The sequence below is a fragment of the Mercurialis annua genome, linkage group LG8 (assembly GCF_937616625.2).
Source record: "Mercurialis annua linkage group LG8, ddMerAnnu1.2, whole genome shotgun sequence".
In the NCBI taxonomy this organism is placed as follows: domain Eukaryota; kingdom Viridiplantae; phylum Streptophyta; class Magnoliopsida; order Malpighiales; family Euphorbiaceae; genus Mercurialis; species Mercurialis annua.
Genome location: NC_065577.1, coordinates 1627462 through 1691704, shown reverse-complemented (window position 1 = coordinate 1691704; position 64243 = coordinate 1627462). Strand labels below are relative to the sequence as shown.

Below are 64243 nucleotides of genomic sequence, written 5' to 3'. Positions count from 1 at the left end.
TTAATTATGATGAATATATTTAAAATTAAAAAAAATTATATTAAATAGATATAAATTTGTTAATTAATTTTTAAAATTATTCTTTTTGTCAGTGTAAATTGATTTTTAAATATTTGTTCTAGTAGCATATTAATTCAAGATGGATGAGATATTGTTTAACTGATCTTGAACTCTCCTATATTCGGCTATTGAAGTGATAAAAAAAATCAAGCTAGAAGAAGTGGTTTAGGAGTGTGTTAACCATATTTAGAGAAACTAATCAGAAATCCAAAATTCATAGTTTGTCTAGTAATTTTAAGAAAGTGGAAAAAGAATCAAGATGCTTTTAACCTATAAACTATCCTCCCTGTTTTATCTCTGATGTATTGTTGGCTGATTTAAATTAATATAAGTCCTTTGATTGTAAAAAAAAAAAGGCTAAACCCATCTAGAGGCCCTTGTACTATATCATTTTTGTTCAAAAAGCCCTTGTACTATTTTTTTATTCTTCAGGTCCCTGTACTTGGCAAAATTCCGATTTTCAGGTCCTTTTGAGGGACTGGAGGAATAAAAAAATCGTAAGTAAAGGGACTGGAAAAAATTAAAAAAGGACCTGAAAATCAAAAATTATGTAAGTAGAGGGACCTGAAAAATAAAAAAATAGTACAGGGGCTTTTTAAACAAAAATGATATAGTACAAGGGCCTCTAAATGGGTTTAGCCTAAAAAAAAAAAAACTTTTATTTAAAAAATTATTAAATAAAATAATTATAAATTAGTTGAGACAAAAAATAGTAGTGCAAATTAACTGGACTAAATTGAAAAAAAAATATTAATGTTGTCAACTTGATTATAGCATATTCTCATTACATAATATCCATTGATTGTTAGTGAGAATTGGTACACACTAAATTGCAAATTAACTAATGAACTAAGTATATAGTTTTGATGTAGCTGGATAAGTTAAGTCCTAGGCAGCAGTATTCGTTTTTTTTTTAATTACTCTTTTTTTTCATATGTTGGAAATTCCATGGACAGTGAATTATAAAAATATAGAACAAACTTTTTATATTTATGTAAACATATATAATTTTACATTAAATAGATAAATGTAAAAGAATGAAAAACTAAATTCATTTTTTTATATAAATTTTGATAAAGTCAAATAATAAGGATTAATTAAATTAGGACAAATACACATCTAAGTCCTAGAACTTCAACGAATTGATCGTTTACACTCTTTAGCTTCTACAGTGACTATTTATATATAAAATTTATTTATTTTTGTAATTTAAAAGTTTTCTCCTAGATTCTTTTGTAGTAAAAATTCAGTTTTTAAAAATCAGAAACACATTCGAACATCTCAACTACATTGACAACTTCTTAGCCGTCTTAGATAAGTATGATTATGTGTGCTACAAATGTCTAAGAGCACCCCAATACCCTCTAAAAAGATATTTTCTTGTCAAAAAGGATCAAATAGACCCATAAAATTGTATCATGGAATTAAATAAATAAAATTTTATAAATTTTTTATTTTGAATAATGAAATTGTTAGTATAAAAATTGAAATGTGTGAGTGATAAAATATTAAGTTTAGGTGAATAAACATATATTCATCCGATAAATTGCAATCAGGGGCGGAATTAGGGAGGGTCGAAGAGGGTCGGCCGACCCTCTTCGCCGAAAAAAATTAAAAAACAAATAAATTTTTGGAATTTTTTTACAACCGCCCCTATATGTGTTAGGGGCGGTTTTCTTGAACTTTTTACAGCCGTTTATTTTTTTTTTTAAATAACCGAACGTAAAAATTTTGACACTCCTAAATTGGAGTCCTGGTTCCGCCACTTATTGCAATTACTCTTTAATTGGTGTATTAATAGTCTTGAATTTCAAAAAAGGACCAGCCCATGTTTTGGAGTAATGGATGAATTAAGCAAATTAAAAGCTACCATGTGGAACTTGCTTTTAATGCACATGTTACCATGATTATGCATTACATTACATTACATAGTCTATATTTTGCGTGGCTTAGGCACTTGTTCTTTGCATCATGTTAGTTACTTGTATGTATTTATAATACCTAATGTACCTCATTTAATTCAAATCCAATAATAAACTACATAGTATTAGTTAATTTAAGTCCATTTTATTAATTATATATATCATTATCAGTTTAAAATATTAAAAAAATAATAATTACTGTTCTTTCAAATTCACCATCTATTATCTATACTATATATAAAAGCACGGATGAAGGGGGGACAGGCACATTTACGTTAATACCCTTAATATTATTTTAATTATTAATAATCTATCTAAAAAATCTCTCAACTTCCTAATTACATACCCTTAATATTGATTCGTGGTTAACTGTCTAAAATCAAGATAGAGTCAATTTTAAACTCTTATTACATATTGTCTAAAAATTCTCCCAAACTCCTAATAACAGCTAAAACCCTCTGTTGCATAATATTGCCACAAACTAAAAAATAAAATTTAGAATTAAATTATTCTAATTTGTGAGCTACCTAAAGTCTACATACTGAAACTCCCAATTACATCTAAAAACCGCCTAATTACATAATATTGCCACAAACCAAAAAAAATAAAGTTTAGAACTAAATTAATCTAATTGGTTAGCTGCCTATAGTCTATGTACTAAACTTTATTATTATTAAAGATATAAATTTTGAAAATTAAAATAAATTGTTATTAAACTATTAAAACTCATCATTTAAATATACATTTGAATTATAACCAATGTATACTTGAATTATTTAAATAGACAATCTTTTATATGAAATGTGGTTAGACTTTAAATATTTAATAATTATTAATTTAATTATTATTTAATCATTTCTAATTCTAATTAAAATAAACTACTTTAAAAAAATACCAATTTAACTATTTAATTATTATGTGTATTTTCTATTATATTATCTATAAATTAGATAAACTATTCCTAATTAACGACTACTTCGATGATTATTTGACTTTTTTATACTTAAATACAATTTATAGTTATAGAAATAATTATTAATTAACTATAAATATAATGTTTCTAATTTATAATAAATATAATAATTATTATTATTATTTCACGGGTCACACTACGAGCCACGTGTGAAACACGTAAAGCGACACTAGTTTATTAAAAGACTACAATAACACAAATAAAAATAACAGCTATATATATCAGCAAATTTTAATGTAGGATTAGTTTAATACAAGTATTTATAAATTAAGACACAATGACTTTTTTTTATTTGTGTGTCAAAACTAAATATGATAAATATTATAAATCAGAGAAAGTATTAATTTGAGATAGAAGACTTTACTTGCTCACTAGTTCCTCATCCATATATTTTTATTACGCAAAAATCAAATTAAAATTCTAATTGAGTCGAACTGACAAATTTATTTCAACTCGATTTTATATTACAAATAAAAGAAAACTGGTAATTTTCAGTTTTGAAAGAAAAACAACAGTTCAATTAAATTATTACAAATCTCAAATTAAAAAATTTAAGTAAACTAAAAAATAATTTAATTATTTTATTCGGTATATTTCCATTTGATTTTTTTATATATAAATAATTTGTATAAATTACATTATCAATTACTTTAAGGGTATCTTGTGAACTATATGAACCAAACTCGTTTGAATTTTAATCATGTACTAATTAGAGATATATCACTTCACTCACTCATTAGTTCCCATCAATATCTTTCTTAAGTTCCTAACATTTCTACACCATTGTGAAAAGAGAATAAATTTATATATCTAATACAATAAATTTTTATTAAATATGTTCTAAATAAAAAATTGTCAACTTAGTCACATAATTTTATTAATCTATATCAATTATATCCAAGTAATAAAAAAATAAAAAATTAATTGATAAAAATAAAATAAATAAACTAAGGTATCATAAGATTAATTAAGATACATAATTATCTTTATTTTTATTAGTTAAATTCTTCATTTTTAGATATAATTGACTACAAATGTAAAAGTATTAAACAAAAATATTAAAAACATTATTAAAGATACATTTATCAATTTTATCATAATCATGAATATAATAGTTTAATTTTCCAATTGAAGCAAAAAATAGTATACTATCCTTTACTCTGAAAAAAAATCAGCAATGAAATTAAACCAAATAATATTTACAATGCTATTTTTACCATTTACTTCACCTTAAAATAGGCACATCTATTTTTAAAAAAATTTACATAGATCTAAGTTCAAACATGATATTCCCTACTACTCATGTATATATCTTGGAATGTGCGATGCAACAGTTTGAAAAATAAGACTAGATTGCTATGAAAGTAAAATAGTGAAATTTAATATATAAATAACCCTAAGGGCATCTCCAATCCTAAGGCATCACTTAATATTAATTAGATAATTTATCACCAAATCTATTCGAACCACAATTACTTTTTTCTACATTAAAAAAAATATTCTTTTTTATTTTTAATATTTTAATCATTTTTTTACTTTAACATTTATACACTTTTATCAATAACACCCACAAACTTATTTTCGTTACATATTAGTTTAAATAATATATATAATAATAATTATATTTTATAAAATAAAAAATAATTAAATAATTTATATTATAAATATTTATATTATTTAAAACTTAATTTTTATTAAAATGACTTAAAAAATTACAATAATTTATTCAAATTAACACAATCAAAAGACTATTAATAAGCGATTACATAATTCAATCATCACAATTACAATGTCGACTCCACAAAGCGATTATGTAATGTTTTTATATTACCGTATCGTATTATGTAATGTTGTTGTGTTCTCGTCTCTTTAAATTATTAATGTAATAATATTTTTAAATTATTGTCCCGTTAAATTATTTATATAATAATTTTATGTTAATTTTAATAATTTATAAAAAGTAAATGATTATAATATTTAAATATTTAAATATTTTTATGTGTAAAATTATTCTATAATATTATAAATAAATAATATTTATATATATTCATATATATTTAAGTCTTTAATTATAAATGTCTTGAATTATACAAAAAAAAAATTAAAAGTATTGAATTGTACTTTTACCAAATAATAAAATAATGAATAGTAAATTGGTGACTCCAAATAGTAAATCATCTAATTTGATGAGAGAGGGGATTTTAGTGTCACTTGTTTTAAAACAAGTGATACATTGGAGATGAACAAGTGACATGCATTGGAAATGGCCTAAACACAATAATAAATTAGTCTAAATATAATTTTCTTAATTCAATGTCCATATATATTTCATATCAATTTTAAAAAGAAAAAATCATCACCATTTTTAGTAATTGAAGAATTCATTTAATAATTTTTTTTTTGATAATTAGGGAGGGTGGGCGCTTGTGGGAGGATTTGAACCCACGACCTTTACATTTACTGTCCAGCATTTATACCATTTAAATTACAGCTTGTTGGTTCATTTAATAAATTAGATAACATATAAATTCATTCACTAATCATGTAATAATATAATATCATTCAAACTCTACAAAAATTCCATATTATCATGAATATTTTTTTTCTTAATATGAGTGGATTAAATGTAAATCAAGACCCATGTTCGAATAAAGAAGCAACATTCAAGTGACGACGTGCCGAAGTAAGTGCCTATGAAGTCAATTTTAATAGTGCCACATTATTATTATTATTATTATTAGGAATATTATATAAGTATATAACTTTTTAATTGTAGGTCCAACAAAAAAAATATCATAAATAAAACTATGCAAAACACGTAACATAGAAGAATCAACACATGTGAGTACATATCAATCTTAATTTCCTATGTTGTTGCCTCGTTTACTTTCTGTTCAATTTGGTCCTTACGCGGTAGCCATGTCTATGATTCCAACTTATTCTCTTGTTCATACATATGTAACATTTTGAAACAGTCAAGCCAAAATTTAGAGCAGTGATTGAAGAACCGGACCGGATCGTTCGGTTTAACCGATTAGACCGAAAACTAGCTAGATGCTCGGTCCAACTAATTGAAACTCAATCTAGCAGGATTGGACCGACAGAACTGGACTTAACCAGCAGAACTGAGAAGTTTCTATAAATCGGTTGTATTGGCCGGGTTTTTTATATACATTTTTATCTTGAATTTTTTTTAATATTATGCGATCTTATTATCTTTAAAATTTTGATATTAAACCACAAAACAAATTATGAGGTTAAATTACTTGTACATTATTTTTTAAAAATTATAGTCTAGTGTTTATAAGTATTTTTTTAATCATAGCCAATTAGACAAATTTATATATAAAAAAGTTATTTTAATAGCAATCAAAACTAACATTTTTCAGTCCGTAAATATTTTTCAAAATCATCATACAATTGATAAAATTTAAAAGTTTGATCGTAAATAAAAATGTTCAAGAAAAAACATTTTTATAAATATATATTTAAATTGCATAGTTAAGTATAATCAAATTATATTAATCAAAATTAAATTATAATGTTAGATCTTATAAAGAAATAAAAAAATTATATTTTTGAGTGGTTAAGACAACTTTGGATAAACATATACTCATCAAATTGTCATGCACTTTATTCTTCAAGAGTAAGAAACACATTCAAGTCTTTAAATAGCAACTTACAGGAATGTTGTATGTATTTGTCGGTGTTATAGATAATATCATAGTTGTAACCTCACTTAAAAGTTTAAAAATCACATTGTCTTCTAAAAAAAGGTTTAAAAATCACATTGCAGAATTATTTATAAATTATAATTTATTTACTATACATCTTAGTGTTTGAAAAATTGATATATCTAACCCCAAGCTGCAGGCGAGTTGCTACGGCGCTTTTCTTGAGTTAAGTGAGGTCGCGGGTTCAAAACATACTCATATATACAATCGCAAAATTTGACGTTAGAATTTTATCTCCCTTAAGGAGACCTACCCAACTCGAATAAAGATTAGTTTGAATATGAAAGGTTTAAAGGTGCACAGTTGGACCGTTCAGAACACTTTATTATAATATCAAAAAAATTGATGTATTAATTGAAAGTAATTGGATCAAGTGATTAGATAATATTTACACAAAATAAATTTTAATTGTTAATTAACCTTCTCTTGTAAATTATTAACTATATAATACCAAAAAAATCATGATTTTATGTGGACTTTTGATGCATTGATTTTGACCAAATTAGAATGGAAACCTTATAGACTTGGAAATGACTCGAAAACGTACCAGATGAGTTGTATTTTTTTTTGATGAACTGGATATTACTCGGTCATTATAAGACGAATAATCTAACCAGAAGAGATTAAGTGTACACAATATGTAAAGATTAGTCACGTTAAATTCAGATGACCAATTTGTATGAAATTATATAAAAAATAAAAAATTCATGCATTAAACATTAATTAAAACAGCATGATTAAATTGTAAAATTATCAAAAAACGGGTATTTTAACATTAATTAACCCAAATGGAAACTGGGCATCTCCTTTCTTAATTCATCTTATATTTAAAAAAAAATTATTATTGATAATATGTTAAAGAAATGATATTTACAAAATAATGGTTAAATTGATGTACAAAATAATGGTCAATGCTTACAAAAATAAAAGTATAAGGATTCAATAATGGAAATATTAAACTTCTTGGATTACTAAGTTATTTTAAAATTACAGAAATGATTTTAAGATTAAAATCGTTAAAAAACAGTCGCTAATTTATTGAATTATTTCTCAAGGAATTTACTGTCTTTAAAGGAGGTCCATAAATTTATCACAAATTATAAAACGGGTACTGAATTATACTCTTTTATCAAAAAATAATACCGAATTATACATTTTTTTGTAATTTTAGCATGCAACATAGGACAAAACGCAAAGGTTTCGTGCGTTTTGCCTCGAGTGACATCCCGTGAAATAATTCGATAATTTAGTGATTGTTTTTTAACAATTTAAATAGTACCCTTTCTGTAATATTGGAATAATGCGGAGAGTTTAATATCCCAATAATGACATATAAAAGTGGAGAAATTCAATATTACAAATTTAATAAATGTAGAAATCTAAATAATATAATGGTTAATTTTTCTATTTTTAGATAAAATTTTATCAATTATTCAAAAATCAACTTAGACTCTAAAAAAATTATAGAGTTGGATGGACTCACTAAATTTTTTTCATACGCACGTTTCCCCATTTGCAAAATTAAAAACTTTTTTTGATGATTACAAAATAGTAAAAAACTTAAAATAAAATAATTTCCAACTTTCATGAATGAGAAATTAAAGTCATAGTGGCAATTAATTAATACTATCAATTTGCATGTCTAAAATGAAGAGAATAGGACATAATCAACCATGCAATAGCAATTTAATTAGCAGCCACATACCATTATTTATCAGCAAAAAGGATAGGATCAATGGATATAACCTAATAACTAAAATCATGTGCATGTACCTTATTACTATAACACTCTATGACTCATAACATCACTGAAGGCTGAATCCATTTTTAAGGTCTTTATATTTGTAAATTTTCATTTATTTGATTTTTTTAAAAGAAGTTATATTAAATTTATAAAAAAAATTAAGTCATCAGACCAAATTTTAAAAAACCTATTAAATAATAAAATGTAAAGAGAAGACTACTTAGTACTTACAACCATGAGATGAGAACTTGTATAATTTAGTGTTTGGATATTTTTTTAGGTTCAGCATTCGGTCGGTTCGGTTAAAATTAAATTGATTTTTTTCTAAAATTGGCTAAATCAGAACCGGCTGAAGTTACATTTTAATTAAAACCGAACCAGCCAAAATTTTTCTTAAAAATCAAACCAAATTAAAAATTAAAAAATGGAATATTTGGATTTGTTATGAAATTTTGTTTATATGCAGTGGCAGAAATAAAAACAATTAATAAACTGAGTAAAAAAATTTATAATATGTATCGTAGTTTTTAAATGGGAAAAGGCCGTTTATGCTCCTAAGGTTTAACTCAAAGATCAAGTAAGCCCTCAACATTCGAAAAAATTCAAATAAGCCCCTAACGTCTTAAAAAGTGAGCAACCAGACCTTCCAATTTTGACAATCATGCGTCTAACATCTCATTTATAAATTAAAATAGGGACTTGATTGTTCACTTTTTAAGACGTTGGAAGGCATATTTGAACCTTTCATGACGTTAATGGCTCACTCACTTGATCTTGTAAACAAATTTTAAAGGCACAAAGTACCCCTTTTTTTTCTTTGTAAATATAGATAATATAAATTTAAAGTAAATCAAATCTATGTGATTAAATCTTATGTTAACAATATTATTTGTAACTTAAATGCTATTAAATGATCAATTATCTATAATACACTATATGTAGACCGGTCCATATTTATATGAATGTACTCTCCACATTATGACATTGTTTTTGGGTTACTTAATTGCAAGTTGAAACAACAAGAAACGGCCTTATGCTCTATATACAATGAGCTTATATAGTACAATTTGCGTCAAATACAATACCCATTTTGGAGCGAGTCCAAATAATACAATTTAGCTTATTGTTTTGCCATTTTTAATTTTAGTGGCATGTGACCATTTATGCCATCATATGTCAATGTGTTTTTTACAATTTGCCTTCACAATTAATAATTTATCCCCTTAAGCTAATTTTTCAAAATAGGGCTAATTGCCATAATCACCAATTTTGTGTACTGATTTGCCCAAGTCTATTGCTTACAAGTTGAGGGGGCAAATTGTTATTTAAATCTGTTTTTCGCAGTTTATGTTTTTCGATGCAATGAGATGAAATTTTTCGATTCATTCAATGTTCTCACTAATTTTGATATATCAGTTCTTCACCAAGCGCGATTTCAATTAATTCCGACATGTATTTATGAAATTTGATTTGAATTGGTGGTTGAATCAGTTGAAATGCGTCCATTAACTCAACTTTTTCACCGATTTTGATATAAATCTGTTCATCAACAAGCGCGACTTCAATCAATACCTATTTTGAACTCGATTTATGAATATTGATTTGATCTAGTGATTGAATCTGAGATTTCTTGTTTCGAATTAGTGTTTCAATTTTGAGAACTTTTCAATATTATTCTTTATTCTTCATTTTCAATTTTCTCTAATTATACAATAATGACTAAAACCGTTAGGCATGTCCCGCTAGGCGTTAATTATGTCATTTTTGTTATTAAGTTTCCAATTGAGGTAGCGTTTGAAAATATGGAAAGATGGGCTAAAATTATGTAAATATGTTTTAAAATGAGGTATTTGAAAAATAATCTCTTTTAAATTTATCTATCATGAGTTCTCACTACTTATTTAATTGTCACGCGCTTTAAGTTTATAGAAATTGCTTATTTAATTTTATACTCTTAATGGTTTTAGAGTTTTCAATTTACATAAAGTACTTATCTAATACTCATGAATTTTTATCAACTATATTTAATTTATTCTTATTTGTTCTCAAGTTGTATAAACACTTTATTAATGAATTCTATTTTCTTAACTAAATAATTTTAAATTAAAATTTATAAAAATAATAGAAAAGTAAAGCGATTCTCCCAAGTGTGCAGATATACAACAAGTTATTCTATAAATAAAATTCACAGATGTAATTGTAGGTCCATGTAGACCAATTTGAAATATAAAAGAAAAGAAAATTGTTTTACAAATAATTTACAGATTAAACATAGTTTTTATTAATAATTCAACGAACTAACGCAACGAACCTTCATTCTATGTCTAATTTGAGAGAAATTTTATATGAACCTAATTCTTCACTTAGGACTATAAACCATCCATTAAATGCATGACACGTGGCATTTAATTTTAATTTATGTTATAATTACGCCATGTGTCATACATTTAATACTAGTCGTATAGACGATCCTGAGAAGGAAGGTATAGTTGGGATTGTCAAGGATTCAATTCTTCCTACCAATATTTCTACAACTCTACTCATTGGAGGCCGTTTTAAAGTATTAATTTATATGCACCACAAGCTCACTATTATCAGCTTTCTTGCTATTTTCTTTTCTTCTTCATTCTCAATCCCATTTAATCCAAATTCTGCATCCAATTCTATGCATTTATATATCCAATCCGGAAAATATATCTTACTACTCCTATGTTCAACTCCGACGCGATTTTTTTCCCTGCTCCAACCATCTCCACCACCAACATTCCATGGTTATAAACGTCAGATTTATAAGATACTCCACCAAAATTTGTGCAGAATATTTCTGGTGCAATGTATCCAACTGTTCCTCTCGTATCCGTCATTGATATGATACTTTCTCTTTCAGGGCATATCTTAGCTAACCCGAAATCAGAAATTTTTAGGGCAAAATTTATCATCAAGAAGAATGTTATGGGGTTTTATGTCCAAATGTAGTATCCTTGTATTACAACTTCGATTCAAGTATTCTAAGCCCCATGCGATGTCTAGTGTGATCTCGTATAATGTCTCCCATCCGAATTCACGATTACTTGTCGAGGAATTGTTCTCAAATATGTGTTTTTCGAGAGATCCATTTGACATGAATTCGTATAAGAGAGCTCGTTTAGAACCTTCGAAGCAAAACCCTAAAAGAGTAACAACATTGACATGAGAAGTCCTGTTAATGCTTGAAACTTCATTGATAAATTATTCCCCATTACTCTTTATTTCCTTCAATATTTTTACGGCGACATGACGACCGTCGTGTAACTTTTCTTTGAACACACACCCATAGCCTCCTTGGCCTAGTTTTTCTTTAAAGAAGTTCGATATCTTCTTGATTTGTTTGTAATTGTATCTATTCACTGCCATAGGCCCGTAGTTTCTGAGGAAAGTCTCAGATTGCTTTCGGATTCTTTAATTTTCTTCTTCCAGTAATTTTTTTTCTCAAGCAACAGAAAATGATCATTAGAATTTGCATATTACTAAAGTTGCAATGGCACCTACCGGAAGCAAAATGCAGAAAGAAAAAGTTGCATATTACTATAAGATTTACATTTCCTAAACAATTTAAATAACTTTTGCCGGAGAAAAAACGGAAGTGAAATAGTTATCTAGATGAAGAATTACATGTCCATATCCCTATCTTCAAACTTGTGTTACTACTTACTACCAACTACAGAAGTAAAAATAAAACATATATGTCACAAGCATACAATAAAAACAGAAGTGAAGCAGAGCAAAATGGCGTTCTCTAATATCTCGTTGAAACAATTGCAGATGCAATATTATTTTCTTGGATGCTGAACTTTTGGTTGGATTGAATTACGGACTAATAATATATCAAATCAAACTCGTTCAGAAATAAATACGATTGATCATGTGTGTATTCATAATAGGCTGATTTTCTGCTCCAAATTTCATCATATAAGAAACTTTTTTCAGGCTGTTAAAGATTTATTTGATTGTTCTTTTATGTTTAAAATTCAGTCCTATGATTATGTCTTCTTTGGCCAATGTTTTGAACACATTGGTCGTGGAAGATGCTTAGGCCAATATTTTGAAAACCGGACCGGAGATCGAACCGATTTCATCAGGGGTTTCTGGTTCAACTGGCTTCAACCGGATTTTTGAATTTAATAATTACAAATTATTTAAATTAAAAATATATAATATTATAACAAAAATATGACTAAAAATTTTAAAATAAAATTATTTTTTAAAATTTTAAAATATAAAATATAATTATAATTAATTAATATTTAAAAGTATATAATATAATTACTATGCATGAGAGAAAATAATGATTTTTTTATTTTAATAAATACTAATTATTAAATTAAAACAATACAATTAAAATTTATATATATAAAATTTAATGACATATTTACGTAAAATTAATTACTAAAGGTGTAAAATATAGCTATAATTGATCAATATTTAAGTGATCAATTCTGATTTAAGACCATTCTGTACACCTTTCTATCAATTTCTAGTTGACTGAACCTTTGGAAGACGCCTAGAAATTATGCAACATGACAATTTCCAGGAAATTTAAAGTAAAGTGACTAATATTATAAATAAATCAGAATTGAACCAAAAATTTCTTCTTAACTTAAATTACTTTGCACTTTATAATCACAACCTTAAATTCTGCTTGACTCCTTGGTACTTAAACTGTTAAAAGAATGCTAGAAAATGTAACGTACCATTTTCAGTGTTTCTGTGATCAGACTCATGCTTGGGTTTGTGGTGCAGGTGACTTCTACATCTCTTTATAACTTTCTATTGTTTGATCATACACTTATAAAAATTCAATTGATCCTGAATTTAAACAATTAAACAATCTTTAACGGCTGAAAACTAGGTTAATATGGAGTTAATTTCATATAAAATCATCATTTTTATGCATTTTTTTTATTTTAATCACGTCTTTTAAAAGTTGTCATATATATTAAATTTGTCTCGACAACCGAAATCGATAAGAAGTTTTTTATTTTAATTAGGGAATTATTTAGATCAGAACATTTATTTCGGAGAACGAAGATACCAGATTTTTACATCAGTGTTAATTTTGTAAAAAAAATGAAAGGTGGTATATTTATATGACAATTTTTAAAGGACGTGATTAAAATAAAAAAAACGTTAAAGGTGGTGATTTTTATGTCAAATTTAAAAATATTTTTTTTTGCAATTACAACCAAAATTTTATTTAATTTTTTAAATCCAAACTTTTGCATCCTTTAATTACGATTAAATTTTAAAAATGTTTTATAACTCCTAAAAAGAGTTATTATAAATGTTTGATCGTAATTGATAAAGACACAAAAGTTTGGATTTAAAAAGTTAAATTCAATGTTTTGATTATAATCACACACACACAAAAACAAACTTTCAAATTGAACATGATTATAAAAATTAATTTTTTTATCATAATTGATAAAATATATAAAAATTAGAATTTAAAAATAGTATAACCTTCCAGAAATATAAATCTTATATATGTTGTTCAAGAAAATAAAATCTTATACTATGCAACTTTGTTTTTTTTTTTTTGCATTTTGTTTACGGTAATTAGGTGCAACTGCAGCTTCAATTGCACTTCTAGTGATCATTTTCTATTGCTTGAAAAAAAGAGCTTATTGGAAGAAGAAAACACAAGAATCTGAAAGAATCGAAGCCTTTCTCAAAAATCATGGACCTATGGCAGTGAAAAGATACAAATACAAACAAGTTAAAAAAATGACACAATCTTTTAAAGAAAAATTAGGCCAAGGAGGCTATGGATGTGTGTTCAAAGGAAAGTTACCTAACGGTCGTCATGTCGCTGTAAAAATCTTAAAAGATTCAGACAGTAACGGAGAAGATTTTATCAACGAAGTTTCAAGCATTAGCAAGACTTCTCATGTCAATATTGTTACTCTTTTAGGGTTTTGCTTCGAAGGTTCTAAACGAACTCTCATATTCGAGTTCATGTCAAATGGATCACTGGAAAAACACATATTTGAAAAAAATTCCTCACCAAGTAATCGTGAATTCGGATGGGAAACACTATACGAAATCACACTAGGTATCGCTCATGGGCTAGAATACTTGCATCGAGGATGTAATACAAGAATACTACATTTTGACATAAAACCCCATAATATTCTCCTTGATGAAAATTTTTGTCCTAAAATTTCTGATTTTGGGTTAGCTAAGATATGCCCCGGAAGAGAAAGTATCATATCAATGATGGATATGAGAGGCACAATTGGATACATTGCACCAGAAGTAATTTGTAAAAAATTTGGTGGAGTTTCTTGCAAATCTGATGTTTATAGTTATGGAATGTTGGTGTTGGAAATGGTTGGAGCAAAAAAAAGTATTTGTGTAGGTGTAGATCATAGGAGTAGTGAGATATATTTTCCGGATTGGATATATAAGCGTCTAGAATTAGACGAGGAAGTTGGATTAAACGGGATTGAAAATGAAGAAGAAAAGCAAATAGCAAGAAAGCTAATTATAGTGAGCTTATGGTGCATACAAACCAATCCTTCAAAGCGGCCTTCGATGGGTAAAGTTGTAGAAATGTTGGTAGGAAGTGTTGAATCCTTGACAATCCCGACTATACATTCCTCCTCAGGATCGTCTATACGAGTAGTATCAAATTTTACAACCACAACTGAGCATGATACGGTGTTGTAATTTAAATGTATGATTCGCTACATATGAAGGCATTTTCGTTTATTATTCATGTTTTGAATTGTGTTTATCCTAATAAGTAGTAAATTATCAAATGCAACGAGATTTAAATATAAAAGCGTAAGAATTAAATAAACCTTCTTGCTCGAATTAGACATAGAAAGAAAGTTTTGTATTAGTCCATTGAATTCTTATTAAAAAAAATTCGTCTAAGTGATAAAGTCAATTGTAAATTTATAAATTTCAAATTGGTTCAGCGATACTTTGTTTTATTTGGTTACATAAACTCTTGAGTTCCCTACCCTCAAAGAAGCTATGAATCGGGCAGTTTCTGTTGGCTGGAATTGTGTGATTTGCAAACTGAACTAAAAAAAAACAATCAAAATGACTAATTAGATACAATTCACTTCAAAATATTTAAAACATTTGCATAACAATTCAAGTTCAGTTGTAAAAGAAAAATCAGAATATTAATTCTATTCGGTTTCAATTAAACCAAATGTCCACCCTATCCTCAGAAGCCAATAGAATTAACAAATTTTAAAAATTACAAAAAAAAGACTGAATGTAAGAAAAATAGCATTTGCACTATTTTGCAAACTAAAATTTATAGTTTACTCGCGATTCACATATGATAGAAGTGGTGGAATTTGGCCTTTTTTAAACATTTAGCTTTATTGTTTAAGAATAACTATCCTATGTCTTCACCATTCTATTTTCTATGATTCAAATAACTCGAATAAGAGGCATATATAATTATATTAATGTTTTGTCTAGAAAAAAGTTATATATAATCTAATTTTTATATATAACTTTTAAAATTTATAATTACATAAATATAAATATTACCCAATCTAAATTTCACACTTAATTTAGACATTAATATGTAAAATATAAATTATTAAATTTATAATATAAAATATAAAATAATATTTGAATAATTATGTGCATTTGGCCTTTTTTTTAGGTTACGTAATTGCAAGTTGAAACAACAAGAAATGGCCTTAAGTAGTACAATTTGCGTCAAATACAATTAACCATTTTGGAGTGAGTCCATATAATACAATTTAGCTCACTGTTTTGCCATTTTTAATTTTAGTGGCATGTGACCATTTATGTCATCATATGTTTATCAATTTGTCTGTCATGTTTTTCGTTATAATATGATATTTGACATGTTAAATTTAAATGTTACATTTGGATATTATTATGTTTGCAAAATGAGGCCCAACCCAGTTGATCAGGTCCTTACAGGCCTAATCACTCAAAGTTTCTTCACCTAATTTTTTTTTTTTTCAACTGTACCTTAATATTAAAAAACTCTCTCAAAACCCTGTTATCTTTAAATTTCATCCCAATTGTACCTTGACGTAGGAAAATCCTCTCAAAATCCCTCCACCTTTAATTTTTTTTTCAATTGTACTCTAAATTAAAAAAAATTCTAGTTTTGATTTTAAAAAATTATTGAATATAATTATAAAAAAAAGGATCTTTTATATTATTAATAATATTAATGTTTAATTCGAATATAAATTAAAAATAGAAGATTATTTAAAAAAAAATTCATGTGAAAAGAGGTCAATTTAATATTTTGGGGTACAATTGAAAAAAAATCTAAAGGTGGAGCTGCAGAATTTATAAAAAATTTCTTCTAAACATAAAATATTAATATAATTATATATGCCTTTTGTTCGAATTCAATCATTCATAGAAAACAGAATGGTAAAGGCATAGGATAGTTAATTCTTAAAATTGAAATAGGATTGAAATAAGAATATAAAAAATTGAATCAACCTGAACCAAATCAATATATGTGATTTGGTTTAATTTGATAGCATAAAAAAATTATCTTTAAAATCCGGTTCTAAACGTAAATCATATTTAGTTCAATATTAAAAATTAAACTAACTAAAATATTCAACCGAATCAAAATAAATTAACCAGACTGACTGATTTGATTTTATCATAAAAATTAATTTTTTTATAGTTTTAGTTTAGTTCAGTTTTTTTTTAATTTAATTTTTTTCACATCCCTCAAAGAGTCAAAGGACTGGGCTAATTATTGAAACCCAGTATTCTGATAGTTCATTGCAATTCTTTTAAAAGCCCACTTGATCTTGTTCAACCTATATCTTAAACAAATCAAATGTGCTTATCAAAAACAGATTGAAAAATAATATATTTTGAAGTTCAAAATATAAATAAAGAAATCAAAAAATTTAAATCTTTTTAAGTGATTATTTCAAGATAATATTGTTTGGCTTTTTCTCATGCATGCAACTAGGCATGATGGGTTGCCAAGTTTCATTAGGGGTGTGTATCGGTTCGGTCGGTTTGGTTGGAAACCGACCAAAACCCACCAGCCACATTTTAGGAAAATTTCAGACTGAACTAGACCGAAGTTTCAATTTGGAGCAAAAAACAAATTGAACCATACTGAATCGAAATGTTTGGTTAGGTATGGTTCGGTTTTAACCGAAATTATTGTCTTTTTGTATTTTTTGTATTTTTTATTAAAATTAATCCAAATATTTAATAATTATGGTCTATAAATTTTAATATATATTGTATAATATTAGTTAACTTATATATCAACAATAACTAAGAAATAAAGATCAAAAAGTGATAAATATAAATATAAGTATATTGATTTTACTAAAATCTTATTTTTTTTATATAACATTCGGTTTTTAAAATATTCAAATCGAACCGTTAACTAAACACCAACTTTCTCTAAATAGAAACCGAACTAAACCATTTTCACCGATAACCGAACCAAACAACGAATTTTAATTTGATTTTTTGGTTTGGTTCGGTTCGGTTCTTACACAGCCGTACGTAATATTAAGTATGTTTTCCTTCAAATTCTCTAAAATTCAGACCATAATTGGTCATGATTATATGAATTGCATGATTTAGGTATTTACAATCAAATTTAAACTATTTGGATTGTCATGCAACGAGTAATTATGAGAAACATGCATATATAGTATCTTATGATAAACAAAACTTGAATTCTCGTACTAGAGCTGTTGGGCAATTTATACTTTTGTAAAGTTCAATCTATTTTTCTTACAATGCAAATAATAGTGTTTTCTTGATAATACCATTATAGTATCGATGAGCTTGAAAGACAAAATAGAAAAAGAACGGTATCGGCTTGAAAGAACAAAATTTAATATATTTAAAATTAAAATGCATTTGTCAAATTTATTTTAAATAAAAAGTTTAGATATTTCAGTAAGAAAAATTTATAATTTGTGTCAATTTTGTGTTTGCAACAAATAAAAGAAAGGGTCCAATTTATAAAATACTTTTTTTTAATCTCCTAACATATTGTGATAAATTCGATTATAGTTAGAGAAAACTTGCAGGTGTTTTGCATATTTTATCCGATTTAATAAAAAAAATTATTATAAATATTATTATTGTCAAAGATTTTATAAAATTTATCGTAAAAAGTGAACTATTTTATCATAAAAATAACTTAAAGAGATTGAGAATGTCTTATTTTATCAATTATTTATTTTAGAAATAGTTGACTGAAAACGTGAAATTGTTGAACAGAATTATCATTTTTTTAATTATGGATAAATTTAATAATTTTATAATAATTGATGACATAATAATTTGTCTTGTCCTTTTAGTAATAGAAGTCTGAACTAATATAATAGTAAATTATCTGTAAAAATTTATCCATAATTTATTAGGTACAAATTCATTAATAAATTTATTTATATAAAAAACATAAAAAAAATAAATTACGTTAAACTTAAACCATTAAATAATAAGAAAATAATTTTATGAAATTGTTAATAAATAAATTTAAACTACTTAGTAATATTTAAAAATTTAAATGAATAACAACAATAATAGAATTCACTTATTTTTAGTTAATTAAATTTATCACTTGCCACTTCTAAATCAATATAAATACATAATTTAAAATAATTATCACATAATTAAATAAATTAGATATAAACATGCACAGATGCACTATTACTTTTGAAATAGTTGTAATGGCCAAAATGACAATCTAACTTTTAATTTTATTGGTATATCAAACGCAAAACATGGGATGATGATACTAACTATACCTAGTGGTCCAAAAATAACTTCACTTTTTATATACTATTTCTTATTGCATGCATGTATAATTTATTTGTAAAAGTTCAATGTGGAATCACAATAGTATACAAGTAAGAAAGTGCGTCATGGATGAGCTATTAAAATTAAGTGATCTAGCTTTTGTAATTTTTCAAGTAGTGTATATATTTTTTAGGGAAAAGGGTCAGATACACCCCTAACGTTTGCCCTATGGGTCAAGTAGGCTCTCAACGTTTGAAAAGATGCAAGTAGGCCCCTGACGTTTTGAAAACGTATCACTTTTCCCCTTCACGCTAACTCCGTTTCGTTAACCGTCTCTTTTTGCCAGCGTGTTAACCTCGCTGCTGACATGGACTAACCCCTCTGGCCAAACGTCTGCTGACGTGGATCGAACCCCTTAAATCATCCCCAAAATAAATCACTTAACTTCTTCTTCTTCATTTTCCCTCAAATCTAAACCTAAATTCAGTTTTTCTTCTTATTTCACAAACAGAAAAAATGGTTTACTCAACTTCATCATCGTCCATCAGGAATCGGCAAAGAACTGACGAAGAGGTGTACGAATACGATGGTGGTGACCGGTACTGTAGATGCTATTCAAACCCAATTGCTCGAGTTTATACTTCATGGACTGAAAAAAATCCTGGGCGAAGGTTCTATGGATGTCGAAGTTATAAGGTATAGGTATTTCCACTTTGTTTTGTGTTTGTTTGTTTATTCTTGAATTGCAGCTACTGAATTTAGGGTTTTTAATTTTTGTTAGAGAGGTGGTGGCTGTGATTTTTTCGAGTGGTTTGAGGAGCCTATGAGTGATAGAGCCAAAACTGTAATCAACGGTCTCATTCCCCGAAGGTCTGAAGAAGCTATCATGAATAATAATTTTTTATACTTGGAGTGATGAAGTTGACTCACTGGCGAATGAAATCAGGAGTTTGAAGATTGCAGAGGAAAGAAGAAATGCTGAGGTGATTTCTGCAAGGAAGAAAATGAAGATTGCATACACTATTGCTGCTATCTCATGGTTGGTTGTTGTATGTATGGTTATGTAATGATGGCTATATAACAGATTTCTCTAAGTTTAGGATTAGTAAGTTTATGAATAATTTGTAAGTTTGAGACTGGCTGTAATGTTATTATCAGTTTATGAGCAATATGAGCAATATGAGCAATTTATGATCCAATTAATAGTTTATGATACATTGTTTTAGTGCAATTTATGATGCACTAAGTCAAACTCATTCCATTCAAAACTGTAAATAATAAAAACTTGCATAAAAACTAAACTACTGTAAATAACAAAAACTGTCTGTAACAAAATATAACTAAAACTTCCAACAACTAAAACTTGCATTAACAAAATATAACTTATGGCAATGTTTAAAGCCATTACAAGTTCATCATGAACATCCAAAAAACAGTAACATGATCTAAGCACCAACTTAGGCAATGTTTAAAGCTGTGCTGGCAAAAAAATTTCCTAAGGAACTGCTAGGCAACCAAACCAGGCATTGTTTAAAGCCATGAATATTAAAACAACTCCTAAGGAAATTTCAAAAACAAAATTATGCACTAAATGTACAAGCATAAACCACTAGTCTTTTTTTCCCCTCTTCCTTGTATTCATTGCAACAGCATCATTCTTTTGTCTTTCTAACTGTGATCTAGTGACTGCAGCAAGTCCTTTCCACTTTAACCCCCCTCTTGGCTTGAAAGGGAGATTCTCTGGATACTTAACATCAGATCCACTTCCCTTGAAACCAATTTTCTTGAAGCTTCACTGTCATTGCTACTGGACTTCAACCTTGACACTCTATCCTTTATTATGTCAGTCTCATTTGGTATGGAGAATCTGACATTTGGATCAGCAGCCATTGAACTCCCAGCAGCAATATGTTGTTCCCCTAACATATTAGGCCCTATGGTAGTACCCTGAGATGTGATCCAGAGGCTCCATGCCTAGATGTGTGATTGCACAAATTGCATGTGGGCATGGAATGCCAGACACATCCCAAACCCTACAAGTGCACAACTTCTTATCTATGAAGACTGTATGCTTGTCATCACCTTCCCCAATCTCAAACCCATGATCACCATTCCAGACTGCCTTGCATCCTAAAGACATGTCTTTATAGTCATGGAACTTCTGCATACTTGCAGGACTCCAGTCATTGAACCATGTACTGCTCTGACTCTTCTTACTAGCTATTCTCTCCATAACCTTAATTCTGATATCCTCAAGCATGCTCACTATAGGTTTGTACCTTGCTTCCTTTATCCATGAGTTGAAACACTCAGTGATGTTGTTGTCTACCATCATTGATTTGGATCTATTGCTAAAGAATGCTCTGCTCCAGTTGTGTGGGGGGTACCAAACCAGATCTTCTGCAGCTTTCTTGCTTGTTTCCCCAATCTTCTTCAAATTATCAATGAATTCTTCTTCATAAGTACTCCATGCACATATCCAAAACTGTTTTTGCAAGTGTCCTCCACCCCATTTCTTGGACCAGTTAGCCCAAATGTGCCTAGCACACCACCTATGTTCAGCACCTGGAAAAATTTCTTTAACAGCTTTAATCAATCCCTGCATAAGACACAACAATCACACATCATAACTCATTGACAGTTTCACATAATAGTACTAAAAAAGTTAGAAAAAACCAACCTTCTGCATATCAGAAATAAGGGTAATTGATGACCCATCTCTTAGTTGTAATTCCTTAGTCATCATTTGCAAAAACCACCTCCAGTTGCTTGTGTTTTCAGTGTCTATAACTCCCCATGCAATTGGGTACATCTGTTCATCAGCATCTTTTCCAATGGCTGCCAGTAATTGACCCTTGCAATTACTCTTTAAAAAACAGCCATCTAACCCAATAATGGGCCTACACCCATGATTCCACCCCTGTTTATATGCATCAAAGCATATAAACATGCGCTTAAAAACTCTCTTTCCAGCCTTCAAACTCCTCCTGCATACTTGTATTTCTGCTGCTGTCCCAGGATTTGATCTTTTCAAGGCAGCTGCATAAGCTTCCAAATACTGAAACTCCTTTACAAAACTGCCCTCTAACTCCTGCTTTATCATCCTCTTGGCCCTCTTACACATTATTTCTGAAACACTAACCTTAAGTTGCATCTCAACAATGTTCCTCAGTTCCTTAACCTTAGTTTCAGGGTTTTTACAAATTAGAGGTCTGAAGTGGTTTGCTAAATATTTAGCTGAGACAATAGGGTTCTTAAAGGTCCTATAGCATTTGTGTTCTAAGTGTAAGGTTCTCAGAGTCAATCCTGGATGGTCTGAATCTTTGGACATGAACACAAGAAATTTACATCCCTTGTCTGTCACACATTTGGCCCTGACACGTCCTGGTTCATTAGGATGGATTTTTAACTTCCTACCCACAGCAACTGCATAATTAGCTATAGCTTGTCTGGCTTCTTTTGCATCTGCAAATGCCATCCCTAAGATGAAGTGTGTACTGCCATCTGACTCATTATAATTAACCCTCTCAGTAGGCACCTCTGCAAAATCACTATCACTATCTTCATCCTCCTCATCAGCACCTTCTTCTTCATCACTACTAGAGCTGCTACTACTTCCATTATCAGGTACAACCTCATCATGCTGCCCAACACTCACACCCTCAGTTCCACTCACAGCCTCACCCACTACCTCATCCTGCTCTCCAACACTCACACCCTCAGTTCTACTCACAGGATCACCCAGGACCTCATCCTCCTCCCTAACACAGCCACCCTCAGAAGGGTCAATCACAGGATCAGGTAAGACCTCATCCTCCTCCCCAACACAGCCAATCTCAGAGGGCTCACTCACAGGATCAGGTAGGACCTCATCCTCTTGCCCACTAACATTTTCAATAAACCTATCACCAAGTCTAGCAGTTCCTTGTACAGCTATAGGCAATGGACTATTTTCAATTACAGGATCATTCTCATCCTTACTAGCATAGATGATAATGTCAGTCTTCCATGAAACCCTATGTATGTGGTTCAGTATTGTTCTAATGGACTCATCATTTTCCACTATCATCAAGCCATTACTTAAAGTTCTCCCAGGCTGTAAAAAAAATATTTTAAAAACACTAGGGTAGTCCAATTCAGTAATGTACTTTCTCCTAATTTGGTCCACACTTAGGTAGTCTGAGTCAAAATTAAATTTCATATCTACTTCTCCACCCACATAATCCAAATAAGGTTCAGCAACCCAGGTCCCACCATAGTTAAAATAAACATCAATTGATTCACCCATGTCTGCCACAAACATATACAAACAACATAAAAAAACAAGTATAAGCACAACAACCAACTTTAATGTCTCAACAACCAAGAAAGCAATAAACATATACAAAATAATTTTACACATTCTCGTGTCTGGACCACAAACAGTAACAAACTATAAACAATTCTACTTAAAGCAAACAGTTTTCAAAAACAAAATTGCAGTTAACAAATCTTACATCTACACCATGCTTAACCATTTTTCGAGAACCCACCCACTAAATCTTACAAAATACAAGGGGAAAAGAAAAACCTGTAGATTACGAAGCGCTTCCCTCGCAGTTAAAGCAGCCTTCGATTTTTAGAGTTATGAGTCTTCGATTTAGGTTTTCCTGCGACTGTGGAGAAGAGCCACCGCCACCCTCAGATTTGAAAGTATAGAGTCTTCGATTAATCTCTCCTGCAATGGATAACCCCAATTCGATTTTTCAAGTTCTGACTTCGTTTTTTTTTGATTTTGCGATTTATGTTGTATTAGATGTGGAAATTAGGGTTAAGTGATTTATTTTGGGGATGATTTAAGGGGTTCGATCCACGTCAGCAGACGTTTGGCCAGAGGGGTTAGTCCATGTCAGCAGCGAGGTTAACACGCTGGCAAAAAGAGACGGTTAACGAAACGGAATTAGCATGAAGGGGAAAAGTGATACGTTTTCAAAACGTCAGGGGCCTACTTGCACCTTTCCAAACGTTGAGGGCCTACTTGACCCATAGGGCAAACGTTAGGGGTGTATCTGACCCTTTTCCCTATTTTTTATTATTATGAGAGACAATTCAACCTTAAATTCTTAAATTTGAACGATTTTTAATTCTTTTCTTAAATTAAACACTAGTAGATAAAAAAAATTTCTTTCCTTTAACTACCGCCTCTTTTCGCATGCGCACATATATCTATTTATTTTTGAAGAATAATTTTCTGATATGTAAATTTATTTGTGTTTTGGTGTGTTTCGTTGCATGTTTTTTGTGATATAAAAGTATTTTTTGGTTCGATCAAGATTTTATTATTTTAAAGAATCATCGATTTTAATTTTTAATATCCATCTGCCTTTTACATCATGTATCTTGATTTGTCCAAGTTGTTTCGTGCTACTTCGGGTATATGTTGTTGATCGTTATTATTTCATTGATTCTTTATAATATTTCAAGCTTGTTTGATGCAATTTTGTTTTTTGACAAATTATATTGTGTATTAATTTAATCACAATTATTTACTTTACCTTTAGCATGTTGTAAAACATTCTGTAATTAAGACATTTATAATTGTTGTATAAACATTCTTAATTACATTTATAATTGTTGTATAAACATTTTTTTCCGTCAAGATCGTTCCTATAGATCTCACATGTCAATACATTTGATCTTAAGTTAATTCAAATGTTATAATATTGATTTTTTTCAAAATATGTCGTTAAATTTTGGCAAATATCGACGAGTTAGATAGCTACGATTGCTTGAAAATTTGTGTAAAATTAAATATTCAATTACTTATTAGTATCTGATAATTTTAAACTGAGTTGATAGTCTAATCACAAAATATTTCTTTTGCATATTAGTATTATTCCTAATGTTCAAATCTTGATAGTTTGATTTGGTAAATATTATTTGTACATACATCTAACTGGTGAAGATTTATTGTCTACTTTATAAAAATTGTAAACTTAAACATGCCTTAAGTTAACACATGCAAGAAAATATTAAAATAAATAAAGCTTCCAATAGTTGATTAATATGATCAACACCTTGATTAAGTGCTTACACATTGAGATTAATGGCTGTCATCATGATCAGGGCATCTTTTAGTGATTCATGAGTTAATATTGTTGATTAATAATTAATTAAAATGGCATTGGAAGCCATGTGGGTGATGTAGTTTAGACAAGGCCAAACTCATTTAGGGTCCCTGTATTTTAAACTTTTCTTTCCGAAGGTCCTTGTACTTTAGTTTTGTATTACTTGATCCCTCTATTTATTTATTTTTCAATTTTTATCTTTTGTGTAACTAGAGGAAACAAAAATTATAAATAGAAGGACTGAAAAAAACTAAAAAAAAAACCTGAAAATCCAAAAATAAATAAGTAGAGGGACCAACAAATATAAAATTGAAGTATAAAGATTTTTGGAAAAGAAGTTTAAAGTACAGAAACCTCTAAATGAATTTAGCCTTTAGACAATCAAGTAATTACAAATTTTTTCTTTCTATTGTTAGTACATTTTATGAGTTGGAAATTTACTTAAATTGACATTTAGATTAGACATAAAAGGCAGAAAAGTACAAGCTAGTTGCTACCAATATTTAATTACTTAGACATATCTTGTACTTAAGGTTTATACAAAATCCTTTCTAGGTCTAGTGTTATTGCTATGTCTCCTATCATTCATTAACTTTTGCAATGGTTAGAGACACTAAGTTATATTAGTAGATATTTAAGAATCATTAGTAGATATTTAAGATGATTCTCCTCAATATTAGGGATTCCCTCAACAACATAAGGAGATTAAAATCATTGTTTTAAAAACATAATCGATAAATTAATCATGGGTAGCGATTTTCCCACTCCAACAGTTAATAATCGGACTCCAAAATTATTGGATTAGACGAATTTATCCTTGTTATTAATACATTGACTTATATCTTATTAATTTCTTTTTTTTGTCAAAATCTTATTAATTTCTTCACTAGGTAATATTTTTTTCTTTTTAAATGATAAGATCTATGAATTGTTATCTCAATGCTTGTAGTTTTTATTTTGAAAATGTTAGTGAAATTTAAAATATATATAATAAAAATTGAAAATACAGTAACATAATATTTTATATACTAATAATGAGAAAAAGACATGGAACTAATAAAAATATATAAAAATAATAAAAGTAGTAATAACATAAAATTATATTTAAATAAACTACATGTATTAGTAATTATTTAAAAGAAGTTTTTTCTACCAATGACATGAGATATATTTCCTTCAAAAGAAAATGGGACATGTTGACTAATATACTAATAAGAAGGGTATAATAGTATTATTAAATATTTTTGGAGTGCGGTTATTAACTGTTGGAGTGCTAAAATCGCCACCCATTAATCATTATGGCAATGGTTAACGACTCAACTATAAATTCAACTAAAAACGACAAATATTTATGCAACATACATAATTTTTATGTCTATATTTTTCTAGAATAAGAGCTTAACTAATCATATCTAAAAAGTAAAAACTATCTCCATACAATGATTTATTAGGCCAAAATTACATAAATTCATTTTCATATTTTGAATAATATATGGTTGGAAGATAGAAGGAATCAAGTATTTGTTAAGCAATCAAATTTTTTTCAGACAATATCTAGCGAGCATTGAAAAGGCATAGTCAGCAGCATGTGTTGTTGTGTATTTTAGGAGAAATTAGAGATGTTAAAAACCCTAATATTATGTAATTATGGTGTGGGAGTGAAGATAGTGTAAGTGAGTAATTTAAATGCAGAATATAAGCATTTTTTATGGGGATGAGTGCTTTGAAGTAGAATATCAAATTATGTTTTTGATTTTATAATGAACCTTAATGCTGGATCAATTAATTATCTCATACAATAAATGTATCACATTAATATAAGAGAAATTTTTATATAGACTGAGTCTGTCACGTCATATATAGACTAAATCAATTATATTATAATACCTCATTAAAATGAGGGTATTTTTGTAATTCTGTTTGTTATTTGCATACATTTTTAAATAATGATATTACAAGAATACCCTCATTTTAATGAGGTGTTATGATATGATTGGCTTAGTCCACGGATTACGTGGTGGACTGAGTCTACCTAAATTTTTTTCTATATATAAACTTAAGGGCGAAATTAGGGAAAATGAGAGAGTGCAGCTACCCTTCCGATTGGTGAAATGTTTAAGCCGACACTCTAAATCAGTACTACTCGCCTTCCTATCCAACTCATATTCTCTTTAGTTGTGTTCGTAAAATTATTGTCTTTTATTATATTTTTTTATTTTTTAAGAAATTATTAATATTCAATTTCAACATAATCTACATATGTCATTAACCTAGCAACACACAATGAGACTAATATTGAAAAATAAATTATTAACAAAGGATAAAATATTTAAATATTAAATAAAATTTATTATTTCATTTATAATAAAAAAATATTTAAATATTAAATAAAATTTATTATTTCATTTTATAAAAAAAATTATTTTATATGTGTGGAAGTCTGAATAAATGTAAATTTATAAAATAAGGGGAGTATATCATAAGTAGCTTGCCTTACTTTAGTAAGCAAAAATTTATTAAGGGTTATACTCAAAGGTCATAAATAAATCATTCAAATTGATACCAAAAGGTACTAGCACATGTAAAATGCACATGAAATATAGAAGGAATCTATAAAGGTCAACCTTTGCTTCAATTAAATTATAGTCCAAATTTAAAAATTACTACAAAGATCAAATCATTTTTACCCAACAATATTTTTGGGGTGAAGATGTTTACTATTTATATATAATCATTCTTTTGTTAATGGTTTAGAATCTTTAGATTAGTGTTTTTAAAAACGGAATCAATGGCTCAATCAATATCGCGATTCTAAAAGTGTTATATATGATTTAAGTGGTTTTATAATTTTTATATATTTATGTTTTGATCGATTTAAAAAAAAATTATTTTTAAAAGAAAAATTGAATCAACTTTAATTTCCGGCTTAACCAATTGAATCTAACCAATTATGTTTGGCTCATGAAGTAATGGTTTTGACTTTCATGATATAATTTATTTTGTGGCTAAAAGTTTATTATAGTTTCCATTGATTTAGAGAAAGCACAATGTATAAAAAAAATAAAATACATTTATGAAATCCAGAATGAAAATCATTATAATTAAATCCAAAATATTTGTATTAGAGAATCTATTTCACCTATATATTAATAAAAACATTAAACACTTTTCTATTCAGAGTTGATAGATAATTTAAAATAATGAAAAGATATTTATGAATTTAATTTATCTGAGTAAAATAAATACATGTAACACTTGATAAGAATATATGTATATAACAACTAATTATGCAAATAATTATTAAGTAAATAAAAACTTATAACCTAATTTTAATGGTTTAAAAATCACCAAATTTAACATAGTTTGTAGTTCTAGCACAAATTTTTCTTTTTTATAATTTTAAACACCAATTTTTAAAATTTTACAATTCAAAACACTGAGCAATTTATAATGAAAAAAATACCAATATAAATGCTGAAACAGTACTTATTTTTGTTTAAACATCAATTTTTATTTGATGAAAATTAGTATTTTGAATAATAATAATAACAATAATAATAACAATTCATGTATTAAATTATTAAAATTGAAAATTCGAGTTAAAATCGCAAAAAAAGCAAAGTTTATAGTTTTTAAACAAGTAAGCTTCTCCTAATTAATTTTTTTTTTAAAACTTTCTCCTAATTAATTAAACACACTTAAAAGTTGAATCTCAGTCATTAACTACTTGGAAGTAAGCAAAGATGGTTATGGTTAGTGTAGTAATTAGTAACAACAAACTATAAAATCACACCAATAAGAGGAAAGCTTTGTGTCAGAAAATATAGGCGTGCATGACTGAGTTAAAAGAAAGGTGGTGAGTTGTATATCCGAGTCACTGAGTAATGTAATGAGTGTATCTATGTATGTATCTCTGTGCTACTACTCTCTTTAACCTTTAATGACCCCTCTCTCTAAAATTTAATGATCACCATCTACTTAGTTTCTCTCACTAAAATTATACCAAATCTAAGAAACTATTTGGACTGAGTTAAACCAATTCTTGAGTGAGTTGAAAATTGTTGGTAAAGTTGTAGACTTTGGTGCAAATTGTTGGTAAAGTTTTAACCTTTGATACTTGTTTATTACTGGGTTTTGATTGTTTGTTTGTTTGCTTTTAGCATTAATCTTCAAGTTTTGATCTTTTTTTGTTTGTTTTAGTTTTCCATTTTGTAAATTTATTATTTTGTGATCTTGGGTTTTGATGGGTTTTACATGGAGAGTGGATTTTGGGAGTTGTCTTATTTTTTTTATCTTTTTTATAATCCGGGAGGGGAACGCTTGTGGTTGTAACCGAATCCGCCTAGTAGTTTGTTGTCTAACGCTTATAACATTTGAGCTATAGCTCGTTGGCGGTTCTTGTGCTATTGATCTTGTGATTATTTAACTAGAATATTTCTATTAAGGATATTCTAGTGGAATCTTCAGATTTCAGTTCCATTTGATTTTCTTGTTGGAAGTTAATTTTTAGTTGATTATTAGTCTTTACTATAATAAAGTAACAATCTTTACTTTGATTTCAGAATAAAATTAAAGATAGATGCTCTTTGTCTACTGTTTTGGTGGCTTCTTCAACTAATTCCAAGATGCTGTTTTCTGTTGCAGGTTTTCAAACTTCAACGGTAATATATATAAATATTTATTACATTTATATGTACTACAGTATGCAAATTGTTCAGACATGTGAAGTTTGGTACTTGAAACTTTAGTTTGAGTCAAGATATATGTTATTGATGTGTTGAGTGAGTGAGTGAGGTGGAGTCAGATTTATGCTTATGTGGTGTCTACAGTTTGTGAATTGTTTAATGGTGAGTGCCTGTTGGCAATGTCTCCTCGGCTGATTCAATTTGCCCGTACTCCGTGGGCTTTGCCGCCGATTTAGGCAGCATACATTTCCTTTGGTTTTCTTGATATATAAGAGATCCTTTTCTTTTAAAAAACATATAGTCTTAGTCTCTCTCTTAGTCATACTTCCTGCCTCGGTTGCTGTCAAGATTCGGTCATGCCTTTCGTTGCACATATCTTTCAGCTCCTATTTTAGATCTTTACTACATCTCATTGAAGCTTGGAGAGTGTTGTGGCAGTTACGGACTTCGGTCCCCACATCTAGTGTATTCCCATTTTGGAAAATTTCTCCTCGAGAAGTGGTTATGTGTTGTTCCTTTTGAGAATGTGTGATCATTAGCATAAGAAATAAAGTTATTTAAGTGAGAAACGATCAACTAAGTAGCAGAGAAGGATTTTGGATCTTTTACTTTGTCAATATGAAGTTCATGAAACTCGGATCAAAGCCGGATTCATTTCAGACAGATGTGAACGATATCAGGTAAATAATTTGAAATCCTATCCGCTTTATGTTCTTTAATTTCCTTAGTAGAACTTAATTTTGCAAACTTTGTGTTTGATGTATTTTAGATCCTCTGAGGATAGTTCAGTAATCGGTGTTTTGTCGGTTTTTCTGTTCATTCATGGGATAGCTACTGCTACTTCAGTAGAAAGCTGTTGATTTGCTACTGTTTCATTTAATCAAAATTTCTAAGAGTAATCACCAATTAGTGGAGGTCGTTTTGATATTAGACTCGTCTATGGGGTTGTTGTAAGTTCTCGAGTTTGATCCCAGTTAGAGCAAATTTGTTCATAAAAAAGTTCATCGTTGGTGCATAATCTCACATTTTATGATTAACATTGGTTCTGCATCGCAATGGAATCTTTCAAGCTGTAATAATTAAAGGTTTGACTGTTTTAACGCTCTGTTTCAATAAACAATTCTTTAAGCATATGCATTACAAGAACTTAGTTTAAATTAATAATGGGATTCTTAGAATACATGTACTTTTCCAAATTTAATTTGTGGAATATGGAGTTTATGAACTGTTGACGAGACTAAAACGCTTGGTTTTTCACTTGCAGGTCTGTGGCTAATGAATTGCCAACTGATTTTATCATTATTGTTGGGGATGTAAAATTTTATCTGCATAAGGTATAGTGATCTTTCGAATTCCACAAATATTTTGAGCTCGGAACTAGGCAATCTTTAGCATTTTTGATACTCTGTTTATTCCGAAGTTGCTGAATATGCAAGGAAGTTTTTGAGCAAGTTTATTTAGTATCTGATTATCCATATGCAAAATGATTGCCTATGTATGCAAAATTCAGGGAAATCGGTCATATATGAGCAGAATCATATGAACTTTGCTGCCTTGTTTGAATTTGCTCAAAGCATTCAATTTTAATGATCATCTATGTTGCACGGGAAATTGTCAAGTCTTTTGTTTCGGTGTTTCGTTTCTATTTCCGGAGATGCTTCTTACATTTCGAAACTTTGTATGTGCAACCTATTATTGTAAAGTATGTCATATCCCCGTTTTTGTTTCAGAAGCATTCCATTCAGCGTTTCCATTTCAGCGTTTCCGTTTCCATGCAATATAGATGATCATGCATGGAGTTTAAGTGTTACATTCATGCAGCTTTTACTTAACTGAGCAATGCGATATTGTAGTACTTGCTTGATCATTAAAAGTAGGCTAGGCTAATTAACCAAAACAAATTTTCTATGAGCTAAAATCAAACAGAGCAATAATTTTCCGTCTGCAGCCGAATTAAGCTGCTTAAGTTATTTTTTGTTTTTTTTCCGACCTAATTAAAAGTAGGAGAAAAGTTCATTAATGCAATAAGACTGACAAAATTGTTGAGAATCTAACAAGTGAAAGTCTGTTATGCAGTTTCCTCTTCTTTCAAAAAGTGCTCGATTACAGAAGTCAGCTACGAATGCCAATGGAGATAACAGCGATGAAGTTGACCTTTCAGATATTCCTGGTGGACCTTCTGCCTTTGAGATATGTGCCAAATTTTGCTACGGAATGATTGTGACCCTCAATGCATTTAATGTTGTTGCTGCTCGATGTGCCTCAGAATATCTCGGAATGCATGAAAACATTGAAAAAGGGAACCTCATTTACAAAATAGACGTTTTCCTTAGCTCGAGCATTTTTCGTTGCTGGAAGGATTCAGTTACTGCTCTGCAGACAACAAAATCACTATTGCCATTGTGTGATGAACTGAAGTTAACAAGTAACTGTGTTGATGCTGTAGCTACCAAAGCCTGTGTTGATATTTCAAAAGTCGACTGGTCATATAGCTATAACCGAAAGAAACTGCCGGAGGAAAATGGTAATGATCAAAATGTGAACGGCATAAGAAACCGGTCAGTCCCGATGGACTGGTGGGTTGAAGATTTATGTGATCTTGATATCGAACTATATAAGCGTGTTATTATGGCAATTAAATACAAGGCTATACTTTCGAGTGATGTAATCGGAGAATCCTTGAAAGCTTATGCTTATAAGAGATTACAAGGTTTGAGCAAAGGTATGGTTCAGTGTGGAGAAGCAGTAAAATATAAACCAACAGTTGATGCCATTTTGTGGCTTTTGCCAGCTGAGAGAGGAAGTGTTTCTTGCAATTTCTTGCTGAAACTATTAAAAGCGGCCATATATGTAGACCTCGGGGACATGGCTAAGGAACAGCTAATACGAAGAATAGGGCAACAGCTCGAGGAGGCTAAAGTCAATGATCTTTTGATAAGAACATCAGAAGCGGAAAGTATGATGTATGATATTGATATGGTAAAGAAAATTGTGGAAGAGTTTTTGATGCAAGATCGGAATGCTGAGGTTGTTTCATCGGAAGAAACTGAGGAGATAAGGGAGATAAGAAGACCCGGGATTTTATCAGATGCTTCCAAGCTCATGGTAGCAAAACTCATAGATGGATACCTTGCTGAAATTGCCAAGGATCCCAATTTACCCGTCTCGAACTTTGTTGAGCTTGCTGAGATGGTTTCTGGCATCTCTAGGCCTGCTCATGATGCACTATACCGCGCAATCGACATGTTTCTCAAGGTGAGCATCTCTTAAGACTTGAATACCTCTTGTAAGCTATCTTGCACTGAAGCCTAAGAAAGCGGGAAATGGCTAAACAACTTTTTATATAAATATAATTTGTGGAGTTTAAGAAACTTTTTGGGAAAGGGAATTGAAACGCCGAAACGTAGGACTAGATAAGTTTCTGTGCAAGATGGTCTGTAAGTCTAGGATAACCCTGTTTTTGTGAAGCGAACTTCATAAATAACCACTCTTAATGAATTGTGAAGCCCCTCAAATCTTATGAATCATCTTGGTTTGCCTTTGATTTGATGTCTTTAATAAAGATATATAGCACAAATATGGAACTTCGGAATGTAAAGCAACGAAACGGGAAACAGTGAAACATCATCTTTTACAATAATAGGATATAAATATAGAGTTTTAGAAGTGTTTTTGAAAATGAATTGCTGAAACATAGGATTCAAAAAGTTTTCACGCGTAGCGATTAAGAACTTATACACGGAATGTGATTGGTGACTGATATGTAGAGCTTCCATGTTCCACAAATGCAGGAACATCCAGGAATCAGCAAAAGTGAGAGAAAGAGAATATGCAAGTTAATGGACTGCAAGAAGCTATCCGTCGACGCATGCATGCACGCAGTGCAAAACGAGAGACTACCTCTACGAGTAGTCGTTCAAGTACTATTTTTTGAGCAAGTAAGAATCGCTGCAACATCTGGAAGTAGCACGCCAGACCTTCCTAAAAGTCTACGAGATCTAAACAACGGGAGTTCAAGATCCGCCGCGACAAATCCTGAGGAAGACTGGGATGCACTAGCCACAGCTGAAGAACTCAAAGCCCTGAAGACAGAAATAGCCTCATTGAGACTGAGTAATGGAGAAAGAGAAAGAAATTCGGGTTATGTTAAAAATGGGATCGATAAATCCGCAAGTAAAAAAGTGAAAGGTTTGATTAAATCAAAGATGATTTTTGCTAAGCTGTGGTTAAACAAAGGAGAAAAAAATGAGCTTAGTGGTTCAGATTCATCTGATAGTGTTGGTTCTGCTAATCCTGAAGAAGCCAAGTCTACACCTTCAAGAAATAGAAGGCATTCAGTTTCTTAGTAGAAATTTATAACTTGTTTTGATCTTTTTTTTGTTTTTTAAATCTGAGTTAATGATGATAACAACTTAGAATACTAATGTTTTATCTTACTGAGCAGAATGATGAATATCAATATGAAAATTCTGTCACATTAGAATAGTAGCAATTAGTGTTTTAAGAACTGAACTGGTTCGACCGGCGTGACCACGGATTTATTGTTCAATCGAAAGACGGTTTTTGTGATTAAATCAGTTTGATGATTCTATAAATACATGCGACTTTTCTCAGTTGAAAGAGATCGAAATGTACTTTTTATTTCTGAAAATATCAAAGTAGACTGACTTTTGATTTCTGGTATTGAACTATAATTGATATTTTGTAGGGGTGGGCATGGACCAGTTAACCGGTCCATGAGGATGATTTGTAAACCGGTCCATAGTAGTACGGTTTAAAAACCTAAACCTAACCGAAACCGCAAAACCAGTCAAACCAATTAACCGAACAGAAATATAAATCAATACAGCATACAAGTAGTACGGTTTTAAGAAAAAATGATAACCGAGTTCTCGAGCCGAAATATAAATCATAAATCATCTCATGAAACAATGATAACCAAAACATAAAAAATTTATTATTCATTTTTTGCATAAAACTTTAACCCCTTTAATCTCACTTTTTTAAAATCTCGAATAAAACAAGTAGGTTTGAAAAATATGATTATGATTATATACACAGAGATAGTTTATACATGTCACTTATTCTATTGTTTAAGGTCATGAAATATCAAATCTAAAAAATGTACTCTTCATATGCTCTCTTCAAAACCGAGTTCTCGAGCTCGGCTCTCCCATAATGCTAGTTTTTTCTTTAATAAAGCTGAAACTTCACGCTCCTCCACGAGAAGTTTATGCTGCTCTGCTAATTCGGCTTCCGCTTGCTCTGCTCTCTCTCTTGCTTCTTCGCAGCTACTGCATTTTTCTTCCGTCGTCTCTCTTTCTTCTTCGCAACTAACTGTTTGCGCATTACACTTTTCTGCAAAACATAGATACAGAGACAAAATTAGACAAACCAAGCAGTGTCTTAAAGGAAGGATACAACAAAGAACGGAATAGATATAATTAAGTTTCGTGTTTACGGTTGCCCCTTATCACTTTAATAATCTGTAACAATTTATACATTCAGCACTTATTTTCTAAGCATCTATTGATCTAAGTTGTAGACAATTATTCTTGCATTCCAAGTAACCTAACATCATCTATAGTGAAGGTGCAGACACTCTGGTGGAGTAGCAGAAAACCACGAAACAGAAGAATTTATACCTTTGGCAGGATGTTCATCTTGAGGCTTCATGGTTGGGAATAGTATTACGTCCTGATCCAACAAAAATACCAATATGGTGAGCAACCAGTGAAAAGTGCATTTTCAGTGCTATCCAACTTAAGGGGTGCAGAATACTAACCTTGATATTCTGAGAATCGGTTAATATCATAGTTAGTCGATCAATGCCAATTCCGCAGCCACCAGTTGGAGGTAACCCGTACTCAAGAGCAGTGCAGAATCCTTCATCCATAGGCATAGCTTCATCATCACCTGATTGCCGGTCCTGGTATTGGGAGAAAGCATAATTTTTTTCAGACGAGGTTAAGACATTTACTGAAATTCCATACTTCACAATGATCCAATATAATACCTTCTGTTGTTGAGCAAATCGCTCACGTTGTATGTGAGGGTCATTCAACTCCGTGTAACCATTGCAAAGCTGAGCAATTAAATAACATGAAGAAGCAGAATGATATAAGAAAAATGAAGAGGAAAAAAAAAACGAACCAAACAGATCTAGAAGTTCAGCGACAACACCTCATGCTTGTTTACAAACAATTCAAAACGCTCAGTCAAGCCTGGTCTTGATCTATGCTCTTTTGCCAAAGGACTCATGATTACCGGATGGTTCATGATAAAAGTAGGATTAACACAGGTCTCTTCTAGAAAATGCCCAACCAGCTACAAACACCACCAGATATAAAACAGAGTAAACCTAAAATTGCTTCACAAACAGAATTAATTTCATAATCATCTAACCAAAAATATGAATGAGGAATTACTTTATCCAACAGGCGGGCAGTTGTTTGTGGAGGAGAACACTTGACTTCAAGCCTCCGACATGCGGCGATAAGATAGTCATTAGCTTCATCACTGGCAAGATCCGTTGGTATGTTTAGATTGGCCATTTTCTCCAACTCAGTAATCATGTCGATTTGTCTGCATCAGTGAATGTATTAGTTAGTTGAAACCACAATAAGAACTTTGAGATTATAAAACCAATACAGCATACGAGCATTAATATCCCAGACCTAAAAGGTGGTGTAAAGTCAATCTCGATTGGATCATTGTCAAGTCCATTCGCGTGATATTTAATCTTGTAGCCACCCGTAATCTCCTTCACCATTCCTGATAAGAAAGAACCAACATAACAACCCAACACAATCAGATCTTTTTTCCTACATTTCTCTCAAAAGTGAAACCAATTAAAAGAATATGTTTTGCATCCCCAAATAGAAAAAAACTTACCACTCAATAATTTCTCTGTTAGTTCTAGCATGACATTACAGTCAGCATAGGCCTTATAAAACTCACAGGTTGTAAATTCAGGATTGTGAGTTAAATCAATACCCTCATTCCTGAACTGTTTTCCTATTTCATAAACACCATCATATCCACCAATAATCAACTCTTTAAGGCGAAGCTCGGGAGCAATTCGCATAAACATCGGCATGCTGAGATCATTGTGATAAGTCGCAAAAGGGCGAGCAGTAGCTCCACCAGCAATTGTGTTCAAAATGGGCGTCTCGACCTTTTGATGGAAGTTAAGACGATCAGCAACAAAAACATAAAAAAAAATAAAGCAAAGCATATTACTAACCTCTATGAAATTAAGACCGTTAAGAAAGCTTCTAATGTGTGTTATGATCCTAAATCTGGTCACAAATATCCGTAGAACCTCCTGGTTCAGCATTAGATCTAGATAGCGTTGACGATAACGAGTTTCCTAGCACCATAAAAAGAATAAATTAATAATAGGGATGCGAAGGGAATGCAGAAACTGTAACTGAATGAGAGTTTTGATTCTTTCAATAGCAAAGAATGCAGCAATGAATTTCACTGTCAAAGTTGGGTTCTGAAGTTCAAAAAAACAGTTAAAATAGTAGCCCCAAAACATGTCTTAAACAATAATTTTAAGTCGCGCATTACATCTAATGAATCTACCAAGTAAAAGAAGAAAATAAAAACTAAGTTTCATCATTTCTTCAAGTTGATGGACTAGAGAGCTTATTTATAAACAATTTAGAAAAACTTCAAAATAAAAGTAAGTTGAACAGTAAGAATAATGTATTCTATTCAAATTTTATTCAATACAACCAATACCTGATCTTTTAAAATATATGCACTGGGATTCCTGGAACATCCTGGGACCCAAATATTGGCATTGAATCCACTAGGACTGGCCTTCTCCTTTTGTGTCATATGAAGACACGGAGATAGAATCACAAAACATGTAGCGAAGAGACTTAACTCTCCACTATTAGTTTTTCCTAGGAGAACGGAAGAAGCCAACAGATTAGATGCAATGCAGAAACAACACACAATAAAGCTCACGAGGACCTCGAGATATATAACTACTTTCTCATTGTATCACACTCTCCATGAAAATAAAGGAATAAGGGAATAAACTGCAAAATAGTTTTCTAGACACATCTTCGCATATATAACAAAAAAATACAATATTTTCCTTGCCAGACCCATTCGCCAGCTTCACAAACTAGCAAAAAAATTTGGAAATATCTAAAAGATTTTTATGTGGTTTCAGATATCAACTTTTTCCCTTCAGTTTGCCCATTGAAAACCACACGAAATAGATAATCATCAAACATATAGTCAAAAACAATAACTAGTTTGTACCTGGATAGCCAATGACACCAACAATATCACCAGGCTTTACGTTAGAATGGAGCCTAGAAAATTCATCGACTTCCATGCCTGATTTTCTGGAATTGCAAGAACAAAAATTTATCTTTTAGTTCAAGAAGAAACCAAAAAAAGGCTATACTAACATGTTGAATGAAAAAATAAGCCATCAGAATTAAATCATAGACCATTTAATAACTCAACATGCATAAAATTTTGAGGAAAGATCAAATGACAATAATTAAATACCTCCAATTGGTCACAACTTGGACCTTAACACCATTGCGATGCAAATCATAAAACACAAGTTTTGCAGAGGATGATCGAGTCTTGATGATACGTCCTAGCAGAAAGGATTTTATTTGGTTGACATAATGCAATTTGCAAAAAAATCATATCCTAGATAAGTTAAGGATTTCATATTACGCGTACCAGCCAAAGATGCGGTGACATCCTCAAGATTCTCTCCGACGCGTAATCCTCCATACTTGTCGGTGTACTCTTTTGCACACAAGGTAACAAAGATCTCATTAGGATAGGGATTTACTCCTTCAGCCTTCTGAGAAGCCAGGTAGGCTTTCCTACTTTCAGAATATTGCTGCAAATAAGTGAAAATCAGAACCAAAAAACATCCAAATGTGGAGATCAATTATGCTTATAATACCCCATGAGTCAAACCGAAGAATATGTCATTCTCTAATGACATTAAAAACAAGCACATTAATCATGCCTAGACTGTGAATTTGGCCTGTGCAATTGATCAGTTTGTTTGGTTCGGTAGCTGAACAAACAAACCGAAAACCGAAATTTGGTAAAATTTCAACAAACCGAATTCTAGGTTCAGAATGCATCCAACAGAACTGAAAATATTAATAAGAATATTGACTAATAATATAAGAAATTTACTAATCGTAGGTTAAATTAAAGAAAAAAGACTGAAAAAGTATAAATAAATATATTTATACTCCCTCCGTCCCACTTCAGAGGTCTTATTTGACTTTACACACAATTAAGAAAATATAATTATCTTTGTCTTTTTATGTTTTTTCATATTTTACCCATATTAATGATAGTGGAATTTTCTATATAACTCTTTTCAGATAAAGAAAAGAAGGGTAAAATGGGATATTTAATGGAAAAATTATCCTAAAAATAGTAATGAGACTTTTTATATGGGACATTACAAAATAGAATAGGGGATTTATTAAACAGGACGGAGGAAGTATTAATTTTTTAAATTCGTTATTCGGCTTTCTGATTAAATCGCGTTTCAAAAAACTAAAACTGAATTGAAAACAGAATATCAAATTTCTATTTGATTGAAACCGAACCAAACCGTATCAATCAAAAAAACCAAATCAATATTCGTATTTCAGTTCCGTCCGGTTAGGTTATTGCACACCCCTACTGTGAACAAGCTCATACCGTAGGATCCATAATTTCATCGGCGGCCGCTGCGGATTTCTGACCTAGGTTAGCATCACTCGCAGCCTGAAATTGAAAATATTTCACAATTATTGTCTAAAATAAAAAAAAATTCAATCAAATTTGTTTTGTGCATTAAAAGAAAAAAAATAATTACCTGATTATCCTTCGCCGCTTCCTTGCGGCGTCTCTCTTCCGCCTTCCGTACCATTTTAATCTCCTTCTTCATAGCGCTGCACAATCAATCATCATTATTATTATTAAACCTTTTACGAAATTAAAAAAAAAGTTTAAAATCTGATTTAACTGAATCTAAAAAAGAAAAAAATAGTTACTTCTTGCTAATTTCAGCTGAATTAGAAGCTTGAACTTCCATTTTTGCTTCGCTGAATTATTATTTTTTTGGCTGGAAATTTAGAAGTTAGGGTTGTTTATAGTAGCTAGGGTTTTTAAAACAACTAGCGTAGCGCGCGCAAATAAGTCTTAATACATTAATATTTTTTAAAATATCTTTCAATAAAATCGTAACTTTGGCGTGCTCACCAAGTTTTGGGACAACATACTTAATTGGAGACCAAGTTTCAGCTTAAACGTTTTTTTTTATTCAGAGGCTAAATGAAAATATTAACAATATAAAAATAACAACTCCTCATCACAATAATTAAGTGATATCAAAATCAAATGACGATATTGCAAAACAGTCATCCAATAGAATTTTTTGACGGCCATATGGTGTTCACATTTATCATAAATTAGTAAATTTATTCATTCCGACAATAAAAAAACATTTATCGAAAATTAATTATATAATAAAACTTTATATACATAATACTTGAATAAAAATAATATTTTATTTTTTATTATTTGTCCGATATATCCTACTTTTTCACCTATGTTTGTAGGTTTCACTTCTCTCTTTCGTTTATGTTATATATATTTTTTTCAATTTTTAAATACAAAATGAAATTTTTGTACATTAAAATAGATCATGTAGCGATGAAAATTTTAAAAGACTGAATCAATTCATTTGGCTGATATTTTTTCTTATTAAAAAATTATAATGTCTATATAGGTTTTATTTCTAAAAATTTACTATTAGCGAGGCATTCGCATGAGTTATTTGATTTTGTTATTTTTAGTTTCTTATTACAAAGGTTATTTTAAGAAAAATTAATTTTATAACTAATTTATATTATTACGAATTTACATTATATATGAATTATTTATATATTTTTTTAAATTTTAACTGTAATTACAAAACTTATTATTTCTAAAAGGCTTATCCCCTTAAAATCCCCCACCTTTTACCCCCAATTCGTTTACACCCTCACGTTGTAAACCCACCAAATATATCCAAATTACGACCTTTCACTTTCAATTGCACCCTCAAGCATTAAATTGACCTCTTTTCACTCGAAAAATGTTCAAATCAATACTTTAAATTTTAGCATATATTTTAAAATAGGACTTAATATTTTATTTAAAACAAAAATAAACCTATTTTTTCAAGTGAAAAGAGATCAATTTAATGCTTGAGGGTGCAATTGAAAGTGAAAGGTCATAATTTGGGTATATTTGGTGGTTTTGCAATGTAAGGGTGCAAACGAATTGGGGGTAAAAGATGAGGGTTTTTTAAGGGGATAAGCCTTTCTAAAATGTTAAAGTTGTATGATTTTTACACATTTACTCACATATCGCTCTAATATTGAAATGTAATATTCATTAGTCTTGTTTATCAATATCTTTTTACAACTTAGTCGAAGTAGGAGATATCAAGTCTAAACTTAATAATTAATTATTCTGATGTATACATCAGTATTTTTTTAGTTGAAAATTGCTCAGGTGTCTAGTATTGTATAAAAAATAACAATTCATGTATTAATTTGTCGAAGATAAAAGTTTGTACTGAATTTGCAAAATGCACTAAAAATCGTAATTATTTTAAGCTATTAAGCCTAATAACTTTAATTACTTTCTAAAATATTATAACTTCTTGTATTTACCTGAGATTATTACATAAAATTCACAAATAGAGAAATTTTAATCTGGAGGAAGCAATGATACGATAAATCCAGTTTAGTTTGTATAATTAGAGAAAATATTAAATTATTTGATTTGATTTGATTTGATTTTTGTGATAACAAAATTTCAATACACTTGCTAGTAGAAATTTAACTAAACTAAATCAACGGGCGAAATTGTTTTGGTTAAATTTAATTTAAAACATTTTCTTTTTTTATAAACAATATTGTGGCATTGCTACAAAAGTAAAATTAAGTCTAAATTTAAAGATGGGCATTATTAGAATACATATTTGGCTTAATCATCTAAAAAATTTATTTTTTAATCTATTTTTTGTTTGTAGCCCAAGATTTTAGAATTGTCATTTTTTCTAAAAAAAAAATTTCAATTTTAACTATAGCCATTTGTTTAAAATGAAGTTAAAAAAAATAAAGTATGTATTTTATATTGTTTCGTATTTTCTTAATTTATTTTTTTACCATAAAAAAGTTTAAATGTAAAGCGACATAAAATCTTTTTCTACTTCATATTTAACAGATCATGGTTCAATTAAAACTTAAAATTAAAAAATAAACTAAAATTTAAGATTTTAGTAGTTTACGCCAAAAGAAATAAAAAGCAAATTGCTTTCCAATGATTACGCTCAAATACTTTTAGAATACTTTTAGAATATTATCATCTAAAATTCTTAGATAGATTCAGTTCAACACGTCACATTTACAAAATTGTCATCATTTTAATGACGTGTCATTATGTGATTAGTCCATGGATGACGTGGTGGACCGAGTCTATCTAAGAATTTTTTTATTACTAGAAATCAAAACATGTAATCATGATTAATAAAAGGCTTAATGCCTTAAAAAAAACCCCGACCTTTCATTCCTTTTTCAATCCTACCCTGACGTTGAAAAATTGTCAATTTTACCCCAGTTTGCATTTTTTCATTTCAATTGTACCCTGAAACATAAGATTGACCTTTATTTATTTGACAAAAGTTCAATAAATTTTTTTTAAAAATGGTCAATTTAATATAAAAAATTAATCTAATGCAAAAAGGGCCAATTTAGAGAATTTTTGCCAAATAAAAAAAGGTCAATTTTATGCTTCGGGTACAGTTGAAATGAAAAAATGTAAAATAGGGTAAAATTGACAGATTTACACGCCGTGATAGAATTGAAAAGGGAATGAAAGGTCAGGGTTTTTTTTATGATATTAAATCTTAATAAAATACTCAAAATTTTGAATTTAGAAATGATTTGGCCTTTTTCTGAAAATAAGTTATAGATGGTGAGAAAGGAGAATGCCACATTTAGCTTTATTCTCTTTTCTATATGTAAAAAACAGTTAATCATAAGATTAATCACAAACTTTAATAATTTTACAATTTCAACGTGAATTGTTGGTCACTAATTTTAAATTTTTGATAAATTAAAATACCGATCTATATTTTTATTGAAAAGATGCTGATGTGGCTATAAGAACAATATATATTGTAATGTCCACGAACAGTTTGATATTTTAATTTGCCAAAACATAAAATTTAATCACTAATTTGTAAAATTTAAAATTTATATTGTAATTATAAATCGCAATAACATTCACGCTTTAATTTGCACCTAATCCTAAAAGAATTGTTTCAAATTAAATGAGAAGAGATGTGTATAAAGTATAAACTACAAATAATAAAATTAGCAACATAGTGTTGTCTATGACAGAATAGCCTTCCTTTTCTGTACCCTAAAAAATCTTGCTTTTAGGAATAGAATATTGAGATTACTTCTCTGTGTTAATCTCTATCACTATCGGATTACGAAGACGTGGTGGTATGTGACCTTGGGGAGAAAGCTCGGAGTGTTGGAGAATAAAAAGTTGCTAATTCGTTGATTAGAAAAATTATGTCAACGAACAAGATGAATCATGAGGGAGTTATTTTCACTGTTAATTATCTGTGGAAAACAAAGAAATGGAAAACAAAGAAAGCACCAGTGGTTGAATCCTTGGAAAATAACTTGTTTGTTTTCCATTTTGATTGCCAAGAAGATAGAAGAAAGATTTTGCAAGGTGGATCTTGATATTTTAAGGAAAATCTTATGGTGCTTGATTGTCCAATTGGATTATGGGACTATACAGATATGAAATTTGAGATGGCAGGTGCAAATCCATAATTTGGCATCGATTTGTATGACAGAGAATCAGGTCTCTCCTTAGGGTCTCAAATTGGTGTTGTGGAGAAGGTGGATCCTGGAGCCTTTGGAGATTGTTTAGGCAAGTATATCCGAGTCCGTGTTAAAATCATTCAAAATCTTTGAAACGAGGTTTAAAGGTTTGTATTGATGATAAAGGCACAATTGTAACAACAGTGTTACGCTATGAAAAACTCCATGAATTGTGTTACAAGTGCGGCATTTTTGGCCATCCTTTGTTGGAATGTAGTCATGGAGGTGCAGATGTGTCCGGAAGGTACAAGTATTCAGATCTTATCAGAGCAGGTCTAATGCAAGGTATATGATTAGTAAGAGAAAACGTGTAAGAGTTAATTCGAAAAATGTGAAGGAAGACGATAATCCGCCATTGTTTCAGAGGGGAGAGACAGTGAAACGAAAAATGGAAGAAGTAAGATTAGGGGAGAGATTACCTCTAGTATTGATTCATTTATTCACAAGGATCAGTCAACGAGGAAAATTCAAACTCTCAAATCTGCTGAGATTGGTAAGAATTTGGTTGTTACAAATCTTATTGATATTGATATTAATAAGAAAAATAAGCCAAGAGGGAAAGATTTATTGGCGCAAGTCAAAGGCAAATTCAAAGCAGAGAAGGAAAGTCTTAATGGGTTGAAATTAAAAGCTAAAGGAAATGTGGTGAAAAAAATCAGCTCAAGAAATAATCAGTTTAAGAAAGCCCAGCTTCAGTTTAGTGGTAAAATGATACCGTTTATAGATATCTCTAATGTGACGGTCCTTGAAAAAAATAAAACTGATAAACTGAAAGGAGATGCAATTGTAGAAAAAGAAGATTGATGTACTCCAAAAACATTATCTCATTATGGAGATTATGTTTGTGGAGAGTCAAATATGATATTTTCAGCGGTGGTTCCTGTTAATCAGGACCACCGGCAACAATGAAAACTCTAAGTTGGAACGTTTAGGATTTAAACTCTTTTGGAATGTTCATGAAGTTTAGATGATTATTAGATCTAGTTATTTTAGCCTTTAAATTTGGGTGACCTATGATGGTTAGTTTAGCTTTAGTGGATGGCTGTATTTTTACAGCTTTCATCATATTTTCTAAAATAGTTGACTCATTGTGTTGAGAAACCGTTCATATAATTTTTGTTATTATTAGTGGAAATTTTAGCATTTGTGAAAGAAATATATAAACAATAAAATTACAAATGCATAGACACGTATCAAGATATCCGATTCAGAGATCTCTTGGAAGATGATCCTATAACATAGAATCTTCATTAACTATATATTTTAATGACTGATTTTATTGTTACTATAAGTTCAATGTGCATTAAACAAAAACAAAATTAAGCTTAAGAATGACCGTAATTAAATCATATTTATATCCCCTAACCATTTTCCTCATAATCACACTTATTATTATATGTCCTCTCTAGTCATAATTTTGTGATTATTAGAATCAATTTAAGGTCACTTAATGATGCCGCGGCTACCAGCTAATTTAATTAAAAAATTAGTCTAAGGTTACTAGGTGAATTAATTGTAAATAAATATGATTTCTGTTAATTTTTTTGTATTTTTCTCATTGCTGCTACGTTTAATACAAAGGCAATGATATCAAATTGAGAAGAGCTCCAAATTTGACAGATTGAAGTTTTTTGTAATTTCAATTGGAACGTTTATTACAACGAAAGTGGTTAAGATTTTCTAATTATAATAAGTGAAAATCTCATCCACATCTTTCTCTAAAATATTAACATCACTAAATTCGGTTGCTAATTAAAACCCTAAATTTAGTAATCTCATTTTAGCTGAATATCCAAAAACATTCAAATATTTATTGCTTTTATTAATTACTCACTCAAATTTGTTTACTTGTCATTTAAGAGTAAAGCAAATTAAGAAGGCTTTGCACCAAAAATTACCAATTTTTGCGTGTTTTTGGTATTTAACATAATTTTTTTGACATATTTAATATTAACTTTCATTTTGTGGCATATTTGTCAACGGGATGAAAAACGGCGCCGTTTAAAATGAAAGTTAATGTTAATATGTCAAGCAAAAAAGATTATATTAAATACCATAAACACGCGAAAGTTAGTGACTTTTAATTCAATTAAGCCAATTAATAAAGTGTTCTTTGTGTTCTAAAGGTAAAGACTAATTTAACCATATAAATAAATAAATGCTTTGATTCATCACGGTGTAATCATTTGAAAGATAATGGTAAAATTTATTTTGAAATTGTAGATGGATAAGTAATAGACAAATAATTTTGGCTCGATTGTAAAGTAAATTAAAACGGAAAAAATATAATTTTAGTAATTATTCTTTCCAACTTTTTATTGATGTTCATGGACTACCACATAGTTGCTATGCATGCAAAATATTTTTAAGATTTAGACATGACAGATGTTTTCGCTAAATTAAATATTTAGTTTTTAAGGTCATTATTTGCATCTTTTACTTCATATTTTTTATATATGGAAAAAAAATATTAACAGCCCACATTAGCGAGTACATCAGCGTCAGCACATTTATTTTTGAATTTGGACATTTTAAATAATATTAAATAATATTGGCTATTATTGAAGCGTTTTAAAGATTTGAACATAATGTTTATTTTCATTTGCGTTATTTTTATTAATAAAAGAATCAAATGTTTTTTTGTGGACTGTATATGTATATTATATATATATGTATCAATTATTTAATATAAGTTGAAAATGAGAATCTTACATTTAATTTCAAGTGAAATTCGGAATATATATAGAAAATGAAAGTGAAATATACCCTATCCGGTTCCCAAACCCTAAAACGTCTTTCAAAGTCATGCAAAAGACACTCATAAAAAAGAGAGTAATTCCCATCCTCAAGTTGCATATAAAATTGTATGTAACAATAATATAAATTGGAAAAATATTAATTTTTTCCTTCCACAATCTTGGCTTTGATACTTTGGTACGGCCAATTAAAACCATACACATTAATTATACAACAAGAATCCAAAATATAATGACCTGTTTGTTTTGGATAATTGGAATCCCATTTTCTCCATTTTTATCTTACTATTAATAAATATTAGTATTTTTAATGTTGAATTGAATCATAGAGTCACTACTATGATTATTTAATATATAGCATATATATTATTTATAGTATGAACATTTTTGGATGCATTGGGTGGTCCAATTGGATATTGTTGCCACGTCATATCCTAATCAGAGACTGTAATTTCAATGTATGTTGTTCTTTGTCATTGCCACGTACCCTAAATTTATTTCTCATTTGTTTTTGCACTTTGTAAGTGTAGCTAGGGGTGTGCATCGGTCGGTTCGGTTTTCAAACCGACCATTTTCACCAAACCGATCGGTTTTTTTCATTTGAAAAAACCGAACCGAAACCGAACCGAAATAATGAGTAAATTTCGGTTCGGTTTTTCGGTAACCGATATATAATGTATAATGCAGCATAGAACAAAATTCGTTCATAGTATAGTGGTGCAGAGATGCTTTCTGTCTTATTTTGGTCACGGGTTCGAAACCCATTGACTGCATTTTTCTTTCTTTCTTGATTTAAAATAAAATAAGATGTTTTGTCAAAAGATGGGATTCGAACTCAGGTAAATTAAAAGGGTAATGCACGCTCAACCAACAGACTACACACAATACTTGTTATACAATCTGTACAATTTATAGTATATAATAATTTCGGACGGTTCGGTTATTTCGGTTTCTCCATTTTAGAAACCGAACCCGAACCGAATATTTCAAAAACCGAACCGAACCGATATTTCGGTTCGGTTCGGTTCGGTTTTTCGGTTTCGGTCGGTTTTTGCACACCCCTAAGTGTAGCCATTCATCCCAAGGAATGGCTTTTCATTATTTTATCAAGAAATATAAAAATATCTCATTAATAATCTTATAATCATGATATATAATTATATTTTCTTTTTTATATCATTAGGAAAGAGGGGCGTTAATGAGAGAAATCAAACTCATAACCTCGACAGTTTGTTGTCCAGCGCTTATAACATTTAAGCTATAACTTATTAGTATATACAGTTATAGTTAATTAGTAATAATACTATATATGCATAATGATCAAACGAAAAAGTTTGATCGTTTTAAAATTTATGTTTAATTTCAAAAAGAAGTTATTATTTTAAAAATATATAATTACTGATGTTAAAAATATTTGAATAATTAAATTAAGATTACAAAAAAAAATTTAAAAAGCTTATTATATGTATGTTGTAATGAAAATTTCTAGGTAGGATCAAAATTTTGACCAACTAGCTAGCTAACAGCAACTGGGAGCCTAATTGTTTATTTTCTTAAATTGCTTCATGGGACTTGAACCTAGGTTTATAGAGTAGCCTTATGTTTACTACTAAGTTGCTTAAGACACAAAATCTATTTTTGTTAATCAATTACACATAAATAATTAAGACCAACTTAAACAGTCTCCCAAATATAAACATGGAATAACATGTGTAATCCCATAAAAGAATAAACAAATGAGTATTAAGAAGCAGAAACCTTTAGTTTAAAGCTATGGCACATGCATTAATCTATTTTTATGTCTTAAAATAATTCTAGAAATGTTTTTTAACTATTTTTAATCATCAAGCTTTGGTATGTGTTTAACATTGATTATGTTGAAAAATACTTAAAGAAAAATGCATATCATGCTTTTTGCTAATTCTACTTGATTATAATTTAGTAGTACCAAATGCTACAATTTGAACATATATATATATATATATATATATATATATATATATATATATATATATATATATATATATATATATATATATATATATATATATATGAAAAAATGGTTTATATATCCATAACTATAACCAATTTACATAAATATTTTTAAAAAATAATTTTAACAATTTGATACATTCATTTTGCGAGTCTTGATAATTATATCCAAGTAGCAAATAAAAAGATGACAAATCTAGCTAATTTATGAAGAAAAAAAATTAGTCAGTTCATTTATTTTCATGATAAATTAGTCTATGTTTTAAGGAAAAAAACATAAAATTTTAAGACAATATCTATTTATGTTATGAAAATTTTTATGTTATAATTAAAATAATTTACTTATTGAAAGGCTTTAAAAAAATTAAATATTAATTGATTTATCTTAAAATAATATGAGATGGTATCTTATTTATTTGTAGACTCTCTCAAACTTTCAAAATTATTTTATAGGAATACCTTGTCAATTTTTTCATACTTATAAATTTTTTTATTATATTTTTCTTTTAATTATTTAGGTATTCTAATATTAATTTTATATTTTGAAAACATATACTACAGCTTGGGATTAAGAATAAATTTTGAAAAATAAATCAACTGTTTATTTTTAATAATAAAGATTAAGTATTATAAAAAAAGTTGAAATTAATCGATTTAACTATTTAAACTAAAACTATAAATTTGTCCATATTTTACGACGTCTAAAATAAAATAAAAAAATAACCATATTATTATGTCAAAGATAGTATTTAAATATCAAAATTTTAAAATTACATTTCTTTCTTAAATTATAATCAAAATTACAAAAAAAAATTATCTTAACTTGTAGTAAACTCAAAGTATAAAATAAAGTAGAAAGAATCTCTAGTGATTACACAACAATCCAACGCCTTTGGAACCATAACACCTCGCGAAAACACGGAGCCGCTCTTCACCTAATTCTTTGGAACCCAACCCACCACCACTCATACCAATAATAACTTAACCATGGTTAACTTAATCTAGCTTAATTTAACTTAACTTAACTTAACCCTTCTTCTTCACTTAATCTTAATCACCACATTAATATTTACCTCTATATATGCATACACCAACTCTTGCATTTCCTACTTCCTTTCATCTTTGCTTTTCTTGATTTTCTTGATTTTCTTGCAACTCAAGGAACCTTTTTCTTGATTTTCTTGTAGCTGAAGCAACCTTTTTCTTGATTTTCTTTGATTGTCTAGAGATTATTCTCTTTCATTTTTCATGTTCTTGAGTTGAAAAATATAAATTCTTGGAAAATCATGAGCTGCAACGGATGTCGAATTCTCCGAAAAGGATGTAGTGAAGATTGTATGCTTAGGCATTGCTTACAGATGATTGATAATCCACAAGCTCAAGCTAATGCAACCGTTTTCGTCGCTAAATTTTTCGGTCGCGCTTGCCTCATGTCCTTCATTTCCTCCGTCCCTTATACCCAACGTCCTTGTAAGTTCTTAATTTGTGACGAATCTTAAAGTATTTGTGACAAATTTTTAAGAGTTTATGACAGAATTGTGAGGACAGTTTAATATCATAAAAATTTGTGAACAAAATTCCGTCACTAGTTTGGCAGTCACAAATTTATAAATTTTTTATAGTGCTGCGAATTTTCTTTTTCTGATGTTATATTGTTGAAAATCTATCCGGTACTATATTTTTCGAGTTTTATTTCCGATATCAAAAGAAAACTCTAAATTTTACATTTTGTTTATACTAGCCCAAACAAAAATTGATGAATTATTTCCATGCAATAATTTTTATAAGGAATTCTTGTAAAAATATAATTTCATCGTTTTTTTTATTTGAATATTTATTGTTTAAGTATTTATATTTCCGTTTCCGTTTTCATTTCTGTTCTCTTGCTAATTGTTATTATATTTACTGCGATCTTTCAGCATTATTTCAATCTCTTCTATATGAGGCGGTAGGGCGAACAGTAAATCCGGTAAGCGGCGCGGTGGGGCTACTCTGGACCGGAAACTGGCACAAATGTCAGACGGCGGTGATGACGGTGCTCCGGGGAGGAGCTATAGAGTCTCTTAAAGAATATCAAGATTCAGGGCCGGAGTTTCACAACATTTCAGAATGTGCTAGTTTTAGACCTAGAGATGATGTGGATTCAGGAGAATCAAAGAAAATAATACCAACATTAAAGAGAAAAATTTGTGATTATGATGATGAAATTAGATATGGACAGGTTACTAATCTTGATCTTTGTTTGATGCACCCCACCGAGGAGGAGGAGGAGAAGCGGCGGCGGCGGCCGGCGACACCGTCCGAGGAGTCGGAGACAACAACGTTGGGAAGTTGTTCAAGAAATAATGATAGTAGTTTATTACAAGGTGGTGAAAAAAAACTTTTGACATTATTTCTTTGACATTTTTATTTTTATTTTTTTAAGATTTTGGCGGAGAATAGAATAGGATTTCTCTCACTTTATTGTATGTTCAAGAAAGATTACAAGATGGAATAATATTTCTTGAATGAAGAAGAATCTCCTTTCCTTTTTGAATATGATAAATAATTTGATTACTTAATTGATTATGAGAATTAGTTTGCACTTATTTTACGTTGATACTTGATTTTAATTCGTTTTAATTTGATGGCAGAGCTATGAATTTAATGACGTCATGAAGGTTTTAAGTGATTTTCAGTCAAATTATGTGCATATGAAAATCAATTTTTGATTATCTATACGCATAACCAATTAACTAAACTCAACTCCGTATTTTTTAGTGATAAATACCTTTTTCATTAATATAGTAAATCAAAATACGGTAACCAAAATAAAATAAATCGATACAACAATTAAAATGAACAAACAAATTAACAAAGTACTACAATCTCTGAATCAATTACCTGAAATTCTTAGTTAAAGTTAGTAATAATTTTCTAAGATATATTTATATCTAAACTTGTGGGTATTTTGATTTTTGTAAAAAGAATGAATGTGGATTCTAGCCATTTTTGCAAGGGAAAATAATTGTCATTGATTCAATATTATCAGTTTTTCTCTTAATTTTACTTTTTTTTCTTCTAAATTTTGGATTTTTCTCTTTAACTAGTACAAAAAATTGCATGCAATACATTCCATTTCAACAAAAGAAAAATTCATCAATTTTATGATGAACAATACTATAGATAATTTTACAGACATCAAGTTATTATCATTATTTCAAAATTTTAGTTTGCATGATCTCATATTGGCAAGAACTATATCAGCCATAAAAAATAATAATGAATTATATAGTGATTAAACATTTTTAGTGATTAGTGGAGAACAGAAGAAAATCAGCACCACCACTTAAAAAGGAATAATGGATTTAGTGGGCTCATCCATCAAAATTGGGGGAATTTTATTTATAATCTGGCTTTTGCTACCCACAAAGAGGCATTTGCCTACTTTGTTCATTTCATGTTTGCTTCTGGTGGTCTGTATGTCAGCTGGGGGTGAGAATTCGGTCGGTTTGGTTAAAATCGAACTAATTTTTTAAAAAAATTAAATTAACTAATTAATTAATTGAATATTTAAAATCGAGCTAATTAAAGATGAAACCGTAACCGAAACCAAACTGACTGAAAATTAAAAAAATTAAAATTGAACCGAACCAAAAACTAATTTATATAGGTCAATTCGGTTAAAATTGATAAAAATCCAAAAAAAAAGTTCAAAATAATTCCAATATTCGGTCCGTTTGGTTAATTTTGGTTTCCAAAATCAAAACCAAAACCGAATTGAAAAACCAAAAAATTTAAAACCAAAACACAACCGACCTCATTTTTAATAAAACCAAATAGACCAGAAATCATCGGCTAAAACGGCCGGTCGGATACGTTTCTCACACTAATGTCAACTAGGGAGAGTGAAAAATGTAATTGGATTCGGTTTAGAAATAAAAATATCAAAATTGGACGGTTTTAAACAAAAATTACAAACTCATCCAAATTGCAGAATAAATATCAGTTTGATTTTGAATTTTATCGAAATAGAAGAAGAATTATTCTTTTAAAATCTTAAAGATACAAACTAATAACTAAATTTAAATATATGAAATTCAAAGATCAAATCCAAATACAATTATAATGTATTAAATTTTTAAACATTTAACAAATTTAAGAAAACAACATTAGAAAAATAATTTTATTTTTTAAAACGTTATGATCTAGTTTTAAAAGTTCAATTTTCCAATTCTTCAGCTTTTAAAAAACTAAAGGCGAATCAACAATATTTTTAATTAAAGTTTATAATATATAAACCAAATCACTAATTTTAAATTTGATTTAGTTTGATTGTTTGGTTGGGTCAATTTAATTTTTCGGTCGGTTCAATTTAATTTTTCGATTTAATTTGGTGCACATCCTAATGTCAGCATTAGATCTCTTTATTAGAAAATATGTATTTATCTTTGTGGACTTCTTTATGTATTTTAAATTATTATTTTTGAGAAAGAACTTTGGCCCCTTTGTACTTACCAATAGCCAAGAACAAGAGCTAGGGCTTCATTGCATATGCTTATATAACATCTTTTTCTTGGCCAGAGAAGATTGGTTGGCCACACACCTCAATATTTGGATAATGGCCCTTCAATTTTCTTTTAAGCTTGTGGATAAAAATAATAATATTTGAAAATATATAAACCTATTTGAATAATTTTGAGAGTTTAATAAAATTTAAGGTCAAAAGAGATATGAGAAAAAATTGTGATGCCCGAAAGATAAAATTTAAGGTCAGAGCATCTCCAATGGGATGCTACTTTTTATGCTAAATTTAGCATGAAAAGTGGTAAAATGCTATAGATAGCATAGCATTTCAAATTTTACTTCAATGCACAAAGTTAAAAAAATGTTATAATTATTTATTAAGATAATTATCTCTTAATTTCATTAATTGCTAATTATTTAATAATTTTTTTAATTAAATATTTTAAACTAAAATTTATGTAATATTTTTTTTAATTTAATAATGAGCTTTTCAAAAGATATAATTAAAAGAATCGATGAATTATATAAAAATAAATTATTTAATTTTTTTTATTATATTGATGTATGGTCTACTATTAAAAAATCAAATCGATGTTGTAAACTTAAATAGAAGCACACAATTTCAAATGAAAAAATAGGTTAAATTAATAAATGTAAAAAATGACCGTGGTAAAATTGTAATTAATGATGAATTGCTATTAGTTGTTGAATTTTAGCATATGCTATAGTCTGTGCCAAATTTAGCACGTGATATAGCATATGCTAAATTTCGCACAAACTATAGCACTGCATTGGAGATATATTTTAAAATTAAATGCTAAATTATAGCATTAACACTTCATTTTAACATTGCATTGGAGATGCTCTCAAGTACCATTAGAACCAGAAAATTTTCAGCTTAAACTTTATAACTAACATTTCGGGTCCAACTAGTCAAAAATAATTAAATCAAATTAGTTTAATAATTAAATGCTAAATATTATAAGTAATTTAAACAATTATGTTGCAATCTTTCTTAATTTAAAATGATTTATCTCGACTGATCTCATTTTGCTTTTCAAGCATTATGTTCTTCGACACTTTTTTCTAAACTCGACTAATTAGCGCGATTGACCTCAAATTTAAACTCAAATTTTATCTCAAATGTTGTGATTTGCTGATGCTTTTTCCTCTCCAGCTCAGCAAAATTGCAATTATGTTGATTTAAATCGTACCACAATTATTATAGTTCACTAACACCTCCTTCTCCTTCAAAACGGTTCAGCATAATAACACCCACGAAGGCTCTAATATTATCTGTATTGATCTGAATCCAATTGGCGTAATTAGTTTTCTCAGGAAATCACTATATTTAAAATGATTAATTTAAATTTATTGGAAAATAAAATTTTAAATATAATAAACCATTCAAATCATTCATATGTCTAATATCAATGTAATGAATTTATTCATCACTCATTATAATAATATAAAATAAAATAAAAGGTTATAGAATATTTGAAAATCAATGATCAAAAAAATCAAATTAATAAAGAAAGCTTGCCATGTTATTGTATTAGTATTTTCAAATCTAATAATCATACTTTATTATGCATGCAATGCATCTTCTTCATCTTTGGAACTTTTCTCATTCAGTTGCCTTTTTAATATACTTGATAATCGGACCGGATAACCACCCAAGCCCGGCCCTCTTAGACTAGGCTTGGATGCCAATTTTTACATTAAGTTTGTTTTGAGTTCAAACCCGTAATAAATCTATTTTTACGTGCGGATTTGAACATATACAATTAATTAATTTTTGAGAAAATTACAGGAAAAGTCCAAAAAAAAACGGAAAAAAATATAAAATATAAAATATAAAATATGTATTTCCAAAAAAGATTACATATCATACCCCGAAAGTTTTCAAAAATACATAATAGATTTTTACTTTTTACGTAACTTATCAAAAAATTATCAGAGATGTATTTATAATGTATCAAACACGTATTTTTTTTATAGTAAAAAAAATATGTAAAATGTGTACAGTTTTTTTTTTTTTTTGACTTAGTACGTGATTTTTTAATATAGTTTTGTAGTTATCCCTTAATTTTTAATATTTCTAAAAATTCCATTAAAGCTTGAATTTTTTTATTATAAAGAATAAACTTGGATAGTAAATATTAGTTCTGAACCAGATTAGTGATTCTCTCTACTTTTTACTGATGAACTTGTGCTAATCTATGCAATGATAGTTGAACCTGGAAAGGATGAACATTATATACTTTGGTATAATCAATTCTACACAAGAATATCTTCAAAACATAAAATCAAGAGAGAAAAAGTCAAAAATAATAATAATAAGCGATGAAACGAGCCGCGAACATAACATATACCTATATATACACACTACTCATTAGCCATTACATAATTTCCTTTTGCTGGAAAAGGCAAGTATGAACTTTTTATACAGAAAATTAGCAAGAAGAATCCATTCTGTTATCTAACGATATAAAGATACATGAATGAAACTAGCTATTTGTTTTCACGTTTTTTTTTACCTTCCGATGCACCTCCACGTTGCGGAAAAATAAGAAGCGATTCGGTGTAATGTTAGCATTTAGAGTGAGTGATCAAGTGAGAGATCAGTTCTGCACACGTGTTGTCAGCTTGCTGGTAGTCGGTTTAACTGTATTAGATGCGTTCTCAAGCTACAGTCCTTAACCTGTAAATAAATACGATTATAGAAGTTTTTGAATCAGAAAATATAAACACTAAATATAACAGAACAAGAAGATTCGGTGGTTTACCTGCATTGCCGCTAATGCGGACAAGAAATCTTTACATTGTTCGAGCAAAAATTTCTCTTTTGCAGTTACATTCATAAGTTCGGCCACTAAGGAATTGATTTCTTCCACCTGTGGATGACAAATGGAATTTAGATATTTTAAGGCATATCAACAATATCCAATGGACACGTGAGCCAATCTCATTTGCAGTAATTTATCGAGGCTTAAATAAATCGACCGGAAATGGAATAGTTGGAACAAAAAATGACAAATTGATAGTATTTTTTATAAGAAACTTGTATAAATATAAAGTTTCAGAGTTTCCGGAAACGGAAACAAAACACCAAAAGGCTGGACTCCACAAGTTTCCATGCAACATAACTTCGATGTTTATTTCCATAAGGATTATATTTGTTTTATAATGAAATGTATCAAGATTAAACTATTAAGGACCAAATGTAATTTTCATAAAAATATATACTGGTTCAATAAAGAATTATGAACAATTAGGAATGCAAGATGAGATACCTTCGATGATAACAAGCATATAGAGGACGCCATCACATGCATCACATCAACTGCTGAACCAACAGCATCCTTCAGATTTTGAACATCAGCCTGTAATTAAAGTAAATAGTCAACCTCAATATTAGAATGGATCGAACGATTAGAATTGCTGTCAACCATCTAAAGACGGAAAAGATGAGGGGCTCGTACTATTGTTTTTCCGACAATTGGAAGACGGAGAGTGCTGGCTTTCAAAGCTTCCATTGCTCCTTCCAAAGAATTAAAGTGATCTCTGTCCAGAAGAGACCATTCTTCTAAGCAAGTAATCTACATTGGCCAAACACAGCTAGTTTCAGCTACAAAAAGAGAGTGCTAGAAAACCGGTGCAAAAATTCTAACTATGAATCAGCTTATGGATAGCTGCAGCATATAACATTTGTATAATTATCTTTTGAAATCGTCCGCATAAATAGTCTAAAAATACATAATAAGCAATGTTGGTTCTGGTATTGAAGGCCAATTCGTATTGGAACTGAATGAGACATTTGGGGACACAAATGGAAAGTGTAAGCAAGTTATACACTCTCTGCCCTTGACGGTACATGTAAGTAGATCACCAGTCCCAATCGAGTTGAGGAGCTTGGAAGTTCCCAAACTCGCCAACTTTAATCTCCTATTTACTAGATCAGCTACACTAGTCATGATTTTCGACAAGATATCGCAGAATATTACTTCTAATTCATACTTCAAATGCCATAAAAGGTAAGCTAAACTATCATTTGTCCATGCAAAACATTATTTTAATCCTGTCATATAGCTCCAATATATGACCTATATGCTTATGAAATTCTATTAGCAAATATTTGTATAGTGTAAATAATTAATTTATAGTAATTTACTTCAAAAATTTAAAAGTGTAATTTAGGAATATCATCATAAACTGATTATAATTAACTTTCTCAATTCTTGTGAAAATGTAACTTTTTCTATCTTGACGTGACGATAGGAGTAAAATAAAAGCTGCTTAAAGTAAATGAATACTAAAAGCAAAGAGTTTACAGAAATGCTAATACAATTTATACAAACAAAAGTAAAGCAAATCTTTGCCACTTACTTGTCCCTTGAGGATAGAAGTTAGCTTCAGCTTTTGTCTTAGCAACAATAACTTTACTCTTCTAAGAGTAACAGAATGCCGTAGTTCTGAAATTGTGACCCAAGCGTTCCACAAATTTTTCTGGTGAAAGAATGACATTAAGACTCTTAAAATCATTAGACTTCCCACTGTAATTATCATGTCCATTTTAACAACTAAGTATATCGTAGCAGATAAACCAGTACAAACATGTAGACGAACAATTTCTCGACATAAAAACAGAACTACAAATGAACTGTACAGCACGATGACAGTAACTGACATATATTGGAGCTGCTGCCGAAATATTCTTGCTAGTTGCCAACAAATTAAAAAGAAAGTATCCAATAACATCTAAGGGAAGAAATTTTTGAGATCAAAATTATATTCTTCATAAGCAAAAGCATGCCTAAAACTTAAATACTTTTTCCTGGTTGAGCTTTAAACAAACCAGTCCCACTGTTGGTCATCAGGTTATATATCTAGCTTTAGATGCACAAAGCCATAAATAAGCCCAACCAAAATAATGGAGGCACTTTCAATAAATCTAACTGAATTTCAAACACTTATAGAAAAAATAAAAAGATAACTTTCAAATGTTCCAAGCGGTGAAGATATGGGAAACCCTCAAGATACCACCTAGTAATTCTTTCATCCTACCACAATCCCCAACTAAGATCTCATGACGATTACAAAAGTGAATTCAAAGAGAGAGATTATCGACCTGATAATTCAAGAAAATCCAATCTTAAAGCTTCTTCCCAAGACAAAGGTTTAGAAAGTTATTTTTATGATCTCCTCCCAGAGAAAAAATGATAAAAATTTCTTTTAACAGAAGCCGAAAAGAAAAGAGACATGTCAAAGCATCTCCGATATCCTCTCGGCTTCTCTAAGCAGTATATCGGGAGAATATATCCTATCTCCCTCAAATACCTGCTACGCATTTTTAGTTAAATTATCTATCTCCTCAGTATGCAAACACGCCAATCACTTCAACTAGATCCTAAAAGTCACCAAAGACCATCTATTAGAATAACAGATTTGCAATTTAGAGTTGCTGCAGATCTGTTAGCTAGACAAGAATATAGCCTCTGAAAGCAAATTGGAGTTCCGGTTAAAGTAGGATATTTTTCGAAAGTTAAATCAAGGGCGACAACGATACCATAATCAGCATTAGATTCAGATTGCTGGAAAATTTTAAAATACCCGGTTACATACTTACATATACATGTATTTGCATCAGATTAACAACATATGCTATTGCTGATGTTAAATACTTTTGTTGAAGCACTCAAACCCTGCTTAAAGCCCATTCATTCCGTTTAGCTTCAAGTTAAAACTAAGCAAAGGATTAGATTTAGATAGATTGGAATATTAACCATTTCACAATTTCAAATTAAGTATAATGCAGAATAACATCTACACCATTGGCCTAACCACCATGACTAATTTTCTCATTTCCAAGAGTGTAAAGCAAACTGAAGGTAGAAGTGCCAACCACAGAGAAGTTAAATCCTTAACCACATCTAAGATGACTACACAAATTCTAACTCATAGTGAAGTCTTGAATAGCCTTGAAGTTTTTAATATGATATTACCACTAAAACACCATATGGATGGCCTCAAAATGTTTCAACCCATAATCAATTTAGGTGCATAATACCCATTATGAGAGAAAAACAGCATCTCGGCATGCAAGAGCTTAGATGCATATGCTGTCAAATTATTCCAAAAACATACAATATTGTTCGAGCATTTAATGAAGCATACATTAGCTATGAATAATGCAAGTCATGTTTGGACAGGCATTAAGCAAGAAACTAAATATATGAGATGCACATACACTGTATATCAAAATAACATACCTCTGCATTTAGTTTCTGCACAAAGAATGTAGCATCTGCCCTTGCATTTGCAAACCGCCACTGCAAGTAACGGTTATACAGAAGCCTCAACATATGTGCATCAACAATTCGTTCTTCTCCAATTTTTCCTCTCCTTAAATCAACTGAAAAACTAAGAATTGAAGGCGTACTTCCTGAATTGCCATTCATATGTCTCACTCTTGAAGGACTAGAAATTCCTCTTGATGGAGATGAAGCCGGAGGGGTCCACAGTTTACTAGGTGAAGCAGGCCTTGTAGCTCCCCTAATAGGTGAAGAACTAACTGTTCTTGGAGATGCCGTAGGACTATCACTACTAAATCTTTTTGATTGAACAGTCTTTGAAGAAACACTCATTCTTGGATTGGGACTGGTCGATAGTGGCGAACCAGGATCCTGCAACCGTCTCAGCCTGCTATTAGTTTCTTGCCAAAATCTTGCAGAAACTATAATTCCACGAGCACCACTATTACCTCTCGAAATCCCATTACCAAAATCATGCCTACCCGAAGTGCTTCCAGAAGAAACACTATCACTATCAGAAGCACTGAGATCACCAGTACCAGACGATTCATTCACTAAACTACTATCTGGATTTTGCTTAGCATTGCCTAAATCCAAACTCAACCTTCTCTCATCATTAATCAAAGACTGCTGCAACGACCTAACAGTCATCAACCCAGATCCCACACTCCCATTATAATCAAAACTCCTAGACAACAAATGATTCCTCTCATTCAAACCCGAATTCCCATCTCTACTTCTCCCGGGCCATCTATGCTGATCCAAACCTCTAGAATTATCACCTTGATCTCTAACAGGCGTCGATCTCCGCCTTTCCGGAGTAGCTTTTCGAGCCACATTTGGCGAAGAAGACGAAGAAGACACAGCCTTTGCTTTACTAATAGGAAGCGAAAAAGTTTCACCTTGAAACGAAACCGATAAACTCCTAGTAGAAGTAATCAACATTCTACTAGCAGCTGACATTTCACTACCAGCTTGTTTAGCTTCAGGATTTGCTGTAAATGGCCTAGACAAACCAACTGGTCTCTTCCTATCAACAGATTGGGATCTTTTAGTAGCAGAAACAGAATTTGCAGACCTTGAAACCAATGGTGAACCAAATCTCTTAGAAACTGAAGCAGATGAAACAGAATTTGAACTAGTTGAAGTATTTGTAGTTGTAGTAGTTGTAGAAGATGAAGAAGAGGGTGAAGGTGACATATACCTAGAAGGAACTTGTTTGCCTCTAGGTTTTCTAGACTGAACATTACCATTATTTTGCTGATCTTTCTCTAATGGAGGTCTTGTTGTTAGGGTTTTGTTAATATTATCACTAGAAATAGCAGCCACCATTGCTAATAAAACTTAACAAAACTTCAAAAACCTAAAAAAATATCCAATCTTTTTACTTTAATTCTCACATTGCCTCGAAAATTCACAACTGGGTATCAAAATTCTTACACAAGATATAAACAAAATGCAGCATTTCATTCACAAATCTTGTTCATAACCTGCAAAAAGATCCAACCTTTTTACTTTGATTCTCACATTGCCTAACAAATTCACAACTGCGTATCATAATTCTTACATGGGTGATTCTCAAAATGTAGCAAATTATTGGGTTTCATTCACAAATATTGTTCATAACCTGCAAAAACAAGAACTGGGTATGAACAAAACTGAAAAAAGTTGCCAAATTTAGCTTAAAATTGGTGAATCAAGAGTGGGTTTTTGATGGGTTGTGTTGCATTTGGGTTAATGGATTCTAGAGAGAGAAAGTAGAGTGAGAAAGTAGTAGCAGTAGTAGGTGAGGGGTGAGATTTGTGGAACTGAGTCTGAGATTGGGAGTGGAGCTGATGTGTGTGATTTTATTTTGAAGGGTTTTTGGTTTTGATGAATCTTTGGAGAGACGTTAGGATTATGTTTTGTTTAAGTTTAGGTTATGATTTCGATTTTAATTTAGTTTAGCTTTTATATGTTTTTGTTAAATGGATATTATGGAATTTTTTATTTAATTATATAATTTTTTAGAATTATGTAAATTAATTTTATTAAAAGTACCTTATTTATTTATTTTAGTACCACCAATTAAAATTCATTTATTAACATGGATGGTGATTCTGTAATTTAACATTGATCTGTTTGGTTTAGTTGTTTTTTTAGCGGTTGTTGATAGTTGTTAACTGATAGCTGGTAGCTAATAAATTATACGTGTTTGGTAAAATTTAATTAGTTCTTGCTTTATATATAAAATGATCTTAAAAGTATAATTTTTATTTTTAATTACTAATTATAAATATATAATATTTAATAAAAATATTAACGTTTATTTTTTTTATATAAAAATCAACATTTTAGTTTAGACTTGTTTAGATTTTTTTTTCATAGATATATGATTTATTTTTAAAAAATTATTGAATTTTAGTTGTTTGCATATAAATAGAATAATATATATAACTTATAAATGATTAGAGTATTTTAAAATAATTTAAATAATTTTATATATTAAAAAATGATATATTTTAATAGGGGTAATTTGTCTAAATAATTAAAAAAAATGAAACAGCTATCAGTTGTTAGCAAAAAAACTCCAAAACAGAGCTTTTCCAACGATAGCTGTTGGAGGTTCAAAAAGCTTCAAAAAAAATTTAAACACTTCACCAAACGCTTAAATAAAGCTTTTTGAAAAGTAAAAATTAAAAACTCTATCGAAAAGCTGAATGAAACACCCCATGAGTTCTAAAATTTGATTACAATACAATATTATAGTTAACGCTGAATTTAGCATATGCTATATCCGGTGTCAAATTTAATACCAACTATAACTTATGCTAAATTTAAGATCTAACAAAAATGCATTATTAAAGTCTACCATTATTAAAAAAATAGTTATATTTTTAACTCGTTGTTGTCTCGCTCTTTTTCGTTTTATATTTTGTGTTTTTTTACTTTTATTTTTACGATCTTAATCGATTAATTTTTAATAATAACCCATACGCCACCATAATAAAAAACATTTAAAATAATTCATCTTTATATACAACGATTCTATTAATATTTTTTTAAACAAGCTCATTATTATATCAAATAAAAATATTATATTGATTTTTAAAAAATATATGACTAACAAGTATAAATAATTAATAACAAAATATTAGAAAACCAACAATTCGTATAGCTAATAATAAGTCATAATTGCTTTTAGAAAAAATTAGTAGTAGTATTACTTTACATATCCTTTAATGGAAATGCATTCGTATTATTTTGTTAATCATTCCAATCCCTCAACCCCCTCTTTATTTTATCCCTTAAACTACCAAAAGAAACTTGCATTAATCATCATTTAATTAGCATTGCCATTAATTATAGGTACAATTAGACATTATTGAAATGCAACTAGATAATGTTAAAATGTACTTTTACACTATGGCCTAATTAAGCAAAATTTAATAATTATCACTAAAGCAATAATACAAACATATAAGAATTTAATTGAACTCTTGAAATAAAATTGGCAAATCTCAAAATTGGTTGGTACCTATAATTCCCTTGTTTGGAAATCCCTAATAAGAGCATATGGTATTTCATTCATTGCATTACTAAATTAGTTAAGTTTTTTATTTTTCAATTGCATGCTTGTGAACCCAACTTTTGGTCCCAATCCTCACATGAATGAAATCTTTATGAAAATAATAAAAAAACAAAAAAAACCACCCTCATGTACATTGACAACTTGATAATTATAAAGTTAATGATTAGTGTCATTAAAAAATAAAAATTGGATTTTTTTTTCTTTGCAAAGATTATAAATAAGTTACTAAATATGTTACTAATGCACATGACCAAACAGTAGTATTAGTGTTTTTAAAAAAAAACACTAATGGAGATTAAGATCTAATTACTCATTGGATCCTTATGATACTTCACATCTAGCAGAAAAAATAGAAATAAATTAAAAAATGACATTAATTATAACCAAAACAAAATAAAATCTGACTGTGGCAGAGTATCTCACATATGATTTTGTCATTTTGCTACCCTCTTGAGTCTTGAAAATAGTAAATTTGTTTGATTATATAAAAAAAAAAGAGGAAAAAGGTCAGCATGTAGTTTTAATTAGTGAGCTGAAATAAATGAGGTAATTCCATTTTAATTAAATTACAGCTAGGATTATGAGTACAAACACCACAAATGAGTAACCTATTATGAGATCTCATAAAAGTTTAATTTTAAATATTTTAAACCTAAAAATTGCACTGAAGTTTATTTTTATTAACTTATTTAATTAAATTGATTGATACCAAAACAATGAATAAAAAGATTAAAATGTTAATGAAAGTAAAATTAAAAGGTAACATTGTTTGATTCTGAAATAAAATAAAGATACATGTGTGAATTATATAATATATCAGGATTTTTAAAACGATTTGTCCCTCTTTTTGTCTTAATTTAGTGGCGAAAATATATAAATTGGAGGTAAAAGAAAGGGTCTAATCTCGACCTTTTTCTTTTGAGAAACCTAATCTCGACTTTTTAACTCTTTTCCAATTCTACACAGATGTTAAAAGATCACAAATTTTACCCTATTTCACATATTTGTGTTTTAATTGTACCCTGAAATATTAAATTGACGTCTTTTACATTTGGAAAAAATTCAAAAACTTTCTCCATGTCTAACATATATTAATTGTATATATTTAAAATTAATTTAGATTTAATTGAATT

General features: G+C 29.5%; 7 protein-coding genes and 1 pseudogene across 10 annotated transcripts; 4 read left to right on the top strand and 4 right to left on the bottom strand.

Annotated features, from left to right (window-relative positions):
• Nucleotides 1-10872: 10872 nt before the first annotated feature.
• LOC126660549 (LEAF RUST 10 DISEASE-RESISTANCE LOCUS RECEPTOR-LIKE PROTEIN KINASE-like 2.1) lies at nt 10873-12092 on the bottom strand (annotated as a pseudogene).
• A 999-nt stretch (nt 12093-13091) lies between these two features.
• LOC126661170 (LEAF RUST 10 DISEASE-RESISTANCE LOCUS RECEPTOR-LIKE PROTEIN KINASE-like 2.1) lies at nt 13092-15190 on the top strand. Its single transcript, XM_050354981.2, has 2 exons — nt 13092-13212; nt 14033-15190. The coding sequence occupies exons 1-2, from the start codon at nt 13143-13145 to the stop codon at nt 15139-15141; spliced, it is 1179 nt and encodes a 392-aa protein (XP_050210938.1). The 5' UTR covers nt 13092-13142; the 3' UTR covers nt 15142-15190.
• Nucleotides 15191-19709: 4519 nt separating this feature from the next.
• On the top strand, nt 19710-20392 carry LOC126660547 (uncharacterized). Its single transcript, XM_050354112.2, has 4 exons — nt 19710-19923; nt 20009-20097; nt 20174-20266; nt 20386-20392. The coding sequence occupies exons 1-4, from the start codon at nt 19744-19746 to the stop codon at nt 20390-20392; spliced, it is 369 nt and encodes a 122-aa protein (XP_050210069.2). The 5' UTR covers nt 19710-19743.
• A 542-nt stretch (nt 20393-20934) lies between these two features.
• On the bottom strand, nt 20935-23744 carry LOC126660546 (uncharacterized). Its single transcript, XM_050354111.1, has 5 exons — nt 23687-23744; nt 23435-23517; nt 21908-23323; nt 21260-21826; nt 20935-21201 (listed from the first exon to the last, which is right to left on the bottom strand). Exons 1-5 carry the CDS (start codon nt 23742-23744, stop codon nt 20935-20937), a joined length of 2391 nt encoding a protein of 796 aa, XP_050210068.1.
• A 5375-nt stretch (nt 23745-29119) lies between these two features.
• Nucleotides 29120-34632, top strand: LOC126662339 (BTB/POZ domain-containing protein NPY2). 3 transcript variants are annotated; one of them, XM_050356293.2, is made up of 5 exons: nt 29120-29190; nt 29979-30699; nt 31284-31353; nt 32096-33274; nt 33811-34632. In XM_050356293.2, exons 2-5 carry the CDS (start codon nt 30638-30640, stop codon nt 34363-34365), a joined length of 1866 nt encoding a protein of 621 aa, XP_050212250.1. In that variant the 5' UTR covers nt 29120-29190; nt 29979-30637; the 3' UTR covers nt 34366-34632. The 3 variants fall into 3 exon arrangements, with proteins under 3 accessions (XP_050212250.1, XP_050212247.1, XP_050212249.1); XM_050356290.2 differs by lacking the exon at nt 29120-29190 and adding an exon at nt 29218-29429; XM_050356292.2 differs by lacking the exon at nt 29120-29190 and adding an exon at nt 29218-29429 and having other exon boundaries at nt 29897-30699.
• Nucleotides 34633-34954: 322 nt separating this feature from the next.
• LOC126662337 (lysine--tRNA ligase-like) lies at nt 34955-40189 on the bottom strand. The gene is made up of 16 exons (XM_050356286.2): nt 40069-40189; nt 39891-39966; nt 39734-39799; nt 38741-38906; nt 38558-38651; nt 38303-38388; nt 37769-37935; nt 37266-37391; nt 36914-37196; nt 36697-36793; nt 36448-36604; nt 36203-36346; nt 36036-36104; nt 35805-35948; nt 35665-35716; nt 34955-35377 (listed from the first exon to the last, which is right to left on the bottom strand). Exons 1-16 carry the CDS (start codon nt 40107-40109, stop codon nt 35151-35153), a joined length of 1995 nt encoding a protein of 664 aa, XP_050212243.1. The 5' UTR covers nt 40110-40189; the 3' UTR covers nt 34955-35150.
• A 9643-nt stretch (nt 40190-49832) lies between these two features.
• LOC126662340 (LOB domain-containing protein 39-like) lies at nt 49833-51287 on the top strand. The gene is made up of 2 exons (XM_050356294.2): nt 49833-50189; nt 50639-51287. Exons 1-2 carry the CDS (start codon nt 50006-50008, stop codon nt 51118-51120), a joined length of 666 nt encoding a protein of 221 aa, XP_050212251.1. The 5' UTR covers nt 49833-50005; the 3' UTR covers nt 51121-51287.
• A 4292-nt stretch (nt 51288-55579) lies between these two features.
• LOC126662338 (QWRF motif-containing protein 2) lies at nt 55580-61452 on the bottom strand. 2 transcript variants are annotated; one of them, XM_050356288.2, is made up of 7 exons: nt 61107-61452; nt 59498-61029; nt 57615-57734; nt 56711-56827; nt 56522-56611; nt 56015-56122; nt 55580-55929 (listed from the first exon to the last, which is right to left on the bottom strand). In XM_050356288.2, the coding sequence occupies exons 2-7, from the start codon at nt 60869-60871 to the stop codon at nt 55870-55872; spliced, it is 1869 nt and encodes a 622-aa protein (XP_050212245.1). In that variant the 5' UTR covers nt 60872-61029; nt 61107-61452; the 3' UTR covers nt 55580-55869. The 2 variants fall into 2 exon arrangements, with proteins under 2 accessions (XP_050212245.1, XP_050212244.1); XM_050356287.2 differs by having other exon boundaries at nt 59498-61452.
• Between the last annotated feature and the right edge of the window lie 2791 nt (nt 61453-64243).

What these genes read in the sequence shown, in the direction of transcription:
- LOC126661170 (XM_050354981.2), top strand. Translation starts at nt 13,143, where the DNA reads ATGCTAGAAAATGTAACGTACCATTTTCAGTGTTTCTGTGATCAGACT. An exon ending in TGCTTGGGTTTGTGGTGCAG is followed by an intron (nt 13,213 to 14,032) that starts GTGACTTCTACA and finishes TACGGTAATTAG; the next exon opens with GTGCAACTGCAGCTTCAATT.
- LOC126660547 (XM_050354112.2), top strand. Translation starts at nt 19,744, where the DNA reads ATGGTTTACTCAACTTCATCATCGTCCATCAGGAATCGGCAAAGAACT. An exon ending in ATGGATGTCGAAGTTATAAG is followed by an intron (nt 19,924 to 20,008) that starts GTATAGGTATTT and finishes AATTTTTGTTAG; the next exon opens with AGAGGTGGTGGCTGTGATTT. An exon ending in AACGGTCTCATTCCCCGAAG is followed by an intron (nt 20,098 to 20,173) that starts GTCTGAAGAAGC and finishes GAATGAAATCAG; the next exon opens with GAGTTTGAAGATTGCAGAGG.
- LOC126660546 (XM_050354111.1), bottom strand. Translation starts at nt 23,744, where the DNA reads ATGGTTAAGCATGGTGTAGATGTAAGATTTGTTAACTGCAATTTTGTT. An exon ending in CAATTTTGTTTTTGAAAACT is followed by an intron (nt 23,518 to 23,686) that starts GTTTGCTTTAAG and finishes TGTTTGTGGCAG; the next exon opens with ACATGGGTGAATCAATTGAT. An exon ending in TTATTTCTGATATGCAGAAG is followed by an intron (nt 21,827 to 21,907) that starts GTTGGTTTTTTC and finishes TGTCTTATGCAG; the next exon opens with GGATTGATTAAAGCTGTTAA.
- LOC126662339 (XM_050356293.2), top strand. Translation starts at nt 30,638, where the DNA reads ATGAAGTTCATGAAACTCGGATCAAAGCCGGATTCATTTCAGACAGAT. An exon ending in ACAGATGTGAACGATATCAG is followed by an intron (nt 30,700 to 31,283) that starts GTAAATAATTTG and finishes TTTCACTTGCAG; the next exon opens with GTCTGTGGCTAATGAATTGC. An exon ending in TAAAATTTTATCTGCATAAG is followed by an intron (nt 31,354 to 32,095) that starts GTATAGTGATCT and finishes TCTGTTATGCAG; the next exon opens with TTTCCTCTTCTTTCAAAAAG.
- LOC126662337 (XM_050356286.2), bottom strand. Translation starts at nt 40,109, where the DNA reads ATGGAAGTTCAAGCTTCTAATTCAGCTGAAATTAGCAAGAA. An exon ending in AAGCGGCGAAGGATAATCAG is followed by an intron (nt 39,800 to 39,890) that starts GTAATTATTTTT and finishes TTTCAATTTCAG; the next exon opens with GCTGCGAGTGATGCTAACCT. An exon ending in TGGTGTCATTGGCTATCCAG is followed by an intron (nt 37,936 to 38,302) that starts GTACAAACTAGT and finishes CCGTTCTCCTAG; the next exon opens with GAAAAACTAATAGTGGAGAG.
- LOC126662340 (XM_050356294.2), top strand. Translation starts at nt 50,006, where the DNA reads ATGAGCTGCAACGGATGTCGAATTCTCCGAAAAGGATGTAGTGAAGAT. An exon ending in CCCTTATACCCAACGTCCTT is followed by an intron (nt 50,190 to 50,638) that starts GTAAGTTCTTAA and finishes GCGATCTTTCAG; the next exon opens with CATTATTTCAATCTCTTCTA.
- LOC126662338 (XM_050356287.2), bottom strand. Translation starts at nt 60,871, where the DNA reads ATGGTGGCTGCTATTTCTAGTGATAATATTAACAAAACCCTAACAACA. An exon ending in TGCAGAAACTAAATGCAGAG is followed by an intron (nt 57,735 to 59,497) that starts GTATGTTATTTT and finishes TTCTTTCACCAG; the next exon opens with AAAAATTTGTGGAACGCTTG. An exon ending in TATGCTTGTTATCATCGAAG is followed by an intron (nt 56,123 to 56,521) that starts GTATCTCATCTT and finishes TGTCATCCACAG; the next exon opens with GTGGAAGAAATCAATTCCTT.